At 44.7% G+C, this 72,089-nt stretch overlaps 1 protein-coding gene across 1 annotated transcript; it reads left to right on the forward strand.

Moving 5' to 3' along the window:
* Positions 1–28,008: 28,008 nt before the first annotated feature.
* On the forward strand, positions 28,009–32,763 carry LOC144761005 (olfactory receptor 5AP2-like). The gene is made up of 2 exons (XM_078646565.1): positions 28,009–28,226; positions 31,803–32,763. The coding sequence occupies exons 1-2, from the start codon at positions 28,009–28,011 to the stop codon at positions 32,761–32,763; spliced, it is 1,179 nt and encodes a 392-aa protein (XP_078502691.1).
* Positions 32,764–72,089: the final 39,326 nt, after the last annotated feature.

A 72,089-nucleotide genomic window follows, 5' to 3' on the forward strand; every position in this document is an offset into this window, starting at 1 on the left:
CGGTGAACCACTCAGCATCCCAAGGAATCTGATACAGAATCACTGCTGGGTTCGGGACAATAGGGCAACAGGGAACTACTATTTTGTTAACTTTTCGTAGATCCTGCACTACTCTGTACTTGCCACTAGGCTTCTTAATACCCATAATCGGGGAGTTACATGGGCTACTCATTACCTCCTGGATGATGTTCCCTTCTAGCAATTTCTGTATTTCCACAGTAACACCAGCTTTCACTTCTGCATTCATTCTGTAGGGTTTAGTATTGGGGTATACAGCATTGTCCTTTATTGCTATCCGTATGGGGTCCACGTTTTTCATTAACCCTACATCTTTCCCAGTAAAGTCCCACACCTCTGGCTTCACTGCTTCTTGGAGTTCTTTGGGTAAATCCTGCATGGTCATTCGTTTAATTTCCGAGTCAGGGCGGACCAGCATTAACTTATAAATGCCATCTTCATCTGGGGTCTGAATTTCAACACCCTTTGGTGTGCAAAAGATGGTACAGTTCATTTTGCACAGCAAATCACGTCCCAGTAAGTTTACCGGACTGGTGTCACAAACGACAAATCTATGCATTTCCTTAAAGTTTCCAATTGAGATCTCCATGGGCTTGGTAACAGGAGTACTAATCAATTGATTAGATACACCCACTACTTGGATTGCTTCTCCCGAGAGGGGTAGGTTTGGAACGTCCACTGTTCTCACAGTAGAACGGGTAGCGCCAGTGTCCAACAGAAAGGTGACATCATTTCCGTCAACCTTTCCTTCAATGTATGGTCCGGACTGGTCTACCGGCAAGGAGGCGCCAAGTACGCACTCCTCGTCCTCCCCTCTCAGGCCCCGTCAGTACTGGTCATCACAAAGGAAGGTATCGTTCAGCAAATACTGCGAAGTTGCTGCATTTCTGTTATCACCGCTTTCCCAAACTTCTATCTCATCACCCTCTGTCTGTTTTCCCCTGTATACTTGCTTGGGTGCTCGGGGCACCTGAACTGTTTTTACCTGTGGTTGAGTCTTTCTTGGTCTTTCTTTCTGCGTCTGTGGAGTTAAATCAGGAGTTTTGGGGTTATCTTCGGGCAAGTAAGGACACTCGTTGCGCCAGTGTCCAATTTCGCCGCACTGATGGCAGGGAAATTTCTTCATAGCCTCTTCCCTGCTCATTTTGGGCCGGGGCTTGCCTCCTCCCCCTCCCCCAGGACCTTCGTTCTTAGTATTTTTAACCATGTTACTCAACTGCTTTTCCTGCTGTTCTGCGAGCTTCACCTGAGCCCACATCACCTTTTCCTTGAGAGCCTTTTTCTTTTCTGCCATCTCGTCCTCGCAGTACTTTGCGTACCGCAGGACCTCGTCTACCTTCTTGGAGTGCCAACAGATTTTGTTATCCTTTATCCACTGACAAATTTCAGGTCTTAAACCGTTTACAAACCTGTAAATAAAGTGCGTCATATCCTTCATCTCGATGTTATCTATACCACTGTAGGTTTTGAACACCTGCAACAGCCTTTCGTAATAGGAGTGCACTGTCTCATCCCTTTCCTGCGTTGTTCTATCTATCCTGGTCCAATCTGTCTCCTTTGCGGGCACCTTGTTTTTCAAATGCAGAATTACTTGTTCATATTTTTTCATCACTTCAATCGACGGCTCCCCTGTGTTGGAGTCCCTCGGGTACTCCTCACTAGGCCAGCCTATTGCTATTTTACACTCGGTCCATAGATCGACCGGGACCACAATGTCGAAAAACCCATCCAGGTCTTTCCACAGGCATTTTTGTACCTTTACGAACCTTTCCACTTGCCGGTACCATTCGACCGGTTTCTCGCGCAGTTTCGGGAAATCGTTAGTAAAGGACACAATATCCTGTCTGGACCATGGAACGTGCACATACCTCCCACCTGGTACTTCCCGCATGGGGCATAACGTTTCGGGCTTTTCTACTTCTCTCAGAGGGAACTCAGGGGTTGCTTGTCTGGATCGGGCCTCATCTTTCTTTCGCGCCCACCTCGTTTTCCATCTTTCCACATCTCCCCATTTTTGCAAAACTGCAAGCAACTCTTTAATCTGCAATTTCCTCCCTGACACATTCAAGTTCTCTAAATCTTTGTCTGAGAACTCAGCTCGGTATGGTTTCTGCAAGGGCTTGGATCTAGAAATATCTATCCCCATACTGGCTGCGGTGTCTGTCAGTTTCTCGTGGAGCACTCTAGTACTCCGGGTAAGGCTTTTACACATAAACAGCAATTCTTCTTCCGAGTAGGTATTCAATCTGTCTAATCCCACATTTCCTGCCATTAATTCCTCTATTTCCACCCTCAGCTTGTAGAGGTCTAAAGGTTTCGTTTGCGGAACCTGTTTTTCTAAGTCCCGACTCCAAATTTCAATTTCTTCTGGAGCTACCAGAGACACACTCCTGGTACCAGTTGCTGATTCTAATTTAATTTCTTTCGCATCAAAAGGGTTATGCCGCTTTGGCACTCCCTTTCCGGTCTGTTTGTTTGGCAGGTCCAAGAACGCAACTTCAGACTCACACTCACTGGACTGATCATCTATCAGTAGTGGCTCTTGCCTCGGCGGGGCCATCACTGGGTTTATAACCGGAGGGTTTAGACTTCCTTGACTATTCCCGTACAATGGAACCACTGGTCCGATTGTTACCGGAATAGTCAAAGCTTCAGGACTGGTATTTAACTGGGAGATTTTCTGAATTATTTCTGTCCTCTGTCTAGCTAGAACTTCTTGCTCCCTTTCGTCCAGTATTCTTCCTAATGTTCGTTCAGGCACTATCTGTGGGGTCAGTTGAGGCGTAAAACTCGGGGCAGTAGGATGCGTTTCACTCGGTCCCCCACCATAATTTGGTTTCGGGAACAAAGTTCCTGTGCTGAATGACCTGCGCTCCTCCCCATATGGAGGCTGCAAAAAGGGCACTCCTGAACCCACTGACTTTTCTTCGTTTTCATAAAGAGGTCTGGGGAAAAAGAGCTTTTCACGGGAATATTTTTCTTCCGGGCTCACGGGCATTCTAGGATATATAGTCCTCACTTCTGGGAGTTCGGGCTTCTCATAATAGGGCAATACCTGGCCCCCTCCCCCCTACATAGGGATCTATCCTCCTCCTTAATAGATGGACGTTGGGCAATTTCTCCTGCACTGGAAGGTCGGGCTCCCTCATTATAAGGTGGCGGACTTCTCGTAAAAATTTCATCTAAAAATTAATCGTCTGACTCCCCAGGGGCTCCCCAATGCTTACTCTTTTCTGTCCTTTTCTCTCCCGCCGAAGGGTTACCTGCTGGCATCATGGGAAACAGACCCTCAACAATCATACTCTGTCTCCACTGTTTCATCCTTTTATCCCTGGTCTCCTGTTTCAGCCTGGGGTACCACTTGGTCAGACCTTTGTCCAACCGGGGTTTTTCTCTTTCAAAAGCCTCAATCTCCCATTCCTCTAATGCCTCATACTGCGTTAATCTCGGTCTGGGATGTAATTCATTCATTCGGGTTCTCAAATTAAATAAAATTCTACCATTGAAAGTACCATCTAACGGAAAAGCCAATACTCCGTCATCTTTTGTGTACTTCACCCAATTCTCCAACCACACACAGGTATTGTACCCTCTGTCAAACATCATGAATGAGGCAGGAGTATTCGGTGGCGGGACAATAACGCCCTCTCTCGATTTAATCGGTTTGTCCGTTTTAAAATAATTCTTTACCCTATTTACAAGGGACATTTTTCTCTTTCCTCAGTACATAATATCGTATCTATTGGCTTTCCACTGATCCCTTTCAAACCCTTGGTTCCTAGGATCAGGTCTAGTTTCTGGACAATACGAGTGCCACATACGATTTCTACGCTTAATTCTGTTTACAAAGCTACCTCCAATCAGAACGCGCCTTGCAATTCCGTGCGACCAATGGGGTGCACGCGTTCAAATAGTTTCGACCAATGGGTGCGCGGCCCCTTCGTGAGACAGTTCTCACTCCTCGGCGCTTCACCCCTCCTTTACAATTCCAGCCCCGCTACCCGCCCGCTGCTTCTACCAATCCCAGCGCGGCACGGAGTGACGTCAGAGACGCTTCGCGGCTGACTCCCTCCCTTCACAAGGTAACGGAAACTTTCTTTCTTTCTAAAGTGCTCAGTGCTTGGTTATTTAACAACGAATACACATTCGCCACAGTGCTCAAGTGTCTAGACAGAAAGATTTCTTTTACTGCAAGTAAACTACTTCCATTTACTTTTCACGCGCTGCGGTTAGATCTCTTCCGCCTACCCTTCACTCTAGCATCGGTGAACCTGTTATTCCCCTAAACTCATCCACTTCTCTGGGATATATCTGAGTCTAAGGTTTCTCAGCGGACCCCTTTGCTTTCACTCAAGCTCCGAGGAACCTGCTACTCTTCCGATGTGACCCTTACTAGGTTACGCCACTATGGGAATTTTGCCAATGAACCTCGTTACTAACATTTATTCACACATGTATTCAGAAAAACCCTAGTTAGTGCTTCCCGGTTATCCTAACCTGCACCTAACTTTCCTTAAGCCTGTGACCTCAGGACAATGGATTCTATTCACCACTTGCCCTTTCAATTCCCCGGGGAGTTCGGACAACAAGAAACGATACGGTTTACAAATGCATGGATTAGTACATATAACAATATAAGAACAAGAATAATAACAATACAATAATTCATGAATTCCAAAACAGCGTATTCACAAGAGAATGATCAGCTCTCTTAGAACAGCCGCTCTTCTAGCAGCATCAATATACTAGCAGCTACCGACTTAACTAGCCTAAGTAGTCCTACCTAACCTTTAGCTAGTCCCTAACCATCCTCTGATCTACCAGAAAACTGATAGAGCGCGCGAGGTCACCCGGCCAATGATTTCGCCGTTTCCGGCTTCAGGGCCCATATACTTTCAATTCACACTACTCATTGACAGGGCGACTTCACGGGCTGCTACCAATTGTGTGTGTTCCCTACTGTTATTACTTAGTGTACCCGACTTACCATCCACCGACACGGGTACCTACGACTTCAATGGATCAGGGGCCTAGCTGTAAAAGGAAAGGCAGCAAATGCAATTTCAAATGACATTCAATACTGTTGTAAATGACCACGGACAACTGGAAGTTTTAAAATGTTTATCTAAAGTTCGTTTTGTTCGTGCATGAGACACACAAGAATAAGGCAATCAATAACCAAGATAATGTAAAGTATGTAACTATAGAGAAATAAAGACAGGGTAATCATTTAAATGTAATTATGTGATGTAAAGAAATATGCTATGCATTCAAGGCAAGAAATCTTTAGAACACTTGAGTAATGCCGTTCTAGACCAAATCAGAAAATGACAAACTGCAATGCAAAATATGATTTCTAAAAGGTAGGGTAACATGGGAACATATCAAGAAAAATATGCAAATGATTTTACGTTTCAAGTGTTTCGGCAAAAGCATGGAAAAATCACCATATGCAAGGTGTAACTTTATTAAAGCAAAAAAGTCAGAAAGATAGAAAGGTGCAGGTTTAAAGAATTTAGAGCAGTATTTACCTAGACTGGTGTGGAAACCAAACCCTGGCCACGGGTCAGTTAAGACAGGAAACCCTCAAGGAAGGATACCCCTCAATGGACAGCAGATGCAGAATGGACACCCAGGACAGGACAGGATACCCTCGGAATAGGAATCAGGACAGGACCCTCAGGACAGGACAGCAAACCCTCAGGACAGGACCGCTCAGGACAGGACCGCACCCGCAGTTTGGAAGCAACGCCTGCGCTCCACCCTCTCTGCAGCTATCGATCAAGACCCCGATTGGGTCAGCGAACTCCGAGCAAAGTGCTTCGCCAGCACTTTAAGGTTCAGTAAAACCTTAGTCTATGGTCAATTTCGGACAGAGTGCTCCGCAGCGCTCTGTATCTTCAGTCACCTATTGAGTACGATGGGTCAGTGACAGGTCAGCTAAACCAGACAAGTCGGACAATTTCCCTAGGTGAACCCAGGGTAGTTATACTCTTTTGGGACGGTGTACCACCCCCCCATGTTGCAAAGTGTCAGAATCCCTCAGTTTGGATTGGTCCTAAGGTAGGATTTGGGTAACACACCAATCAAAATATTCCTTTTAGATGCCTACTTTACATATTTGGGTACCGCCTAGCAAGATTGGGGTTCCCATGAGAAACTGTGCAGAAATATGAGTGACAATTTACATTGTTGCCGAGCTAGGACAATTGGCTCAGTTTTCCTGGGTTTTTCAGGTCAGTTCTCAGGAGCATCTTGCCCATCGCTGCCAGCTGGCTAAGTTCCATCAGCCAAAGTTGTCAGGTCCCTGGAAAGGCGATCATGCGCAGAAGGGACCTCCAAGATGGCTCTCGGTATAGACAGACCCCCATTCCCCGCGGTACATGAAAAGTAAGCGAGAACAAATTAATACATAGAAATAACGTTATGAAATCACATCACAGGGTTGTATTTTCAACTTATCATCATAAAAATATACTTATGCAGTCTAAATGTTAGCTACATAGAAACGGTGACAAGAGCAGTGGCACGAGCAGTACCACATTGGGCCAAGCTATGTATTACGCATGCGCATAATTTTCCCTCCAACTCTGCAGACGCGTCAGAACACGTGAGTGTGGCTGACGCATGCGCAGTAACTAAATACAAACGGCAGACATTTTAAGTGACTCGAGTAAAGTATTTTAGTAAAACACATAGGCAAGCTTCTTAATCCTTATTCAAACTTAATATAAACGTTAGTAAGACGTACACTTATTACTTTGTTACACATAAACGAGGTTCATGAGTACAGCAAGTCCGCAAAATGTGCGAAGCTTTGCTTCATCAGATGCATCTCACCCCATCTTGTCCCATCATTTGTAAGTTTGTAAGATTGATTTAGCACAGCAGTGGTTAGTTAAAAAAGATGGGATAGCTTGGGCTGACATCAAGAGGGAGACAACTGTGCATTGATCATGCCTGCATTATTTTGATAGAATGCAGAAAATTGGCATGATTCCATTTCAGAAACATGCATTTGCGTAAGCTAATATATTGTCTTGTGCAGAGCTGCTACCATCAAATTCCATATACAGTCTCATAGGCCTTGGCAGAGTGTTGCAGTCTTCAGAGGTGCTATCATATGCTTCATGCCCAGGTGATTAATGGACCATAATGCTACCCTGAGCGATCACCAGTGGCTGATATCAATTCATGCATTCCATTCACCACCTTGCTCATTTTTGTATTTGTATGGGCATTCCCAAGTGTGAGAGGTATGCCCAGACATGGATCCCATGCTCACTGCACCATGAGACTCAAGCTGCACCCTACTGAAACAGGCTGAAAAACAGTGTAGGGGTGTGTTGTGTTCCATTCCAGAGGGGACCCAGCCTGGCAGTTTGGAATATATCGTTCGCATGTGGAGCAGGGTCAGCACTGATTTGGATAAGGGGGCCTTCGTCTATAACGGTATGGTGGATAAAAGCAATGGACTAGAATACAGCCCTGTGTTATTACCAGTGGTTGAGATCAGTTTACCTGCAGTTTGTGCGTAGGTCTAGCACATATTCAAATATGCAGCATCTCATACTGAGGAACAGCTTCACATTTATAGATATAATCATGCAACCTCTTTTGCACCTCCTTGTACTTTGTATTTTTTCCTAATGTTTTCTGCTGCCTTTACCACCTCTTCTTCTTCATAACCTGATACTGTGAATTATAGCAGCGTTGATTGGCCAGGATGGCATTCCTTTCCATTCTTCTACCCTGTAGGCCATTGGAGCAAGGATGTTCCTAGAATCCAACGGCTTATTCGAAGGTCTGACAAGGGAAAGGTACTAGGACGCCATGTCTATAACTGAGTGCTTGGCATTGGTACGCAGAGTCCTCTTCTTGGTGTCCACATGAAGGTCACTTTTACTGCCATCTAAAGTCCAACTCTTGTTTTTTAGGCAGGAGCAGGTTGTCTTTTATGTGAGTGTGTTAATTACAGACACTCTTTACTCTTTTTGCAATTTTTCAGATCTTCCTTTGATAAGCCTTTTTTCTGAAGACGGACCACATAGGTTGACTCTAAGGCCTGGCAGTTATGGAAGTTTTGCATTTTTGCCTTTTTAACATGATATTTTTATTAAGAGAAAATGTTTTTTCAAAATTATAATTAACCATACCAAGTACCACTCATCACAGTTTAGAGTTTATTTCAGTGCATGTCTCCACATCACAGTACTGAAATACACTGCCGGGAAAATTTAATAGCTTCTCTCTGGCTTCACTTTGCTCAAGACGGTCTCAGCAAGGTAGTCCTATTGTATCTTAAATTCTGTTGGGTAAATTACACAAACATTTAATAAAAAATATCACGTGGCATGAATAAAGTGCAAACATTTTGTGGAACGGAACATCTAAGGTTGTAAAACATAACATTCTTTATTATATTTAATTAGTACTTCATATGGAAGTAGAAGGGTTTTGGGTTTGTAGGGGAATAAGGTGGGAAGAAAACTTGTAATTAATTTAATTTTATTCTTAATTCATTTTTTATTGTAAATTATTAATTATGTATATTGTTTATTTGCTATTTTATTTAAGCTTAATTTGTTCAATTTTATGTATATTTTATTTTTACATTTATGTCAGTAATTAATACTATAGTAGTGGGCTGTTAATTCAATTATAATTAATGTAATTTTTACTGTAGAATGAATATATAATTGATTCATAATTAAAATAGCAGTCTGACAAGCAATTGACTGCCACCACTTTGGGCCGGAGACCGCCCGGCAACTAGTCAGCGGCTCTGACAGCTCAATTGTGATAGGACCACCGTTTATGCATACAGTGGAGTGGCATACACCAGAATAGCATACACTGGGGTGGGGAAGAGCTGAATAGCGTAGACTGCAATTAAGGGCAGTAGGGTAGCATAGAGTGGAGTGTCGTACAGTGGCATAGTGTTGAGTTTAACAGCATTAAGTCTAGTGATGTACAGTGGAGTGGCATATAGTGGAGTATCGTAGAGTACATGGCCATAAAGTGGAACATCTTAGACTGTAGAAGAGTAGAGTTTAGTGACGTACAGTGGGCTGGTGTACAAGGTAGTGTTGTACATTATAGAAGCATACAGTGGATTAAAGCAGAGTGCAGTGGGGTATACTGCAGTTGAGTATAGTGGAGTGCCGTTGAGTGGACTGGTGTCCAGTGGAATAGCGCAGAAAGTTGTGATGTACCATGAAGTGGCACAGATTGGAATGGCATGGAGTAGCGTAGAGCGTAGTGTCATAGAATGGAGTTGTATACAGTGGAATAGTGCACACTGGAGAGGTGCACATGGGAGGCGCTTACAATGAAGTGGCATAGACTGAAGTCTAATAGAAAAGAATGGTGTATGGTATATTATTGTAAAGTAGAGTGGTGTAACATGGAGTGGCCTAGAGAGGAGTGAGCTATAGAACAGTGGTGTTGTATACAGTCGATTAGCATACAGTGCAGTGGTGTATAATGGACTGACATAAAGTGGAATGGTGTAGAGTTGAATAGCGTAGAGTGGAGTGGTGTAAAGTGAGGTGTCATAAAGGTGAGTGGCGTAGAGTGGAGTGTGTTAATTGAAACAGACAGTGTGAAAGTGTGCAAATTAATGTAAATGTGATGTGGCAGGAATATACATTATGATGTGTAAATATTCATTTTTGGTAGTGGCTGAGAGTGGAGTGCGGTGGAGTACAGTGAAGTGGCATATAGTGGATTAGCATACAGTGTAGTGGTGTATAATCAACAAGGTGTAAAGTGGAGTGGAGTAGTATCCATAAATAGTGCAAGTAGTGCTAAACTTCTAACTTTAAAAAAATTTACTTATATATTGTTCCACGTTACACCGTGGTATGTTCACAACATAACATGGGGCTGAGAAGTGAATATGTGATTAGCTAATGGCTGTCTTTACCAAAGATAAAAGGCAGCTATGTAGTTTTTATCATAGGTTTGCTGGTTTCTGCTGTCTCTGTTTCACGGCGTTCTGGGTTAGAGTGTATTAGGTTTTTATTGTTGTTCACTATCTATTATCACTTTATTTAAGTAGTAATAGGTTAATTCATATCTATATATTTTAAAGAGTTTAAGGTGAACTGCACTTTTCTTTAAGTAGCTCAATAATTTGTAGGTACATGCATAATATTACCAATAATGAAGATAATTGTAGAAAACATATATTAAAAACATATAACACAATTAGGTAAATAAATAAAAATAATATAAAAATATACATTTCAAATAAAAATAGATTTTCTAAACAATAATAAACATAAAAAGATACATCATTTAAAACATATAACAGCAAGTAGAAGAAACAGCAAAAAATAAATTAGCATACTCCAACTAAAATAAAAGTATGGAAAGTGTTACACTTGAACGGTGTTATATTTACTATTCCTACACAACATAGACAGGCTCATTGAAAATATTGGACTTCAGACTCTAGTCTAAGCAACAGTACAGACAGGTTTGGATTTCAAAGAGGTCAGACTTACTATTCACACTCTTATTTAACCAACACAAGGTAAAATGTTGGACTTCAGAAAGTCTACATTTACTGTTACACTCCAATCTAAGCAACAGTATGGATAGTATCAGACCTCAGAAGGGTTGGAATTACTATTCCCACTCTGATCTAGGCAACAGTAGAGTTACTGTTTCTACTCCGGCTTAAGCAACAGTAGAGAAAGTGTTGCACTTCACAAAGGTTACATATACCAATCCTACACAAGCATTAAAAAATATATATATATCTAAAAACATAAATGATTAAACACATTTGAACATAAAAAATATTTATTCTATAAATTTAAATAAAATGCAAAATGTATTATAAATATACAAAAGAAATGTATAAAGAAATGAAATATTGAAATAAACATAAATAGAATTCACTGCTCTCGCTACTACTAAAAAAAACACAAACAAAAAGACAAATTGAAATATAAATAAAACATTATTAACATTTAAATTAAATAAATAAAAAGAAACATAAACATAATAAATGATAAATATAATAGGCACTTGTTTATAAATAATAATAATTATTTCTTACATAGGGGCCGATTACGATGTTGGTCATAAAGCCTCTTGCCTTAGATTGGATGCTATATGACCGACATCGTCGATTTCCATTCGGACCTGCTGATTACGATACAGACTGTTGTAATTGAAACTGGCCAGTCATTCTGTCTGGCTTCCGACAGGCTCAAGGAGCCTGTTGGCCACTCAGAACAAGCCCATAATCCATATGGACGGAGGCTACACCATGTTTGGGGGCCTCTAACAGGGCCTGCTTTCCCTTACTGCCCCCGGTTGGGGGCACATACTGTCTGGGTTCGGGCTCCCCTTGCGCCTTCCCAGCTTACGAACTACAGTTCCCATGATCCTTCGCATCAGGAAGGTACTAAGCAACTCCACGCGCATGGGCTGATGCGCGTAATTCTGTTGGTTCCAGTTCCCTTGCTGAGGTCTCTCTTTGCCTCTTGGCTGTTTCCTGCCTCTGTGGTTCAGAGGCTTCCCTGAGTCCTCGCTCCATCGTAGGGTGAGTGGCCGTTTTGCAGCGCCTCATCGTCTTGACGGAACGTCGTAAGTCATTCCGACCACAGGTTACCGTCATTTCTCCTGCTTCAGTCCTTGGGGCTCCGAGGTCATTTTCAGCGCGGCTGCGCTTTTGCTAAGCAGAACGCTGTGTGTCGGCTGGCCACGCGTTTCTGCAGAGTGTCACAAGTGGTATCACCCTGATCGTGGAACATTGTGGTGCTGCCACATGTTACCGGGTTTCCCCAGTTCTTCATTCCTAAGAGCGGAGCGCAGTGAGTCCCTGGCCACGCGCTACCGTTAATGAGTACTCATTCGGCGTATGTAGCGGAGCAAGGTGTGTTGGCTAACCACTTGCTGCCGTGACCCCTTGTGTGGACTTTGTTTAACCTTTAAAGCGGATTTTAGCGGCGGTTGCCTAATTCTACCGTTTGGCACTGATTACGGCTGTCAACCTCATCCTTATTTTCTTTCAACCCCGAGCTGGATATGGCTTTATAATATCCAGGTATTCACGGACCTTTATTGTTTCATAAGGAACTGGTGTACTTTGCATTTGCTTGTCTCAGTATGTACTGTGAGTCAGAGGCTCTTTAAAGAGTAAGCTCTGAGACACCTTCCTTGTTTTTCCTGCTGGGTATAAATAGACTCTGTGGTTCAGGTGTGTTTTTGCGCAAACAGGCGCTCCACTCTTAGCGAGAATTGATGAGAGTAGAAATGATATTGCTATGCAGTGTTTAATCGTGTACCCTGTTTTTATATCGTTTCAGAGCCTTTGTCCCAGCAGTCCCCTCCCCGTTCCTGACTTCCCTCGCCTAATGGTTCCAATTCCCTGTGTTATAAGATCAGGGAGCTGGTAACTTTAGGAGGTGGACCCCCTTTAGCAACGACCGGATCCTGTGGAACGTAATCTTCACACATACGGTGCCCCACTGTTAATCCCACTGTTAAAAAATGTTTACCAATACAACATTTAATTTACTTTATATCACTTAACATTAAAAAACAATTATTTAAAATGTATTTAACTTCCCACCATATTCCCTTACAAACCCAAAGTGCAGCTTGTAAATTATAAGCTACGAATTAAATTAAATTAAAAAAATTTAATTACTCAGTGAAAATTACAAACTATATTTAAAAATGTCAATTTTACTAATATTATTAATATATACATATATATTTAATTAAAATCAATGTTTATTACATCTATATTTAAGTACTGAATATTAATTGTAACACTTTTGATAATCTGTTACACTATATTTTTGCAGAGGTGATATTTTTGACAACATGTTTGTCACATGATATTTTGGAATTAATATGTGTCTCATTCACCATATTTAACATGTGCACATTTTGAAAGTGTCCCTTTTCACATGAAAAGAGTAGTTACAAAACTGTAAATGATTTTCTCTACTCTGGCACAAAGGAACCTCAAACCTAATTGAAAGATGTGTGTTTTAAACTCTGTGTACAAAATGCCCACTGCTGAAAACATGTTTTTCAACTTTGTGAAGGACTCCTACCTTTAACAGTGGCACATTTTAAGGATTCTTTTCACACAAAAACAGCTAGTGCATGACTATCAAATTATGTTTCTCTATTCATGACCACTTTTAAAAAGCCTAGTTGTATACCCCACACACACCAATGCACAACATTTGGCCTCACATCTGAAAAGACTGTACATCAGCCAAAGTGACCATTTCTATACTTACACAATGAGCATATCAGTTAAGTTCAGGAATAAAATTTGTAAGACTTTTGTATATGATTTGGCCTTCAAATAATAAGACCTTAAACCCTGAGAACATTTCTCCTAGTTTACTTGGGCACTTCTGAGAAGGTGCCTTTTTCCATGAAGAAGACTATTGCACCTCAGGGCCAAACTACCTTTCTCTAATCTTGTACAAAAAAACCCACAAGATTTGTTTAAGAATTTCTATTCTACACCCACCAATGACTATACGAACCTGGGGACAGGGCGGGAGGGCTCCTAGCCTAGCTAAGCCGGAAGACCGGGAAATGAACTGGGTGGACCAAATTGAAGAGGGCGAGACACGACACACAACAGTGCCCACGATTGCAAATGCGTTCATGAATTATTATGCCAACCTATACTCGGCCCGTTCGACGACCGACGAACGCAAAATAGACAATTATCTTGCTGGGATAGACATGCCCACTTTACAAATGGGTGACACAGAGGCTTTGGACGAGGATATTACCCTAGAAGAAGTCACGGCAGCCATTGCTAAGCAGAAGTCGTGGAAAATCCCAGGGCCGAATGGACTCCCAAGGGAATTTTTTTAACAAAACAGAGCTATTCTTGCCCGACCTCCTAAACCTGTTTTAGCAGCAAAAGATGAGGAATCACTCCCCCCAGACCTCTGCCAAGCCACGGTTGTGGTCATACCAAAACCGGGTAAGCCCCCGGGGAGCTGTGGCTCCTATTGACAAAATAGCATTTTTATAAAAAGTTTGCTTATGTACAGGAAGGGACAACTTCCAGTGCATAAACAATCAACAACATTTTGCTTTTTCCATATATTCTGCACAAGGCAGCGCACATGGAAAAAGCAAAAATAAGGAGAAATAATGCATTTCTCCTTGCATTGCCATCTTAAGACCAGTTTTAATTTTGGAGCTGACTCCTATGTACGCCACCCTTGTATTTAGGGGGCAGCATCAAAATGAATGGGTGTTGCTGTGGAACGCCCACCGCAACACCCACTGCCCACCCCTTTCATGCTAACAATAGCGTGAAAGGGGGCCTTATGTACAAGGCAACACTAGGCCATGTTAAGTGGCTTAAAGCTGCCTTGTAAATAAGGATCAGCCCCTATCGCCATCACAAGGTCACTATAGGTGACGTTAGGGTAGGGATAGGGGCTTGTACATATGCCCCTATTTGGGTTATTTTAGGGCTACTTTCCAGTGCAAAAAAATTATTGTGATGGAAAATTTTGCAACTTTTCGGCGCTTTTTGTGACTTTGTGCGGGCACAATGTGTTAACAAATCTACCTTCTTACTGACCAATTATGATGCAAAGTGGTAAAGCATCCACATATTTACAGACAAGTGACCAGCCATTGTGCTGGAGATCACACCACCTGACAGGGATCCTGACCTATAAAATGTATTCTAAAATACGTAGTAGCCACTTGCATAGGACATCTATCACCATCAACAGGGCAATCAACACCCTGAAACTATGATTGTAAACCAGCAACCCTCTGGGTGCAGGGACACTTCTATGCACACCTTCCTAGGTGGCTAAATTGACTCCCATATCAGAGTAATAGCACCATCTTTTATTTGCAGAGCTCAGAAATCCATTTATATATACTGTGTTTTTACTTGAATATAATAACGTCTTTGAAAATGAATGTAAATCTTCTTATTCATAAACTTTCACTAGGAGTAGGTTTGACTTGTGAATGAAGTATTCCTAGGTACTTAAGTACCAAAACGAGTATCACAAACCTACTTCTGGCTTTATCTTGATATTCAGCAGTAAACCAGTAGTAAAACAAGTTCAAGGCAGCGCTAACTCCTTCAGATTCTGACTCACTTTCTGGTTTAACCTGAGTGTACAATGGAAAACAAAATCAATTACATTTCAAGTCAAAAATATCTGTTATCCTACTGTAATTGGTAAAAGAAAATGCCCCAAAGTCCTAACAAAAGCCCCAAATTCTCCTTCTTCTTATTCTGACCCACGTTAAACTCATCATCACCTATACCATTACAGTCTCCAAACTACAGAAAATCTTGTTTAGAACCTGGCTGGTGTACCACCAGGCCAAAATTGGCTATGGGCTCCATGCTCCCATTCGAGGACTGTTCATCAGATTTAGGGAACTCTGTTAGTTCTTTTGTTGCAGCCATTGTCGTGGAGGCTCCATCAAAGACACTGTTAATTTGCCAGGAAGAAGCAACACTCGATTTGCCTGCCAGGATTCTTATTCTGTGTTTTCTAAAAACAAATTCTCAAAGCAGGATTTTTTCTTCCTCGACTCGCAGGGAGTTTTCACTCTTCAAGGAGTGCCCACTGTGCTTTTTCCCAACACCAATTTGTCTTGGAACGCTAACAGTCTAGGGATGAGATCAAAGTGATGAAAGGCTTGTGCAAGATCAGGGTAATATTTATAAAGGGGGGTTGTGTCGCTTTTGCACCACACTATGTAGTGCATGCAAGAATCAACCCCCAAGTGGGATTTATCAAGCAACGCAAGGCAACTTTGCGTGGCCCTGAGTGACTTAGCCCCTTCGGCGCTCATGACAAGCTCAGCTCGTCATGGGCGTAACCTGCGCTACGCGGATGACGAGCTGAGCTCGTCACGTAACGCGGGTTTTTTTAAATTGCAGCGCGTAGCGGGAAAACCGCTAGCGCGCATGCGGTTAATAAATCAGGAGTATTACAATGCTGTTCAAATCACTAAGTTGCATTATTCTGCCCCAGGTAGGCATTCCATGGACACTGTGCAACTTCCATGGATTTTGATGCATTTCCAGATTTACCAGTCCTGGTAGATCTATAAATGCACCAACATGTTATGCCTTCCCAAGTAAGGTGTAACAAGTGGAAATATCTTCCTTTCTCCTTGCTGCATCCTCTTTCTATGTGTGGTGAATTCTGCAGCACACATAGAAAGAAGAATGTAGCTCAGAGATTATTTGTGCAGAAAGGTTCTCCTTCCTGCATAAAAACAATTCAGCATGAAACACAGGCACCCTTGCACCATAGAACAAGGGTGCGTGTGTTGGTGCTAGCATTCCACCCCTTATTCAAATTCAACACGGTCGAAAGAAAAGCACTGCCCACCAACTCTTTACTAACCTTGGAGTTTTAGAACTCTTCTTAAAAATAGGGTGTTTTACACCACAATCAGGATTAATTCTTCTCTTCTAAATAATATAAATCAGAGATCGGCTGTCCTCAGAATACTCTCTAGTTCTGGGGTCCTTATGAGAACCCATAAATGATTTTTCGGGTTCAAAACGCATTGACCTTACAAATGACCTTACAAATGACCTTACAAATATAATGACCTTACAAATGAAAAAACAGACTGTCAGGTTAACATTTTTGTTTATAACTATTGAATGAACTGTTTTAAAAAAAATAATGTTTTGATAAAATCATTAGGTTGCCCTAGACTGTACACTGTTTGGTCTATGCCCAATTACTAGAGTTGTATAAGTAACACATTTTCCCTTGGGCCTTCATGTTGTATTTTTCTTTTTTTCCCCTCTTTTCCTAAGGTTTTGGAATCTGAGCTTGTTTATTTGTTTAAATATGTATTAACTGTTGTCTAAACATTGTCTTTTTTTGTAGAGTAAGTGTGTTGTCAAAATATGTGTAAATAATTCTTTACTTATTAGATGTGATGTAGTGTGGTTTATGTAAATATTTGAAGAATCATGCTTTGTGTTGACCATTGAAAAATTGTAGTAAACAATGGACTAACCGTTTTTCTAATGAAATGAAAAAAGAAAAAGAAAATTGATGATCAGATCACATTGAGTTTCACATGTGATCTAATATAGTGATTTTTGACAGAACATCAGTATTGGCATATCTTCTGCTCTGTTATATGTTAGTGCTAGGCAGTCCCATGTCTGTCAGGGATGGGAAAGGACAAGAGTGCACCACATTGTAATACATATGTTGCATTTCTCATCCTGGTGATAGGTAAACAAGAAATACAATTATCCACCTTTGCCTTATACATGATACATGGTACATAATGATTCAACTCACTACACTATAGTTTTTTCAGAGCTGTGTTGTCACACCTTTTAAATCAACAGAATTAGAGCATTAAGTATGTGTTGTAGAAGGTGATGTTACTGATACAATTATCTCTGGGTTCCCAAGAAGATGCTTGTCACCAATATTTGAGTTACATATACTGAAGAGGAAACAGGTAAGTAGTTTCATAACTACTCATTCACAAGTTGCATGTAAATGACCATGAAGCTTGTCCATTGAGCAGCAACTAACCTCCAAGGTCGCCAAATAGAAATCTAGAACCAAATGACATATATCAGCAACAGGGGCAAAAACACAATTTCAGACATCTCATGTATGATAAAAAAAATACTATTTTAAAAACAAAATGTTTTTTATTTCATTTATTAAACACAGCCAATTCCAACAGCATTAAACAAGTACATATAAATGCCACGTTTTGTCTCCAGCAGTTCTCATACTACTATCTGTAATTTAGTATATTATTTACTGTTCACCATTGTCAAATGAACTAAATCAATAATTTAAACTAGGGATGTCAGTCTAATCTTTTCTGTAGAAAAAAGTTGCACTATGGCTAGTGATGAACAAATGGTCCCTTTAGTCTTCATCATAATCTGAAGTGTTTGGGGTCCAAGTGAAGATAGGGATGGATGTGCTTGGTACATTTTGTAAAGCTATAGTAATATAGGGCCCGATTCACAGAACTAATTTGAGACAAAATCCTAAACTTACTACTTTTGGTATTCACAGAAGTTAGGATTTTGTCTTAAGTTTGTCTTCAGACAGACTTAAGACAGACTTAAGACAGACTCAAGTTAAGATTTTGTCTTAAGTCTGTCTTAAGTCTGTCTTAAGACAAACTTAAGACAAAATCCTAACTTCTGCGAATACCAAAAGTAGTAAGTTTAGGATTTTGTCTTAAGTTGGTTCTGTGAATTGGGCCCATAGACCCCATGACACCAACTGCAAGCTCTCACCCTCATATTTGGGGCCAAATAGACCCTATTTGCCCTGTGGCTCCCATAAAATGGTGTGACACTTACACTTGTGTTCTATGTGGATTTTCGTACTTTTCTTAGAGAAGTATTATTGTTAACAAAAATTAAGCTTGGGATTTTAAATTTGCAAGGTAAGACTCTTTAACTTTGTCTTAAGCCTGGGATTTTAAATTGCAGGGTCAGACTCTCACAGTTTGTCTTATAGTTTTGATTTGAGATCTAAGTGGGTTAGTGGCATTTAGGGCCTCATTACGATGGCGAACAGACTTCAACCATTCCGTCATCGTTTCAGATTTGGGACCAGCCGCTTAGGAGGGAGCCTCCCCACAATCCGAATTACGATGTGATGGCACTTGCCATACTTTACATTGCAGCAGGTGCTGCTGGCTACCGCAACCGCCACAATGTAATAAGGCACTGTTTACATTTCCCTGCAATACGTGGCAGGCACCATGCAGTGCCTGCCACATGGTGCATGGAAATGTTAACCCTCAAGCTAAACTGCCCAGACTGAAGGGGAGAGCTGCTACAGGCCCCCAAGGTCCCTTTCCGCCAACTTGTTCATGGCAGGTTAGCCGCCATGAACAGGCGGGTGGAAAGGGATATCATTATCTGATAGGCACCGCTGCCATGCTGGGCAATGTGGCAGATCCGATAGGCGGTCAGAAAATGACGGTCGGACTTTCCGATCGTCATTTTTCTGCCGGCCAATGTAATCTGGCGGGTGAAAAACCGCAGTGGTATATTCTTAAAATATGTTGATTTGTTTATGTAATTTTCACTTTTGTTTAAGGTTTTGAGTGCTTCAAAAGAGTATCTTTTCCTTTAGGTCATTTTCATGTAATGTAAATGTAAATGTAAAGTAAATTTCTATAGCGCCCTATCACCCTACACGATCTTGGGGGAAACATCCTTTACAACGCAACTTTTACCACGCAGTGCCTTTACGACGCAACTTTTACAACGCAAACCATTACAACGCATTGCGCTGGGGGCGCTCTAGGATAGGGAATAGGTTTAATGTACTATACAACACCTTCCCTACTATCCACGGGGACTGGAGTTGGAATAGTAAATTAAACTATTCACTATCCAGCGCCCCAAAGCACTATGCGTTGTAATGGTATGCGTTGTAAAAACCGCGTTGTAAAAGCATGCGATGTAAAAGCATGCGTTGTAATGTCATACATCCATATCTTGGTGCTTAGAGAATACCTTCTTGTTATAAGCGTGCTTGATCAGTCACCCTAAAAAAGAATACAGCAACTTAGTTAAGGAGAGAGGAAAAACCAGAAGAAATCAGAGGATGGATCAGTAACATTGCGTCTGGGTATTATTTCTGACTTGGGAATAACCACGTCTTCAGTTTTTTCCTAAATTGCATTACATTCTCACTCTGCCTGGTGTTCGATGGGAGCTCATTCCACAGCCGTGAGCCACTGAGCTAAAAGCTCTCCCTCCTGTCCTACCTCTTTTGAATTTTGGGATGTTGACCAGATTTGCTGTTTATGAGGGGAGGTTTCTTGTAGGAGTAAACCACATACATTTTCTCTGCAGTGGTCTAGGGCCCAGACCATGTGCTGCCTTAAAGACAATACAGAGAGATTTAAAGTATATCCTCTGCTGAATCAGCAGCCTATGAAGATCCCTTAGAGTTAGGGATGCAGAAGATCTGCGCTGCCGATTTAAGGCCAGCTTTGCTGCTATTATTTGGATTCTTTGCAACTTCAGTGTCATGGAGTTCGGGGCTCCAAGACACAAGAAGTTGCAATAGTCCAACCTGCTCAAAATAACACTCATCACCGCTTGTATTCTGGCAGAAACTGATAATAGCGGGAGAGTCTAATCAAGGAAAAACAAGTGCCAACTGTTTTGTTTACTTGTGAGTCCAATTGGAGATTGTTATCCATCAGCACCCCCAGATTGCGTACTGTTTTAGTTGGAGTTAATACACTATCCGTAGGGGTAAGCGAAATCAGCAGGAAGGGGAGGGGCTTTTCATGTTGGTATTTAGTTGTCTAATGTACTGGTAATCATAACTCAGGGAGCTAAGCAAAATACATTGTGCATGAAAATGAGTGGGAAAGGTGGAGAACAGATTGAGATCTAAAGTAGTACCCTTGTGTGTGAAATAGGATGTGTGCTTTATGATTGAGAATTAGAGCACTACTGATAATGGAAACAAAACGCCAAGCAATACTCTTCAGGGTACTGAGGTTCAAGCATGGCTGTTCGATTTGCTCTGCTACTCCGTTAACAAAGAAGCTAACGAGAAAGATATGGCCTAGGTCAACCCGGACTGCCCCGCTCCAAAGGTCAAGGATTGCAATTCGGCCCTGACCACAGGCTCCTTCTCTCACCTGGGTAGCATAGCCTGCCTCTCGGCTCAAGCTGATCTTGCTGCTCTCCTCCCAGTCCAGCTCTGTACTGATTGTGAGCTTCAAATAGCAGAGGGTGTTCTCTAAAGGTGACAGAGCTAAGACAAAAAAGGGCTAGAATGAAACACTTCCCTCAGCAAATCGATGAGCTGCCTACCCAATCTTTAATACACAAAGAAAAAATCCCCAGGGTGGTTCTGGGAGAAGAGTAATGGATAGGAGAAACTAACAATGAAAATAGAGGGGACAGAGAACTGGTAACAGATTTGGAAGTAGGTCATACCTCACACCGGGCCCGATTCACAGAATGAACTTAAGACTCAATCCTAAACTTACTACTATTTTGGTATTCACAGAATGCACTTACTACTTTTGGCATTCACAGAATGAACTTACTACTTTTGGTATTCACAGAAGTTAGGATGTTGTCTTAAATCTGTCTTAAGTCTGTCTTAAGTCTGTCTTAAGTCTGTCTTAAGACAAAATCCTAACTTCTGTGAATACCAAAAGTAGTAAGTTAATTCTGTGAATGCCAAAAGTAGTAAGTGCATTCTGTGAATACCAAAATAGTAGTAAGTTTAGGATTGAGTCTTAAGTTCATTCTGTGAATCGGGCCCACCCTGACTTACTATGTAATTAATTCAGCCCACCATTCCAATTGCTTACAGGTTTCTCCAACCAAATTGATTGATAAGGTACAAACCCCTACTCAATGTTCAGCAATGGTCATTCTAAAGAAGAAGCAGGTTCCACTCCCGGCCACTGGAGAAAGAGTGTGTCCATAAACGCACCAAAGGTATTTATCAGTTTGGGGCAGAACACAATCTTACGGGCGAAAGGGTGATCACTAACTTGCCTTGAAATTTTAACCTATATAGACTACATCTCTTGTTGGGCAAAGGATGGAACCTACACATTTTTAAAAAACTCTCATCTATGGACACTCCAAGAAGAAGTTGGTTCAACTTTGGCTAAAAAAACATGCCCACAATCCCACCAAAGCGTCTTACCAGATTGCAGCCAAAAAAAATCTAATAGGCAAAGGGGTGACCACAAAATTGCTGGGGAATTTAGAACCTATGTTGACTACATCTCTTACGGCGCATAGGATGAAATCTACAAATTCCCATGAAGCAGCCTCTACACTATTGCATACAAATTGTATACTCTATGGATCTTTTAAAATTCTACATCGGAGTAATGTGCTGAAATGTATTCTTGTCAGTCAAAAGGTCTTTATTTCGATATATATCATAAAAGACAATATACAACAAGCATAAAATACATTTCATAATAGGGTTAAGACAATAAATACAATTCACGTTAAAACCTGGGTAAAACAGCATTAAATTGGCCAGAAAAAGACCATGACTACAACATACAACAATACACAATTACTGGATGTTGTGTCTCACTTATTTGATGTATTGGTGTTTTTAAATGCTTTTCTCTCCTGTCTCCTAAGTTAGGCCTGATTGCTCTTTGTCAGCTATCAAGTGTTGAACAAGAGGCTAATTAACAGAGACCTTTACTGGACATTATAATGTGGTAGTGGCCTTATTAATAGTGGCAGGTGCATACTTACCCCTACCAATAATCCACTTTTCAAACACTTATATTATGCCACTTGATTTGTTTTACCTCTAATGGATGAAATACTTTAATATTGCCACTAGGATTGCAACCAGTGAGATGCAGTAACACAAAGATGTCACAGAATTCACTAGGCAATGGTAACTTGTTTGATTGGCAACCTTGACGTAGCAGGCATCCTTTTAGGAATTCATGTTCAATACTGGTCACAGCACCATCATTTTCAGAGCTATGATTAAAATATGTAAATTATTGTGTGTCATTTTTAGTGTTTGGATGTGTATGTGTGTGAGAGCTGAAGAGGTATAGATGAATTCCAGGCTATGTGGAACAGAGGTCAGAGATACAAATTTGTGGGTGCTTCAATTCAGGGTCACATAGGCTTGAAGATTGGTTGCTTTAAGGTAGCACCCACATATATGCAGTAGCCTAAGCTATGGATCACCCTATCAGATTATGTCAACATTACTAATATAATATATTTCTGTTGAGCAGTGTGACAAATTGCATATGTTAGTGTGCAGGCAGATCTTTTGACATGAGGGAAGACCTATGTTTAATTATTAAGTCAGTCACCCCTAAGTTGTCCTTGTTACCCACAAGGTAAGATGCCTTATGTATAAAAGTGAAACTTGTAAAGGTTTAATGTTTGCATGTTCCAGCAGTGAGTAGTCTATTTGATTTGGAAAAATCTACAGAGAAAAAATATATAAGAAAAATAACATACAAAAAGGTATGCTTCCCTTGCCTGATGCCCCTGCAGGCTAATTAGCCTTGGCCCACCTGTAGCTAGCCTTGCTACACTGCTTTGATGAGTGCTGAAATGGCTTTCGGATTATTTAAAGAACTTCAAAAACTTAAAATAGTAAATGATAGAGGAAGCCTGGAGAAGAGCAGTCTTTTATCCGAAAACACACTTTAGCCCTCTCTCTTTAGTTTCAGAAGTGGAGGGAGGTGGCTCTAGAACCAGATTAGAGCGTTTGAGTGGGAGGGAACTGCTCATTAAATTAAACACTTCGCTAGTATGCTGCAAGCTACCTCTATGGGCAAAACAATTTTGTCATGTTAGATTTTATTCGAAATGTTGCACTGTGGGAGTTTGCAGTGAGGAAAGCAGGATGTGGTGCAAATTTGGGAAAGTTTGACCGTGGGAACCTTATGCTCATTGGTCAAGAATTGCCCAGGAGTCATCCACACAAACTGACTAGTAAATTAAACAAAAGAAGCACCTCACCACCTTCTTCTGGGAAAACTGTCCGGATCTGTAGCGGACCTGCTGTCTGTAACCTGTAAGGAGACCTAAAGGGGTAAACCTGATCACACTTGTAGCCAGGACTAAAAAGTGGACTCCTAGGGTCAGATGGCCGATCTATTTGTGTCATAACAATCTGTAAGGGCTATTTTCCCTGTAGTGACCAGTGAACCAGCTACAACTGGAACTGGACTGGACCTTCCTGGTGGCCTCTGCAGGAGTTTGCCCTGCCCCCCTAAGCACTGCTCCTGATTTCCTGGAAACTTTAGAAGTGGCAGAGAAGAACTGCCCCAGGAAGTCTCAAAAGTTAGGAGTTAGATAGTGTTTGGACTTCCGAGACATCAGGAGCTTTCACAGATACTTTGCATCAGAAAGACATTGGATACTGCCTTGCCGCTGGAAGATTTGCAGCTACAAAATTAGGCTAATTCTGAAGGTAGAAATCTTCAGCAGGCAAACGCTCTGAACTTTTTCTACCAAACCCACTGGCTTTAATGGACCTCATCAACACATTTTCTGAGTTCAAAGGGACTGTTTAGGACACCTCCTTCAACCTTGCTCTGCTAGAGAATTTTGAACATACAAAAAAGTAAGTCAGATGGTAGAAACTTTGACTTGTTTGGTGTATCCGACCACTGCTACATCATAGTAGGCCTGAATTGCACCTATGGCCCAGTCAAATTTGAACAGTGATATCTGGTTGTTGTTTTATTTTTTCTTGGTTCTTAGTGCTTTTAGCCTTCCACAATTCGAAATTCATATCTCCAATCCCCCTTATTGGATTTTGGTGTGATATTTCTCAATAAATGATTCCTAATTCCTTTAAAAAACAAAGGGCATTTTCAACAAAAAGTCCTATTCTGTACCTCTGTATACGTAAACTTTGACAGAGATAACTTAGGGTTCGGTAAAGAGCAAGAAATTCCAGTCGGATAACTCCATGAGCCATTATAGTGAGGTACACAGCTTTCTCATCAGTCCATATCTGTCACATTGATCTTATTTGGCCACTTGTCCCAAAGTGCCAGGGTCACTAAAGCCATTTTATTCATGATGGGGCAATTTGCACCACAGATAATGAGCCATCAGTTGCCACCAACAGCCCCTCATGCCATCTCCCTGCTTGAATTTGCACACAGAGAGATTGACATTTGAGATTATGGGTGCCACATCTCCCCTCTACATTGTGGCTCCTGAGAGTCTGGAATGCCATGGATGTGGTGACAGGGGAGGGCATGCAGCACTATGATTTGGAACTCTAAGGTAGCAAGGGGTATGCATGTCTTCGACAAAGGCAGTGTGGATGTTTCTCCTGTTTCTCCTGGGGGCATCTGCTCGGTGAGTCGTGCCCTGATGAATCTTCTCTTCTCATGGCCGGCGATAGTGAGACTGGAACTCTCTCCTCTGGGTTGGCAAGTCTCCCCCAAATTGAGGGCTCAAATAACGAAGGTTCCCTGTGTCATTCATATGTGTCAGCACAGGAGATTGTTCCAGGCAGGATCGGCAACTCCCCTACAGATTATATTGGTGATGGAGCTGGAGGGAGTAAGGAGCAGGCAAATAAAATTGCAGAAATAGGGAGTGCTTGGGTGCGGATTCTCCTACTGACCCTTCCTCACTCTTTTTGGGCAGTGCTAATATCAGTTCAGGGGGTAATACCCACGAAGGGGGGAGAACCCCGAAAGAAAAAGAAAAAGGCCTTAAAACAGATCGGACTGGGAAAGGTGGTAGAGGCCGTGGGGGAACTGGCAACAAGGCTCACATCACTGACACACTTGGACAATTGAAAGGCGTATCAAGCACTTCTAAGCCCGCTCCAGGAGTTAGTCCTTTACGAAAATGGGTCTCATCAAAGGGAGAAGTACGATCTATTGTCTCTAGGCTCTCTACTGCAGGGTCACAGTGGGACACTATCGCCCCAACCCCATTGAAAGGTTCCTCAGACCCGCTGGTTACTACAGCCGGTGTTGCCTCTACAGTCCAACAAGTTACTAGAAATCCTACTGTTGTTGATACTTGACCACACAATATGGAATGTGCAAAAACTTCATACACAGCCGCTGAGCGCTGTCATGGTCAAAATGTTGTTGACAGGGTGCCTCTTTATTCAAAGGAGTCAACACCCTCTGGAGTTAATACTCCATCCGCAGTGTTTGGATCCTCGTCCTCCCCCCTCTGGGCTCCGAAGAAGTGGGAACAAGACTTAATGGCGAGCAGAATAACTTGAGTGGATGAAATGATTAGTATTTTGCTGGCCCTAAACGCTCAGAGAGCGGAAGCACAAACCTACTATCAACAGGCAAGGGTGGACTGTATCGAAATAAAAAAAGCACTATCTGAGGTCACTACCAAGATCTACCACTTAACTGCGGAGGTCACTGCAGGGGGGGTTGGCAGGCATGGAGGAAACTAGTACTCATACGGTCAAGGTGGCTACCGCACAAGAGTCACAGCTTGCTTCATTGCAACTCAAAATTGATTACCTTGTTAATCCCCAGCGGCGTCATTATCTAAGGATTTTCAGGGTACCAGCGGGAAGAGAAGGCTCTGATCCCTGTGCATTTGTTGTGGACTTGCTACAGAAAGCCTTCCCGGACCTGGAGGACTGGGACATGGACACGCAGATCCAAAGAGCACATCATCTTCCACTTTTTCTGTCACCAAACTCGCAAGCCAAACCAAAAAAAATACTATTTTCGGCCCATTCTGGTATTTTTGGGAAACTTCCTGCTTTGTCTGGCTATTTTTTTGAAGGGCCAGCCAACGGCTTCTGTTCAAGTTGACTCTATGTCAATCTTTGTGAGATCAGATTTGTGCAAGTCATCTATGGAAAAGAGATGGCAGCTCCGTCAGCTCATGGACTCATTTAAGTCTGTTTGCTCTCAGGTTTTTTTGCGGTAGCCTGCCCGGCTTAAAGTTGTCATGGATGGTCGTTCATACTTCTTTTTAAGTGAGCAGGAGGCTAAAAAAGCACTGGACAAGTGGCAAACTACTCCCAATCCTTGATTAACTTAAAGTCCTGGTTTAATCTTTTTCTGTTTATTTTTTTTTGGGCATTGGCAAGTAGGAATTGTTGTTCAGGATGTAATTCTGCAATAGTTAAATTACTTTTTCTCTACTCCCGGAAATTGCTTTTGGGGTTTCACTACGGCTTATCCATTGGGGCGGTGTGGTTGGTGGGGGGGTGGTGTGTGGGGTTGTTGTAGGCCCTGGGAAGGGGCGGTCCTGACGTCTTTCACTTGCTGTCAGTCAGGACAGCCTTAAGGGGGGTGATTTCTTTTCCAAGAAACGGGGTGGGGGATTGGGGGTGGTTTGAGGGCGTTGGGAGGAAGGAGGCGGTTAAATAGTCACAACATTTTTAAAGTAGCACAGTTGATTTTTGAAAATAATAAGGAGCTTCTGTTGCGCGGGAAAATGTATATTTGGTCACGGATAAGAGCACTACTTGGCTTTTCTGAATTCTGGTAATTTCCAGAGTCAAATTTATGAGTTGGAACGTCTGTGGGCTGAATATGGCTAGTAAAAGACGATTGGTTGGAGAAGAGCTTAAAGGATTTAAGCCCCAAATACTGGGATTGGCTGAAACACATCTGGCTTATAAAGATAGAAGCTTTAACAACTAGGCTATGATCTGATCATCTGTACCTCATAGATGGCAACTATAAGGGGGGTCGCGTTATTAAAATATAAATACTCCAAAGTAACCCTTGCTGATAGTTGGGGCAGGTGGGCAATTGTACAGCTTTTGATCTTTGGAAAAAAGGTTACAGTATGTATGACCTATGGCCCTAATGTTGACTGTCCTGTGGTTTTTCCTTACCTAAAGTTTGAACTTTTAGACTGGGCGGGTGACGTTATTGTTATGGGAGACTTTATTGCATTTTAGATAAAAAAATCGATACTACAAACACGCGTGCAAGAGCTTGAATGGTTCAGGTAAGGGTTGCTATACGTGATCTATTGAACATTCATCAACTGGATGATGCCTGGCGGACATTGTATCCTATAGCACCATGGTTTACATTTTTCTCTCACCCCCATAAACAGTACTCCAGGATTGATATGGCTTTTACTAACTATGGGTTGATGGCTAATGCATCAATGATCGTATGTCCAAAGGTAACCTCGGATCAAAATCCCATCATGCTTAATGTAACTTTGGATTGTCTAGACAGCATCAAGCTAGGGAATTTTTGTTTCCTCTGCACTACTTAAGTAATTCTGATTGTGTTACTCACATGCAAAAGGTTTTGAAGGAATTTATTCTGAACAACCTCCATACTTCATCCCTCGCTTTGGTTTGGGATTATTTCAAAGCATTTGTGAGAGGGGCTACTCTCCAGTATGTAGTCATGCAGAATAGACTAAATTGTACTTAGCTGGCCAATGAACATCGGCAATATATTGAGCTAGAACAGCAATATGCATGCGCAATAGCATCAAAGGAAATGGGTGAACAACAGATATATGCCCAGATTATTGATGTTAAAGCGAAACTTCATGGAAGGTTGAAGGATAACGTTGCCAATAACTTCCTCAAGCTTAGAACAAAGCAGTATGAGTATGGAGAGAAGGTGGGAAGGGTACTGGTCTATCAACTTGCAGAACAACGGGCTAATTCTCACATCAAGAGAATCAAGGGAGTGGAGACTCTCATCTCTACAAAGTCTGAAGATATAGCCGAGCAGTTTAGGAGTTTTTACCTATAATCAACAACCAGCTAGGTTTTATCTGCAAGAAAGCGCCATACCATATTTGGATGTGTCTTATACTTTTGGGCTTAGAGAGCAACGCTGACCTGGAGGAGCTGAATTTAGCTATAGGGGCTCTGCCCAGTGGTAAGGCGGTGGGCGAGAACACCATACGGCTGGAGTTCTACAAAACCTTTAGGGAAGTGTTGTTATCAGTTCTTCTGGAGATGGTTAATAATATGCTGCTGGGAGGGGATGCTCCCCCTTCTTGGAACAAAACTAATATTGTGGTTTTGCCCAAAAAGGGTAAACCTGTGGAGGATCTTGGGTCTTATTGACCAATATCCCTTATTAATACGGATGCCAACATTTTTTCCAAGCTTCTTGCTTCTCGTCTTGCCCCAATAGTTCATCTATTGGTTTCAGAAGGACAACACTGTTTCGTTCCAGGTAGGGATACGGTAGCACATATAAACACTGCATTTGCTGCTTTTGATGTTGCAGGTCATTTGTGACAGCGGATTAGGATGCTAATGCTGGATGCCGAGAAGGACTTCGATCGAGTTGCTTGGGGGGTTTTATGGTGTACTATGCTATCATTAGGCCTCGGTCGGAGGTTTGTCTCGGCGGTCCAGCAATTATACTGCAATCCTTCTGCTATTATTAAACTTAATGGTTGTACTTCTGGGGCGATAAGTATACAGCGAGGTACGCGCCAGGGCTGCCCGTTTTCCCCCTTACTATTGGCTCTCTACATTGAGCCATTTATTAGGCATCTCCTTCAGATTGTTTCTATCTCGCCTATTTGTTTTAATGGTATGATGCTAAAAATTACGGGCTATGCAGACAACATCGCTGTATTTACTTCCGGGCCAGAGGTGGCTATAGCTGCAATCAAACAAGAGGCACAATATTTTGGTTCCTTTTCTGGCTATAAGCTCAACCTAAACAAAACGCAGTCTATTCTCAATTACGTACCAATACTTGCTCTACCTCAGCTAGGTGTCACTGTCACTGCAACATACCTTAGTGTCTGTCTCAGTAGCTGTATTGATGATTTCATGTCTCTGAACTAAGAACCTATGCTCAAAAAAATCACTGCGGATTTGCGGAGATGGCACAGGCTGCCCCTGAATATCATTGGGAGATGCAATATAGTGAAAATGAATGGCTTGCCAAAATTTCTTTATCTGTTTCGTTCAATTCCTTTAAGAGTTCCATTCTCATTTTTTAAATAACTAGATTCCGTTATTAGAAGTTTTATTTGGGGCTATCGTAGAGCCAGGAGAGCTCTCAGATATATTAAGATGACGTATGAGCAAGGCGGGTTCCAACTCCCCTATTTTAAAACTTATTTTTGGGCTGCTTTTCTGAATCGTATTCAGAGTTTACTTTTGGGACCCACTGTGGTCAAAATATGGTTTGCGTATCAGCTTGCATATGGTACTAACAGTGGGTTTCTTCTATATTATATGTCGGACCCAAACTATTTTAAGAGAGTTTGTTTCAAGGTTGTTAGGCACATTTACCGTATCTGCCAAGCTATTTGTAAAACTTTTGCTCTGCCAGACATACATGAATTTACTCTCTTATGGGATAATCCTAGGCTCCCGGGCATATTTTTGGACTCTGTCTGTAGAAGGTGGCAACAGAGTGGAATAATTCGGTTAGGGCAGATGTATGATGAATGTGGTTTAAGGTCATTTTCCTCCTTAAAAGATGAATTTGGGATATCCCACAATTCATTTTTAAGTACCTGCAAATCAGGGATTATTTCATACAAGGGAAGGGATTGTTTGCCCTCCCCCATACTTCTGTTGTATTGCGGGCTATTTGTAATACCTCTGCTCAGGGTCAGATTGGGAAAGCTTATCAGAGCTTCTTGTCTGCAATGGTAGATGACGGATTGGAGACGGTAGCCAAAATGAATTGAATGTTTACAACTGGAATTAATATGGAAGAGGTCTCTGATTCCATGGCTACAGTAAATGTGGCCGTCTCTTTGATTAACCTAAAGCTGCAACAACATCATACTATGTTCATATTACACCCCACAGGTAATTTCGAAATGGGCTACCTCCCAGGTCTCCTCGAAGTTATACTGCCCTAAGTGTAACATGTATGCTGTTGATCTCAGACATATGTTTATTACGGGTCCCCGATTAACTACATTTTGGTTTGAGGTCGCATGGGTGTTGAGCAGGTTATCAGGCATGCCAATTCAATTAACTGAGAAAGAAATAGTATTGGTTTCGGTACCCGATTCAGGCTGTTTATCCCAACCTTTAGCTTCAATTATTATTTTCTCTGCACAGCTTTGTATTGCTAGGGCTTGGATTGATGTACTTAGTCCCAAAATTACAGATTTTTAGTTATTACTGAGTGGGGTCTATGAAATGGAACTTGCGCTAGCTAAAGCTCGGGGTTTACGGTCAAGGGTGACATTTGGGAGGGTCTGGTCAAGTCTTCTATGGGACTAACTGCTTTTTATGTTCTATGTCTTTTTTATTGTTTTGGACTGTTTTTTTTTATATATATACTTGTTTTTATTCATTTTATCTGGTTTGGACAAATATTATGTTTTTTACAGTCTGATATATAACTCGTGTCGATGTACTAATGATTGATAATTCTTGTTTTCTTTTTCCCTCCTATTGTCTTCTGTGCTATGAACGTGACTCAAAAAAAAGAAAAACCCATAATGAATGGAGTTAGATTACATATGTCAGTCAATGTAGCAAACTTCTAGGCCATTAAGTGCCTCAACAGCAAACGTCTTCCGATTTAATTTTGTGACATTGCTTGTTAACTAATAATTCTTAAAATCTCCCATTTACTGGATTTAAATATTTGTTTTATATGTACACTAGCAGCCCGCCCCGGCGTTGCCCTGGGCAGAAGGGGGCTGGGGGTAGCATTTTAGGCTTCTGTGCACTCCCGCCCGGGCCTTCCTCCCTCCCGCCTCCCGCCTCGCCTCACTCCCGCCTCCCGCCTCGCCTTTACCTTACCTGAGCCTCCGCTCCTCCGCCACTTCTCTTTTAGGCTTCTGTGCACTCCCGCGCGGGCCCCCGCCCGCCCCGACATTGCCCAGACCGCCTCCCGCCTCCTGCCTGCCTCCAGCCTCCCGCCTCCCGCCTCGCCTTTGCCTTACCTGAGCCACCGCTCCTCCCCGCGCTCGGGACTTTACCGCCACTCCTCGCCGCTCGTCACCGCTCCTCCCCGCCTGTCGTCATCACGCACATCTAGGTCGCGGTCAGCACTACATCGCGGCCGGCGCTAGTTTTAGGGGACTACTTTGTTTTTAAATTTTTAATTTTTTTAATTTACGTTTTATTTTTATTTTATGTCGCCTATGTCCATCTACACACCCTGAGGATTCCAACAATGTATTGGGTGTGTGGATTGGCGCTGTGGTTCCCGAGTTTACCTTGCCAAAAGGTTTCTGTTCTCTCTATATAATAGTAGTATAGATAATGTGATGAATGTTTATATAATGTCATTATTTGTTTAATACTTTAATTTAAAATAAGAAATCTTTCCTTCCACCTCAGATCGAAGTTGTCGATAGTCCTGAATTCAGTAAATGGAAGCAGTGTGACACAGTTCATTCTGTTAGGACTCTCAGATGACCCAGGCCTGCAATTGATTCTCTTCATTATGTTCCTGTTACTCTATATCTTCACCTTTTTGGGCAATTTCATCATTGTGGTCACTGTTTTGTACAGCTCGCTTCTGCAAACACCCATGTACTTCTTTCTTGCTCAGCTCTCCTTCTTGGACCTTTCTTTCTCTAATGTTTTCTCACCCAAGATTTTGGCTGATCTCCTTAGTAAGAAGAAAACAATCTCTTTATATGGCTGCTTTACTCAAGTGTACTTCTTTTCTGCTTGTGCCGGTACTGAGTTCTTCCTCTTGGCGGTGATGGCCTACGACCGGTATGTAGCAATATGCAGCCCACTGCTATACAGAGTCATCATGAGCAAAAGTCTTTATGTCCGCTTGGCTTCTGCGTCATATATAGGTGGCTTTCTGCACTCTCTGATTCATGTAGGATGTTTATTCCGTTTATCTTTTTGTGGTCCTGATGTCATAAACCACTTTGGTTGTGATTACCCGGTGCTCCTGAAGCTGTCCTGCACTGACATCTTAATGAATGACTTGTTACGCTTTGGAACGTCTGTTTTAATAGCTGCAAGCTCCCTCTTTGCTATTGTTGTTTCCTACTCCCACATTGTTGCTACAATCCTCAGGATCCGCACCACAGCTGGAAGGTGGCGGGCTGCCTCCACCTGTATCTCACACTTCACTTCAGTCTTTCTCTTCTTTGGCAGCTGTTTTTTCATGGAGATGCTCCCCAATTCAAGCTCTTCCGAACAGCAGTATAAAGGAATATCTCTGATCCCTACGGTCATAATTCCTGCCCTTAACCCTCTCATTTACAGCCTGAGAAACAATGAAGTAAAAGAGGCTTTGAGAAAGATTGTGCATCAGATAACTCATTTTCAGTCATGAGTGCTACCATGGCCTTTCATTATACTATAAAGAATACAACTGAAGAGCTGAATTTGTGGGGCTTTAATTCTGTTAATTTTGAAAAGTTACTAGTGAATCTTTGACAATTTCATACAATTCACAAACTCAGACCAAGTAATTCTCATCCCGGAGTCACCAGACTATCTGTCTACTGGTCCAGGGTAGGTGCAAGGGCAGTAGCGATCATTGCAACCAGGCACCTGTACAACTCCTGCAGCAGTTTAGGGAGCAGACAATGCTTACCATGAACATGCACAAACCCACTGTGACCTCATAGAAAACAGGCACTCCCACCACTGCCAGTCGTTTTTCAGATATGGTACATCCACACTCACCAGGTGAAAAATGTCAGCAGCTTTCTCCTTAGAATAAGGTAAAATGCACATGTAAGAACACAGGGGCAGATTTACAAGCCCCTTGCGTGACTTTTGTGCAAACGTTGCATCACTTTTGTGACACAGCCGCAGCGTAAATTTTGCGGCCCATTTACCACGTGACGCATCTAGGGAGATGCGTTACGTTGTAAAGCCCTGCGTCACATTATACGTGCATCAGGAATAATGTATTCAGGGTGGGCGTTCCCATACACAAATCCATGTAGAACTGAGGCAGTGAAATCTACAAGATTGAACTGCGACACTCTACGCCTTCACTGCGTCAAAATCCCCATGCCTGCTCAGACCAGATGTAAGGAATCATGAAGGGTTTTCTGTATGGAACTCTCCCATCTATTGTGGCGCATTGCTGGAGTTGCGTCACTTTCATCAGCAACTCCAGCAATGGGTCACTTTTGAGCCAACAGATGAGTCAGAATTTCTGACGCATCTGTTAATCCTTGCGCCATGCATCTCTGTATTGTAAATACAGCGATTTCATAGTGGCGCAAGGTCATTCAGCGCTGACGCAAGGAAACTGGCGCATCTATGCAGATGCGTCAGTTCCTTGTAAATCTGCCCCACAGTTTTTCAGGGTCCATGCACTCAATTCCAGTTCAGGGACAAACACTTGTGATTGCCAGAATTTGGATTGGAGATGCCTGTCAGAACCTAATATATCTACTCCAAACTCTGGCAATCTCATAATAACAGCCTTCCCTTTTGCCTGTTCATTCATCAACTTTTTGTGTTAGTGACTTTATTTGTATTTATATTAAACTCATAGTTGTCCTAGAAATGCTCCTTGTCTCGCTGTGATTCAATTGGGATAATATTTACCATACCATGAGAACACTGTTACCAGGAGTGGTAAATACCTCTTATTCCAAGTTTTGTCTGGGGTAATAAGGCATAACCAGCAGAATAATATTTTACTCTACCAAATTGTGCTAGCTTGCCCTTTTCTACCTATTATTTTCGTATACATTTCAGCAGGTGTGACCTGTCAAAGTTTGCCACAGTAAAGTTGCTGTGGGCAGTGTTTACATCAGAACTCACAAAACATTAGAATTGAGGCATTGGGATCATAGGGCCAGATGTAGGTAATCTGAAGTTACCGATTCTTAAATACCGAATTTTACCGATTCGGTATTCAAAAATCGGTAAATGAGATGTAGGGAAAAAATCGGTATTTTTTATCAAATCGGTAAAAATCGGTATCGGACTTTCGGACATTACCGAATCAGTATTTACCGAATCGGTATTTACCTAATCGGTATTTCCCATTCATCCCTATGGGCCAAAAGGCCCATAGGAATGCATTGGAAATATCGAATCGGTAAATACCGAATCGGTAAATACCGAATCGGTAAAATCCGAAACGGAAAGCAAGCAAAAGTGAAACTAATGAAAACAGCCAATCAGGTGCTACCACCCTCCCCCTCCCTACCAGGAAGTGGCTACCCAGGCAGCTGCAACTCATTAGAAGGTTCTGGAGAGGCAGTCAGAGCTGAGCAGAGACACAGAGCAGCAGGGAGTGATTTTTGGGTGTTTACCACAGTGAAAATGGCAAGCAGCAGTGAGAGTCAGAAAGCAGAGAGGAAAAGGAAAATTAAGTTCTGCAGCATGGAGCTGCAGGTACTGGTGGAGGAGGTTGTTCGAGTCCACAAGCAACTATTTGGCAGGCACTCCCTCACTGTACCAGAGTCTGCAAAACGTAAGATGTGGCTTGCAATTGGAGAAAAGGTCAATGCAGTGGGAGTCACAAGCAGGAGCATGAGGATCTGAAGAAACGCTTCTATGACATCAGGAGCCTCACAAAAAAGAAGATGTCAGAAATACATAAGCAGGCTGGTGTCACCGGTGGAGGCAGGAACCCAGCGCCCCCCCTGACTGACCTGGAGGAGTTGGTGGCCTCAACCATCGAGCCAGACAGTGTTGTGGGACTTAGAGATGTGGACAGCTCAGCCAGAGCTACAGGAAAAGGTAAGACGCATGCGCAGCATGACACCCCATACCAACCTGCTTCCCTTTACCCTTTGTGTACAGGCCAACCCCAGTCCAGTACTGCTAGCACTATACAGGAGCAATGCATTATGGGAAATGTAGTCAGCTAATGTAAGACCATGTGTAACTGCACAGACAGCAGCAAGGCACTGAAAGTAATGCAGAAAAATGAAAGTAAAATGTGTAAAGCATTTATTGTAGTGACTGTGACACAGTAGCACTCAGTTGACATACGCGTATTTATACCTAGGGGCAACATCAGGCAGTCGAGCCACAGCAACAGAAGGGACTGCACCAGCAAGGGAGGAGAGTGAGGAGGCAGGGCCAAGCCATGTACAAGCCTCGCAAGAGGAAGAAGACACGACTGCCATCTCCCAGGAAGATGTGACAGTACAGACCCCCGAGTTTCCCCACTCCCCACACCTTTCACAATCCCCTCCATTGGTTTTCTCTCCAGAAACCTCCCCATCACTCTTCCTGTCTGCACCTGCAACCTCACCAGCCAGGAGGCGAGTCGTGGCCCCACTGCCAGTGATGGAGGAAGCAGAGGGTGAGGCTCAAGCCACTGTACATATCAGTCCTGCTGCACTGCAGTCCACCAATGAGTCTTTCACCTCGCGCAGACGGCAACGCAGGCCCAGCAGTGCAGGTGGACCTGGAGATGGCACTGTGTTCCGTGGGCTGGAGGGGAGCATGGTGCGCATACAACGGATGCAGGGGAAATCCATACAGGCCTGCCACCGCCAATTTAGTGTCCTAAACGAACAAATAGGAGACATGGGGAAGGGAATCAGAGACATTGTAGAAACTAATAGGGAGGTAGCAAAAACAAATGCAGACCTTGCAGCAGGAATGCAGCAAATGAGCAATTATATCACCCAGCTCTGCACAAAACTGGACAGCCTGGAACACACAAGGCGCAGGGACGCCCGTGTCCACAATAGGGCCATGAATCGTCTGGCCACTGCCACATCCCAGCTATGCCGTAGAGGCATTAATATGCAAGAGAGCCTCACACAGAACACGGCCGAGTTCACCAGGGGCATGGCCAGGTTCACTAGTGCGCTAGAGGCTATGATCATATCACACACTGCACTGAATCCTGCCCTGGATGTGGCAGAGGGAGACAAAAGTAGTAGCCGCAGCAGCTTGGCAAGCGCTGTAGTTGAGCCACGTAGGAGTAGCAGGCGCCCAGCTGAGGCTGCAGGCCATGCGGAAAGCAGTGACCAACATCCCAGTGGCTCTGGGAAGCGTGGGCGCAAATGACATTGCCGGTGTGGGTGAAGGAACCCGGGACATACAGTCCCCACGTTAATTATGTTTAATTTGTTGCACTTCAGTGCATGAACGTTGTGGCAACATTAAATTACGTTCTTTTCATTCACAACCTGTCTGTGTCTCATTACTTACTCAGAAATAGTTGCGTGTAATCTCCTCACGTCTGTATCTGCCATCACTTGGTGTTGACACTCCAGCAGGTTGTGTTTCAGGCACAGCAATGTCGTCGTCATGATCCTCGTAGTCAGACAACTCCACCTCAGTACCCTTCTTAACAGCAAGGTTGTGCAACATGGCACAGGCAGCAATTATCTTACAGCAGGTGATGGGGGTATACTGCCTTGCACCTCGACTATTGTGCAAGCATCTGAATCTGCTTTTCCAGATACCAAAGGTCCGTTCAACGACATTCCGTGTGCTTTTGTGGGCCCGGTTATATCTCCTTTGGTTGGGTGTTGAGGGGTTGAGGTAGGGGGTGAGTATAAATGAGCGTAGGGCATATGCACTGTCTCCTAAAAGGAAAAGGGAATACATTACTCACATGCATACATGTACTTCTTACTGCAATAGGTATCATGGGGGTCAGACACTGTGTCTTACCTAGGAGGTATCTTTCACCAAATTCCCCTGCAGTCAGCCGTGCATAGATGCCGCTGTTTTGAAAAATATAGGAGTCATGGGTACTCCCAGGGAATTTTGCCACAATGTCAGTGATGGCACACTTTCCATTGCAAATCACCTGCACATTGATGGTGTGGGTTGACTTCCTATTCCTGTAGATATATTCTGTGGCAGCAGGGGGACAAATGGGAATGTGTGTGCCATCTATGCAGCCAATTATATTTGGAAATCGAGCCATCTGGTAAAAGTCAGATTTTGTTTGCACCAGTTCAGCATGGGTAGCAGGAAAAGATATGTAATGCTCCATCCTGTGTAACATGGCGTCAAGGAATTTGTGGAAAAACCTTGACAGGCTGCTCTGTGTCACCCCACCTACCGCAGCAACCACGCTCTGGTAGCTCCCAGACACAAGCAGGTGGAGGCTGCACAGCACCTGCACATGGGGTGGATTTGCATGTGCCCTTGGGGTAGTGTGCTGCAACAGGTGTTGAAGGTCCCTGATGAGCTCCAAGATGGTGTCTGGGGCCAACCTGTACCTCTGGAGTATCTCTGCCTCTGTGAGCATGAACAGGGTGATCCTCTGTTTGTAGACCTGCTCCTCTCTCTGCCATTCCCTCTCTCCTTCCTCCTGTAGCCGTAGCCGTCTTGCAATGACATAAAATGCCACCATTGTGCAAGAAGAACTGCATTTTGGGTCCATTTTTATAGGTTGCACCTGTTTACCACCTGATTCCAATCCATGGTAAATACCGACTCTTAAATACTGAATTTCAAGCAAATTCGGTATTTCAGAGCTTCCCTACATCTCAATATCCATTTTTACCACTTCTTATTTACCGAATCGGTATTTTACTGATTCGGTAACTTTACCAAATCGGTAAATTTACCGATTCGGTAAATTTACCGAATCGCAAACCGTTGCAATCCTGTAAATTTACCGATTCGGTAATATTTCCCATTCGGTATTTTACCGATTCGGTAACTTTACCGATTTGGTAAATTTACCGATTCGGAAGATTTTCAGTCTCCTACATCCCGAAAGCTCAATACCGGTCGGTAACGGCCGAAAATACCGATTTTCGCCCGTTACCGACCGGTAAAGGGCTTCCTACATCTGGCCCATAGTGTGGCTGCATGGTCCATCAAAGAGAGAGAGAGAGAGAGAGAGAGAGAGGGGGGGAAGAGAGAGAGAGAGAGAGAGTGTGTGCATGCATGTGTGTTTATGTGTGTGTTTGTGTTTTGTGTGTGGTAAATGTTATGGAGTTCTATTGGTACAAGGGAAATGGAATGTATCAGAATATTGGGTGATTTCAGTTGGTGCTGGCTCTTGCTTCATCGTCAACTCTTCATTTTTGCTCCTTAGATCACTTCTGTCTTATGGAATAAATCCTTGGAAGAGAGGTGTGTTCTTCTCCCTTGACATTCACACACCCGCCATGAGTGGGTGGCATGACGGGAGCGCAAAGCCGTCCCTGGAAGCTGCTTATGCACTGTTTTAATGTATGTATGTACACTGTGTCCTGGGCGAAGTTTAAAAGTATGATGGAGAAGTCATTGAGCCAGTTGGAACCACTTGTTGTGGCAGTGTGTAGAGGCCATTTGTCGGAAAGGCCTTGAATCTATTGGGTCAATACAACATCTGTGCATTTGTATGTTTATTCCTGCTTTTATTGCCTGCTAAATACACTGGACATCATTGCATGTGTCCACATTAAGTAAAGTCACTGAAGGCCATTTTGGGAAGTCAGGCAATTCATCTCAACCTTGAACAAAGGAGCCTTGTCTGACCTGCAGCTGACATGCACACCTGCACTATTACTTACTTTGTGGAAATGGTGACACGCACAACTTTTTCCTCACTTGTCACATATAAAATGGCAGTGCTTCCTGAAAATATCAATGATAGGCACAACATTGTGCAGTCCAGCCAGTTGTGGTTTTAATGACAGGCAAACCTTCAACGCTTTCTGTACTGTACAGTCCGTTGTTTTATTTGTTTTTGGCACACCCGTTTTAACTATTTTAGTATGTATTTCGCCTGTTGTCTCATTTGTGGCAAGCACACGTCTTTCATTCAATTTCCATTCCTTGTTATTTACAATATTGTATCACGAATTTGTGGTTACTCAGCCTATATACTTTGGATTTTTGACTGTGAGGACCAATATACATCTTCATGCACCTTGATGATTCAATACATTATTTTCTGTGTGTTCCAGTATTGTAACTGTCTGTTATCATCATTTGTTATCATTTTGTCAGTCCTAGTCACACCACCACCTTTCCTTCATGTGCCAGATAATCCACCTGTTTGTGGAGTTGCATTAAAATGTATTTTTGGGCTGAGTTGAGGTTCTGGAGGGGAACAATGCCAGTCTCAGAGAAAATTTTCATTTTTAAAATATTGCATGTGAAAAAGAGGGCCATTTCGGACATTGAAGCCAAACTAGAGCAAAGTAAAACATTTTTAGAAAGGCGGGGATTAAGTAGAGGGAGAAAAGTCCAGTTTTTGAACGCGAATTTGGTTGTCACTGTATTTTGACAAAGTGGTCAAGGGGAAAGGTTTTCCAAAGGGGATTGTTTGGTTTGATGGTAAGTATGCCTCTCTCATGATTGACTCATTTGCCTGGTACACCCTCTCTATCGAAGCCTCTCATGGATGAGTTAGGGAAGGAACAATGTTTTTTTCATATTATTCTCAGTCTTTTCAGGGATTGTTTAGTGACCCTGGAAGGTACAATCTTCACAGAATTGATAAGTTGGGTTATTTCTGTGCTGAAATGAGATTCAAAGATAGGCGCATTAGCGGTAAGCTTTATATGGCCGGTAAGGGGGAAATGATTGGAAAGTGGCCCCTTTCAGGATGAGAGGGACATACAATTAGATTCTAAATCTGACCCCCCAGTGTATCTGGCCTTCCCACAGTGAGGTTGGTGGATTCTTGAATATGAATGTTCAGCACAGGTGTGCGAATGGCCTAGGGGAATAAGTCAGAAGTCTTATTAAAAAAATCCCCAGATGTTTGACTGAGACGCTGGGCGAGAACAAACTATTCAAGCATCATTCAATCTCAAAATGCTGTTCCTGTCAGGAGTTAGAAATGTACTGATGAATTATAGAGAATCTTGTCAGGGATTGAAGGCTGACAGCAATGGAGCGTGAGTTGGGTACAGAAATGAGGTTCAACCCCATTGGAAGATTTACCTTTTGGCTTAGGGCCTGATTTTGAGTTTGACAGATAGGGTAATCCATCACAAATATGATGGTGTACCCTCTCTGAAATTTACAATTGAGTAACTTCAGTATGTCAGAGGTGAAATCTACTTTGTCTATGCCTCTGACATACACCTCTAACAACCAGATGGAGTGAAGGCCAATAGAGGATTGCCAATTTGACCACCCGTCAATTTAGAGTGAGCGGTTAAATAGCCAGTTTTCACTCCCCGTCACCGTTAGGTAAACTGCTTTTCAAAAATAGGATCCTGCTTTGGGATCTTGTCCTGCAAATAACAAACCAATGTAAAAGTTTGATGGAGGGTACCAATATGTTGACTGTACCACCAATTAAACTTTAGATACATTGATAGGAAGTGCCTGTCAAAGTAAGAGATATCCACTGGGGAAGCGGACATCTCTATATTGTCCTAGGTACCAGTAAGATCAGGTCCAGCCCGTAACCACATTTACAGCTGACACTAGCCTATTGGTGGGTAACCCCCTAGATTGTTGCCTTCTTTTGCTGAGCCTGATGATGGGGGCTATAAGACTCAATACAATTTACTACTGCCAACCAGTAGTAAAGTGCTTATGATCTTTCTTTCAACATAGTAAAATTTGCCTACACCTAATTGGCACATTTAATTTACTTGAAGGTATATAGTAAATGGCTCTACAAGTCTGCATTGTTCTACCTACTAAAGTAGTACTTATTAGAACAGTTTTTCAGTAATACCATAACCTAATGACATATTTCAAATTAATTTTACTGTGATTTTTATGAAATGTCAGTTTTAACATTTTCAGCATTTTTAAATGTACTTTTATTGAGGCTTTTTGTTTCTGAATAAAGATATGACTGATTGATTGATTGATTGAAGTACCCTTTTAATACATATTTCACACCTGCCACTGCATCCTGTAGAGCAGTTGTAAACTGTCATTTCTATCTGGAAAAATAAACTATGACTCATTTTTAATAGTAATTTAAAATCCAACTTAGGGGCCCATTCCAATCTCATTCAGAAATCATACCGACTGACTCGGTTCCGGAATGCTTTCCATACGACTTGGATTGGGGGAGTCCAACCGAAAGAGTATGATGTATCTGTATACATCCTGATGCGATTCGGTCAGACTCCCAATGACTTCTATGGGAGAAAGGGATGGGTGGGTAAAATCGTGCAACATGTGGCGGCCACCCCATGGTGCCTGCCACACCATACATGGTCCGAAAGAGGGAACCCATGGGTACCCCCATGTGCCCGAGTCAGAGGGCCCTGGGTGAAGGGGGTCCTGCTACAGACCCCCAAAGACCAATTCCAGCAGCCGCTGTGTTCCGGGCCAACCGAATCAGAAAGGCTGTCCAAATCGGTCTTTGTACTTGCCCGTTCATCCATAGAGCTGTACGAATCAGCTCCAGAAAATGCTCAACTTCTCCAAATTACTTCCGGAACCGATTTGGTCAGGCATTGTACTTGGTCGTTCAGAACTGGAAAAACAAGGGCTCCGGATCGGATTTGGAAAACCCAAATCCGATTTGGAGCCCTTCCAACCAGATGGTAATCAACCCCTTAATGGTAAAGTTGTATTTTATATAACTATTTTATAAAATGACCCTTTTATAAAGTTTTCATTTTCCTTCCTAAGCAAAATAGGCTTTTCTGTCAGTGTACAGTGTCACCTGAATGCTGATGGCTTGCATGTGGAACAATGTGGATTGCTACTAGACAGCAAAGAAAAGGCTTGCTATGGAGAGGGTTTTACTTCTTTGAGCAGGATGGCTTGGGGGCTGTAACCAACCCCTTTCTTAGCTTTAATGATGCCTACACTATCACATGCAGATGTAGCTCACGCCTAGGCCTGCCAATTTGACAAGCTAGCCATCCTTGCCCCAAAATGGGTGGAAGGGAAAGGGGCCCGATTACTTTAGAGTGACCACAAGGGAGGGTTTGCCCAATTCCATAACCACACCTTTGGGTAGGTCCAGGGTTAGGGCTTGGAGAAACATTTCCTCACCCATAGGCCTGCTCCTCCCAGAGGAGATCTAGATCAACAAATCACATTTCAAAACCTTCACTTATATTAAAGTGCCATGAAGGAATATCACTATAAATGAACACACAAAATATTGGCATTTATACCTTGAACATGAGCGGTTGTCAGCGCCATTACTTCATTAAAACATTCAAAAGAAAGGGTCTGTTAGAAATGGGGTAATCTAGTTGGCAGTGGTATGCACCCTGTCCAAGGAGGGACCCTTCCTTCCAGTCAGGGTAAGTGAGTTACACACCCAAGATAACCATTGCTCACTCCTTTGATAGCTTAGCATAAGCAGGCAGGCCTATTTCAGAGGCAATGTGTAAATCATTTGTACAAAGTGCACACAGTAACATAGTGAAAAAAAAACAAATGGACATCACACTAATTTAAAAAAAAACAACAACAATATTTATCTAAACCAAACAAGACCAAAACGACAAAAGTCAAACATACCGAATTCAAGACATCACTTCTTAAAAGTTTAAATGTTTAGGTTTGTCCATAGAACATGATAGATGCATTGATTTTAGCACTTTGATGCATCCAAATCCAAGCAGCAATGGAGGGAAGCATCGGAAACACAGGTGATGCATCGATTCTTGAGTCCCATAAGAATGAAGGCTTCAGTTCTGCTGCACGCAGGAGAAGTGTTGCATCGATTATCGATTCCTTACTGCAAGGAGAAGTGATGCGTTGATTTCCAGCAGTGGCTTGATACTGCGGGCTGATGTGGTGGAAACTTGGTACACAGGTGCAATGCATGGTAAAATCAAGGTGCTGCAGGTCGATGCAGTGGCGAGATAGGTGCTGCATCGATTTGCACAGCTGCAGCCAGGCGATGTGTTGATTTCTTCTGCCCCACAACAAGGCCTGAGTCGAAGTTGGAGAGGGAATCTTGAGCATCAGAGCTGTACATCTGGCTGCAATGGGTCCTCAGGTCACAAACAGGCACTGCGTCGATTTTTCAGCTACACTGTGGCCATGCAAAGGTTGTTCAACTGCATGGCATGCTTGGGGTCGGAAAAACAGCACTGGAAGGGTGATGCAACATTTTCCAAGACTTGGATTAGCCAACACACCTCCAAGGGCCAACAATTGGAGTTGGCACCACTTGGCAGGTCATAACTCCCAGCAGGGAAGTTAAGGGGGGGCTGTAGATGAAGTCCTTGATGGCCCTAAGACTTCCAACAGGAAACAAGCACTCACAAGCCCATGGAGAACCTTGGATCAGCAGGTTTCAAAAATCAAAGTCCAGTTCTTTCACTGCCCTCAGACAGAAGCAGCAACTGCAGGCCAACCTAGAAAAGGAGCAGTGCTTCTGACAGCTCTTCAGCATCTTCTTGGCAGAGTCCTCAGTCCAGAAGTGTTGTAAAAGTGTGAGGTTACAGGCCCAGTACGTATACCCTATTTGGCTTTTGAAGTAGGCATACTTCAAATGAAAGTCTTTCTTTCCACAAGATCCTACCTTGCACTGATCTGCCTTCACACAGAAAGGAAAAGCAAGAACATTCCCGCTTTCTAAAAGTGTCATTTTTAAACAATCAATTAAAAAATCAAATTCCCTAAATGATCTATTTTTAAATTCGGACCCCAAACTCCAAATGTCTATTTCTTCCCAATTGTTACACTTGTAAGATGTTACAAGGTAGCCCCAGTGATGACCTATGGGAGATATTGTACTGGCAATAGTGAAAAATGAAATTAGTAGTATTTCACTATCAGGATATGTTAAACACACCATTGCATGGCCCACCTTTCACATACACTGCACGCAACCCATGTGGCTACCTTGGGCCAACCTTACGTATAATTTGGACCTGGCAAGTGGGTGCACTTGTCAGGTCGACATGGCAGTTTAAAATTGTGCTAGCAGACATTGCAGTCCGATGCATGAAACATGTTTACAAAGCTGCTCAAATATGTCAATCAATTCAAAACAGCTTTATTCGGTGTAAAATGTACATCCATAAAAGCATTCTAAAACAAACCATAATTAAATTGATCCACGGTACAATATATAAATTCAAACATTTTCCAATAATATTTGGAGAGAAACCACATGATCAGTAATCAAGGTAAACGGGGGACGGGTTACATAAAATGAGTTGCTACATTTCTTACAACCTTATTAGATACAAATGTGATCATTGGGTATTAAAAACAATGCTATGTACAATAAATGCGCGAATTATTTTCATTTCCTGATTGCACATACGATAAAGTGTACAACGGTGCACATAGTCTTCAAATTATCCAGGCTACTTAAATAATTAAAATCATTTTTATAATGATACTATCTATTAGCAAGAAAAATGGATTTTATAACTGATTTCCTTATATCACTATACAAAGCGCAAAATATTATGAAGTGTAGCGTAGACTGAGGCGTTTTCCCATTACAAGGGCAATTTGGTAGCTTATGAAATCCTTTTCCCCTGTCACGAAATGCTACAAGATAATGTACAGTACCAATTCTTAACCTAGAAACTGTGCTGGGCATTTACTATCATTGGAAAATATCTTTGTGTACCTGGCACAGAAGGAATTTGACAGATATATCAATCATGTATAACCAATCATAATTATAATTTACACAGGAGAACTTGCGCTTTAGCACTGGTCAGTAGTGGTAAAGGTCCTAGAGTACAAAAGACAGAAAAACAAAGGGGCTCATTAGGATGGCGGACGGAAGGACGACCGCTGTCCTGGAGTAGGCGGAAAAAGCCTTTTTTCCGTCCGCCTGCCACGGACACTCCGTTCGCCATATTAGGATGGGAAACACTGTCAAATGTCCGTACGCGGCGGAAGAGCACGCACCGCCGCAGAACTACACCCGACCCCGCGCCGGACGCACCCAATCCAGACACACCGCCGTACGGAATGACGTCTCCGACCGTCCTCCAAATCACGATGGCGGAAAACACACATAAATTCGCAGCGGAAAAACAACCTGCCCGAACACGGCGGAATCACCACAGCGGAGATACACACCACAAGCAGATCGCCGTCATGGACCCAGCGCTGCACGCATTTCCGATACTCTTCGTGCTCCACCACCAGCAAGTCATGGACCATCATCGACGACGACGCAGGAACGCAAACTCACCAATTGCTGACGGAAGGGGAGTACCTGCCAGGGCTGTGACGTTGGAAGGGGGAGTGTCATGTCACAGGAAATACATTGACGATCACACCAAAATATACACAATTGAAGTACACAACCAGGAATGAGAACGACAAACCACAAAACATGATTTATTAGCTTTATTCAACACAATAGGTGCATAATATCAGAATATCCAAGAGCATGGGCATTGGATACAACAGATCATGTACATCACTGGCAGCACGTGAGAGTGGGTAAGTGCATCAGCAGTCCATTGCACAGAACAGCTACATCATTGGCAGAATATGAGAGGGCAGAATGCAGTATCAGAACAGCAACAGGGCATTGTGGCCAACAGAGCAGGTACATCAGAGGCAGCATATGAGAGGGCAGAATGCAGTATCAGAACAGCAACAGGGCATTGTGGCCAACAGAGCAGGTACATCATAGGCAGGAAATGAGAGGGGCTAAGTGCATCAACAGTCCATTGCACAGAACAGCAAAATCAGAGGCAGCACATGAGAGGGGGTAAGTGCATCAACAGTCCATTGCACAGAACAGCTACATCATTGGCAGCATATGAGAGGGCAGAATGCAGTATCAGAACAGCAACAGGACATTGTGGCCAACAGAGCAGGTACATCAGAGGCAGCATATGAGAGGGCAGAATGCAGTATCAGAACAGCAACAGGGCATTGTGGCCAACACAGCAGGTACATCAGAGGCAGTACATGAGAGGGGCTAAGTGAATCAACAGTCCATTGCACAGAACAGCAACATCAGAGGCAGCACATGAGAGGGGGTAAGTGCATCAGCAGTCCATTGCACAGAACAGCTACATCATTGGCAGCATATGAGAGGGCAGAATGCAGTTTCAGAACAGCAACAGGGCATTGTGGCCAACAGAGCAAGTACATCAGAGGCAGCACGTGAGAAGGCCGAATGCAGTATCAGAACAGCGACAGGGCATTGTGGCCAACACAGCAGGTACATCAGATGCAGTAAATGAGAGGGGCTAAGTGCATCAGCAGTCCATTGCACAGAACAGCTACATCATTGGCAGCATGTGAGAGGGCAGAATGCAGTATCAGAACAGCAACAGGGCATTGTGGCCAACAGAGCAGGTACATCAGAGGCAGTAAATGAGAGGGGCTAAGCGCATCAACAGTCCATTGCACAGAACAGCAACATCAGAGGCAGCACATGAGAGGGGCTAAGTGCATCAACAGTCCATTGCACAGAACAGCAACATCAGAGGCAGCACATGAGAGGGGCTAAGTGCATCAACAGTCCATTGCACAGAACAGCTACATCATTGGCAGCATATGAGAGGGCAGAATGCAGTATCAGAACAGCAACAGGGCATTGTGGCCAACAGAGCAGGTACATCACTGGCTACCCAAGTACGTGTGTCAAGCGACCAGTGACAAGGACAATAATAATATCTAGGTGGTTACATTCGTCAATCTACACACAAAGTTAAATGACATGTGAGTGATGGCAACTAAACCTCACACCACAGAATCTGGTGGACTGCTTGAACTACTCGCCTCGGACACACCACCAGCACCAGCAACATGAGTGTGATACACAGCCACCGATCTACCGACTGACATATGAGCCATAGATCCAGACACACCGCCAGCACCTGAAACATGAGTGTGAGACACAGCCACCGATCTACTGACTGATACATGAGCCATAGATCCAGACACACCGCCAGCACCAGCAACAGGAGTGTGAGACACAGCCACCGATCTACTGACTGACACATGAGCCATAGACCCAGACACACCGCCAGCACCAGCAACAGGAGTGTGAGACACAGCCACCGATCTACTGACTGATACATGAGCCATAGACCCCGACACATCGCCAGCACCAGCAACAGGATTGTGAGACACAGCCACAGCTGTAGTGACTGACACATGAGCCCTCGACCCAGACACACCACCAGCACCAGAAACAGGAGTGTGATACACAACCACAGCTGTAGTGACTGACACATGAGCCATAGACCCAGACACACTGCCAGGACATGTCCCTGTACACTGACCAACAAATACCATGCCTGCATCTGACACATGAGAGTGGCGGACACATACAGTGCCAGCACCTGCAACAGGAGAGGGCACAACTGACACAGTGCTACTACATGATGCATGACAGCGAACAATAGACACAGTGCCACTATCTGACACATGAGAGTGAACTGCAGCTGACCCACTAGGACCACTGAAATGATGAGCCACAGGGCTGTATGGGCCAGGAGGCAGTGTGGCTCTGGGAGCTGGGGACAGCTGTCCTGGAGCGACATTGGGGTGGTCAGGTCTCACTGGTGTGTGTCTCCGTTTCTTTGTGAAACGTAGGGGCACCCCGGACATGACTGGACTGGTAAGTGGAGTGGCATCATCAGACATCAAAGGTGTATCATGTGCTTGTGGTGGTCTGCTCTCTGGGGATGTGCTGGACCCTGCCTGCCGTTTGCAGTGGGCCTGCCTTCTGCCCTCTGCTTCATGTGTAATGGGGGATGCAACAACAGTGTACTCCTTCCTCTGCTTCTGCGGGCGTGGATGGGAGTAGAGGTATGGGGCACTCCACCGCTGACACATGTGTTGTACGTTCCTTAAACATCATCCTCAGTGCAGCCAGGGGTGATATATGCCTGTCCTTGATGGTGCTCGTGTCCATGGGAGAACCCTTGGCCATGGGATGTGCCTTGGACGTAGGAGGTGTCCTGTCCCTGGAATGTCCCTGATCCCTTGCCGGTGCCCTGTCCCTGGGTGCAGACTTGTCCATTGTAGTGTCCCTCTCCTTTGAAGCTACCTTGCCCTTGGGAGTGTCCCTGCTCTTGGGAGGTGCCCTTTCCTTGGAAGTGTCCTTGTCCTTGGGAGTGTCCCTGCTCTTGGGAGGTGCCATTTCCTTGGTAGTGTCCTTGTCCTTGGGAGTGTCCCTGCTCTTGGGAGGTGCCCTTTCCTTGGTAGTGTCCTTGTCCTTGGGAGTGTCCCTGCTCTTGGGAGGTGCCCTTTCCTTGGTAGTGTCCTTGTCCTTGGGAGTGTCCCTGCTCTTGGGAGGTGCCCTTTCCTTGGTAGTGTCCTTGTCCTTGGGAGTGTCCCTGCTCTTGGGAGGTGCCCTTTCCTTGGTAGTGTCCTTGTCCTTGGGAGTGTCCCTGCTCTTGGGAGGTGCCCTTTCCTTGGTAGTGTCCTTGTCCTTGGGAGTGTCCCTGCTCTTGGGAGGTGGCCTTGGCTTGGGAGTCCCTTTTGTGGGGGATGCCTGTGTAGCATGTGAATCCATTTCCACCAACACCCCTTGATGATCCTGTGTGTCAACTCCAGTGTTGCTCACGTCGTCTTCGGAGAAAAATATCCCAGTCCTAGGGGATGGTGTCTGTGCCCTCCGTGCCCTGCCTTGCTGCCTGTGGCTGCTCCTAGTGTAATAACCTGAATAAGAGGCCTGGTTTGATGACTCACTCTCCCCTGTAACATCAAGTGGTGTGGATGGTGGTACAGAAGTAGCACCCTGTCTATGCGACTGTACAATGGCTGAGGACACAGTGTTTGCCAATGACTGAACTGTTCTGTGGAGACCAGCAACATCGCCATGCATCCCCTCCATGAATGCCACCACCTGTCCCAACTTCCTATTGTGGTCTTGGAATGCATTGATCATGTTGGTCTGCCCTACACACAGCTGTCGCAGCAGATCAACAGCCTCTGCACAATCACATGTATCTTCATGCAGCCATGCGCAATACAACACATGTGAAGGTCCCACAGCACACCGCCAAGCTTGCAGAAGCAAGGAGTCAGTGACCACCTCATGCCCACCAACATGTTACCCACTTCACTTACCACCTGTCCGGGGGCACCGTAGAGACGTTCATAGTGGCTGAGCACACCGTCCACAAGGACATCTAGCTCCGCTGCGGTGAAGGGACGAGACCGGGTCTCTCGCACTCCCTTTATGGCAAGGTTCACGACTGTGGCAGTACAGCAGCAGTTGTTGGATATCTCAGCAGCAGCAGGTGGAGGTGATGGTCGCAGGCAGCAGTTGTTGGATAGCTCTGGAGCAGCAAGTGGAGGTGACGGTCGCAGGCAGCAGTGGCTTCAAGCAGTGAATGTGTGCAGGAAATCTTCACACATATATAGGGCCCTGAGCTCATATCAGTGGCACACGTCTGCAGCAATTGGTTTTCCCTGGATGCTTCATTCAAAAAGAGCCAATGACTCACATTGTTCTGGCGGAGCACATCTTCCGCAATTTTTGAATGCGCTTACGCGCAACACGTAACCTGTTCCCATTGGCTACATGTGCACGGACCGTCACGTTCACACACCGGAAACCGCATGTGCGCGCTACCGCGACGGTGCATCATTTGAAAATATTCACTCACTGGCGCCGCTATGGCGGTGCACGCCTTCCGCGGTGGCGGTGCAGGCAAACACATACATTTGATGATGCAATCTGAAATGGCAGTTGAAACAACCCCTTACAGTGTTATTGCCTCACCCACCGCCAGTCCAGGCCGGTCACCCACTGCCAGTCCAGGCAGGGCACCTTCCGCAAGTCCAGGCCGGTCACACACCGCCAGTCCATCCCGGTCACACACCGCCAGTCCAGCCCGGTCACCCACCGCCAGTCCAGGCCGGTCACCCACCGCCAGTCCAGGCCGGTCACCCACTGCCAGTCCAGGCAGGGCACCCACCGCCAGGACTGGGCGGTGCCAGGACTGGCGGTGGGTGACCGGCCTGGACTGGCGGTGGGTGACCGGGACAGCTGTGGGGGCAGGTTGGTCAGGGGCCACCTCCCTGTCCGTGGGCTCAAGTGTGGGTGGCGGTGGTGTTGGGGAGCGGTCCCGCTGGGCACTAGGGTGAGGGGGGTGGCGTGGCACGGGATAGCCAGTCCCTCCACAGAGCAGTTTGCTGGCCCATGAGGTCCACAATTTGCTGATAGGAGGCATTGACTCTTGCGATGGCTTCCAGGGTTTCGGCGGCAGGATGGGGTGGGTGTCCTTCCCCAACTCGCCGGACAACTGCACTCCTGGTTGTGTGCTGTGCCCTCACCTGTGTCCTCTCACGTCCACTCTCCCTGCTTGCCTGGGATGTAGATGGTCCATCATCGGCTGATGGGTCAGGCAGGGTGGCACAAGCAGGAGTGGTGGTGGTGGTGGTGGTGGTGGCTGCACAGCTCACTATGGCAGGTGATGGTGCGGTGACACAGGCCGTGGTGGTGGAGGCAGTGATGTCCTTTGAGCCTGATGGCCCTGGAAGTCTGCTTGGTCCCGCTTCGTCCTCTGCGTCTGAGCTTGCAATGGGCTCGTCCCCATAGAGTCCGTGCTGTGAGGGGGGCGACTGGTGCTGCCGGTTGCTGCTTGCGCCAGTCAAGTTGCGATCACCTGAGGGACAAGATTATCATGATCAATGCTGTGGACATGACATGGTTTTGGTAACAACATTACTAATCAATTACCTCTCTCACACCCCCCCGCCACCGCCACCCTCCCTGTGGACATGGGGGCCTGTTGGGAGTTGTAGTGCTGGTCTCCCACACACCCCACACACCTTTCGCACTCCCCCCCCCACCGCCACCCTCCCTGTGGACATGGGGGCCTGTTGGGAGTTGTAGTGCTGGTCTCTCTCACCCCCCACCGCCACCCTCCCTGTGGACATGGGGGCCTGTTGGGAGTTGTAGTGCTGGTCTCTCTCACCCCCCCCCCACCGCCACCCTCCCTGTGGACATGGGGGCCTGTTGGGAGTTGTAGTGCTGGTCTCTCTCACCCCCCCACCGCCACCCTCCCTGTGGACATGGGGGCCTGTTGGGAGTTGTGGTGCTGGTCTCTCTCACCCCCCACCCACCGCCATCCCTCCCTGTGGACATGGGGGCCTGTTGGGAGTTGTGGTGCTGGTCTCTCTCACCCCCCCACCGCCGCCCTCCCTGTGGACATGGGGGCCTGTTGGGAGTTGTAGTGCTGGTCTCTCTCACCCCTCCACCGCCACCCTCCCTGTGGACATGGGGGCCTGTTGGGAGTTGTAGTGCTGGTCTCCCACACACCCCACACACCTCTCGCACCCCCCCCCACCGCCACCCTCCCTGCGGACATGGGGGCCTGTTGGGAGTTGTAGTGCTAGTCTCTCTCACCCCCCCACCGCCACCCTCCCTGTGGACATGGGGGCCTGTTGGGAGTTGTAGTGCTGGTCTCTCTCACCCCCCACCCACCGCCATCCCTCCCTGTGGACATGGGGGCCTGTTGGGAGTTGTAGTGCTGGTCTCTCTCACCCCCCCCCCCACCGCCACCCTCCCTGTGGACATGGGTGCCTGTTGGGAGTTGTAGTGCTGGTCTCCCACATACCCCACACACCTCTCGCACTCCCCCTCCACCGCCACCCTCCCTGTGGACATGGGGGCCTGTTGGGAGTTGTTGTGTTGGTTGCTCTGACAACATGCAAGCATGGGAACGTAGGAGGCAACATTTGTGGTTGGTCATGGTGGGTGCATTTGAGCTGAGGACTTCACATTTGGTTGACCGTGTGGTCCACATGCATGAATTGGGGCCAGGGAGATGTGTCTTGTCAGTTGTGCATGGCAGACCATGGCAGTGTGGTCGTGGTCATTTGTTTGTACTTACCAGCCTCTTCTCCCTCCTCGATTCCTTCCAGGCTCTCAGAGTGCAGTATGCCCAGCACCTTCTCCTCCCATTCAGCAAATGGTAAGGGCTCCGGGGGAGTGCCGCCGCCAGTGTGGTGTGCCCGCAGGTGGTTCTTCACCCTAATGCCTTTCACCCTTGCCTTGAGGTCGTGCCACCGCCTCTGGATGTCGTGTTTGGTGCGTGGCACGGTCCCTCACGCATTCACTCTGGTCACTATCCTGTCCCACATATGGTTTTTGGTTGCCAAGGTTGTCTGCTGGACTAGGTTGCCGAAGAGCTGTGGTTCGAAACGGATGATTTCATCCATCATGACCTTCAACTCAGTGTCAGTGAATTTTGGATTTTTCTTGGGTGCCATGGTGTGTGATGTGCAAGGTGTTGGTGGGGGGGTGGGATGTGCAGGTGTGTAGTGTGTAGGGATGGTGTTGTGTTGGGTTGTGTGGTGTGTGTGTTTGTGAGCAGGTTGTATGTGTGTTTGTGTGTGTCTGCTGTTTGTGGTAATGTGGCTCTTGCTTGCAGCTATGCTGTGATGCAAAGGACTGTGGTAGTGGGAGGGATTCTTGTTATACTCTGTGTGGTGGTAGTGTCCCAATGGTTGTTGGCAATCAGGTGTTCTGTGGGTGTGGTGATTTAGGTGCATTTTTCGGAGCTTGCGGGGGTGTCATTGGGGCGTGTAGTTGCTGGGGGTGGGTGTTTCAGGTATTTGGGTGTTCTGTTTAATGTATTTTCTATTTACTTCTGTCTGCCATTTTGTAATCGGTTTGACGGCAGGGATGGTGTTTGTGTGGTCCTTCTGCAGTCATGTTCCGTTTTCGGAGGTATTGTTTCCGCGGCGGTGGAGGACGGCGGTGAGTTCTGTTGGAATGGCAGCATTATGCTAATCACGCGGAGGGACCCTCCGCAGGTATGGCGGCGGTTGGGCCTGTTCCCGCGGTCATGTCCGTCCGCGGTGGTGGGTGTTCTTTTGGTTCCGATAGCAATACTAATGGGACCCCCTCAAAGTTAAGTTTGGCCAGGGAAAGGAGGGGAATAAGAAAACCAGCAAGAAGAACAATTTTCCCTCAATGGCCACAATATTTCAATATAGGTATACATCCAATATTTAATTCAACATGGGTGACAAACGCACAACAATCTCATTTATTGTCTAAAAAAGTATTAAAGTTTTATTTATTATTTTCAAGTTGTCATTTCTTTTGTACTTATTTTTTTCTATCATTTTCTAAAAATGGTGCATTCCTTTTTTTAAGAAGAACTTTTTTTTAAATATTTGATACAAGAACAATTTCATAATTTATACAAAGAAAAAAGAGATACATCATTATAAACATAATACACAGTTATATCCAAATTAATCAATTCGCACAAATAGTTATACCCCTGGTAACTAACCATCCATCACAACATACTCACACATTCATACCATCACCACACTCATAACTACAACCTCTGAAGAGAGGAAACTGGAAACAAATTGGCAGGGGCACCCTGCCAATTCAGGGGTCTCAATACACTGTATGAGACCTCGCACTGGTCGACACGCGTTTCGGCGGCGCAAGGCCACCTTCCTCAGGACCTCTTCCAGATACACAAACTCGTATACCAAGGGGATATTAAAAACATAAGTAACTAATTCTGTTTGTTTTAAGAAGTTTCAGTAGTTAAGTTCTGTGTTATTTCTTCTGTGTGTTTTTAGACCGGAGGATTTCGGCTTGGCCCCCGCTAATGGTTTGGTTTGACTGTTATTAAGGGGTCCTATAGCCTTTCTTCATAGGACGGTACCCAAATTTTTCTTCAGCTCTTTATGTGTACTATTTTCTTGGAGAACATCGATCACATCTGTCTTGAGTTAATGGCTTTCACAATATATTACACAGTTGTCCCTCCTGGTGTATGTTCATCACTTGATTCAAGCGTAAACGCCAACCTACATGTCCTCCTGCTTCATGTCACGTTCTTTTGGTTCCGTCCGCCGCGGACGGTGTTAGATGTTTTCCGTCCGCCGCGGACGGTGTTTGATGTGATCCGTCCGCCGCGGTTGGAGTTGCTTGACATGAATATCCTAATCGCAACCGCGGATTCTCCGCAGTGCGGGCGAGAGTGATTTTTCCACGACCATGGCGGACGGTACCCATTTCCATCCGCCATCCTAATCGACCCCAAAGTCCAGCACACAGTCAGAAATAAAGAACGTAAAGGCAAAAAGACAGGGGAACCATCCCAAGAATGGCAGGTCTAACAGGGTCTAAGCATGTCTGGGTGATTGGTGAAATCAGTATAACTTTTAGTATGAATACCACAATTCAAATGTAACAGTTATAATCACAACAAGTGTAATTATACCCCTTCGCCCCTACAGGGTGGTTGCAGTATACTATCAATAACATTCAGCATACAATACTGCACTTTAAACATAGCTCCTAAAGGCATTCCATTTAAAATTACACAAATGTTCATTTACCACATTTTACCCCCAGAGCTTGTCTGCCAACATGAAAACTCATATTGAACATCTTCAGGCCAAATAGACTACACTTATAGTCTTTCACCCTCGAAAACACAGCACATCCAGCTGAAGAGAAAAAACTCTTGCCTGAGGAGTGCTTGAACATCTTTGAAAACCATTGAGGGGATATTGTTGAAAACAGGGTTTTCTGATTGGCCGAAGTGATGCCCTAGCCAGACAGAATCTACGACCCCCGTCAAGGGCAGGTGATTACACTTGCTGTACAACCTGTGCTCACCCTTTGGTGGCTTGGCACTGAGTAGTCAGGCTCATCACAGAAGCAATGTGTAAACATTGGCACAGCACTCACTCGCAATAAATACACTGCACGGTACAAAAAAGGCTTCACACAAAGAAGTATTTACACATTATTTGTTATCAACACACATATATAATGAGTGCAATATAAACATCATGTACTTTTGGGCATAAATCACAATTGTAAACATTACAAGCAGGACTAGGCCCACCCGAATTGTGATAATATCAAGAACATACACACTGGCCACAATTCCTTAACTAACCTCCCACACAGTACACAGCACCCTTATGTGGTGCAATATGCTACACACCCCAGGCCTCCCCCAAAAATACTTATTATTCAATCCCACCCAGTTATAGAGGGCACATTCGGTCACAACTAAATCATAAGCATTGTATATTGAGGAGATTAGTCCATTTTTTGCAGCACCACAGGCAGGGGCCGAACGGGTAAAACCAGTATCAGTGCTTTTGGATATCAAAACAACATAGAAAACTACACCTCCAGGCAATGTTGTGAAACACCAACGGTACACACACTGTCACTTTCACACACATGCTCACTCTGCACCACTACACAGTGCCATTATACCATCCAGCACGTATGGAATGTTCTTCCACTCATACTCACAAAGCACCCTAAAGCGTGCACTGATACTCAGCAGGTCAATTAATAGCACTTTCCTACCCCGTGGCCCAATCCTCCCTTCACCTGCAGTTCACCCTGTCTGTCCTATGACCCTAGATGGCAGATTCCCAGGTCCAACTTAGTCTGGGTTCTCAGGAACAGATGGAGAAAGTAACCAGTTTAATTAAGAGTTAGACGTAAATAACAGGGGTTTGGCTGCCACTCAAGAAGTCCCCCACAGGTCTCAAACAACAATGGAGTTACACAGTCGCATGGCCTGCTTTCGGAAGCATTCCTTAAGCCCAGCCAATCTCTCCCACTACTACCTAGTGCACAATGTCTTTGGGAGGGGCCAGGTAAGGAGAGGCCAGTTGGTCTGCCGAGATGATGGTCAGGAAGAGAGCAACAATATAAGGGAATAAAGCAGGAGAGCCTCTTGGATGCAGAAGGCACTAGGTCAGGTATACGTTGATTGGGGCCATACCCAGACAGTCCACACACAAGGTCTGCCGCTTGTTAGGATGAGTCACACCAGATACTTCAGGTCACCCACATGAAAAGTTGAAAATCCTGTACCTCCCAGGAAATGAGCCACAACATCTGATGAATGCTGATTTGGGTTACACTAGACCAGTCAGGTCTCACACACACAGGCACAAGTTAAGCAGAGCCAGATGAGGTAGAATGAGGCACTACTAAAGATATAGCCCAATGTCCAAGGATCACATCCTGTGAATCGGACATCACACGCAATGAATATACAGTTGCTATGACATACAAGAGATATGCGGCACAAACAAAGAAACAGGCCACGCAGGGTCCTACATCCAGTGAATCCTCTCACCACCAACAAGACACTTATGAATGTCAGGGTCCCTGCAGTAAAGGAACAACACACCTTTGATGTGGGCAATGTTTGTGGGGCTCAGCTATAGGCAAGATGTGGGCAAGGTTTCTGGGTCTCCGCACTAGACAAGGCAGTCTCCAACAACAGTTCGTATTCCAGAGTCCTTGCCACACTGCCTGTTGGGCTTCAAGAACTGAAGTAGGTACTTGTGACAGGTAGATGATGTAGGCCCTGTAGGATATCTTTGATATCCGTGAGATCTATGGGAGAACAGGAGGCCTGCCAACGGACCTTTGAAGTACATTCTTCAGGTAGCCACACTTCAGCAGGTCTTCAGTCCAGGCCAGTTTTAGAACATAGAAATGCCCCTATTCTATAAGTGGCAATCCTAGGCGAGATATGCCTAAACCACCTTTACCAATGGAAACAGTTTAGCTCTGGGAATCAATTGATAAGAAATATCACGAGGCTGCTCCACTGATGTCCACTGTGTCAACCTGAAGTAATGTCAAATACTTCCACATCTTAGCCTATAGGAAGAGCAAAATTCATAAGTAGTAAAAACACACATATGTGCATATGCTAATGCACACACAGGCCTCTGATAGTAGGCTGGACACATAGACCCTTGCACCATCGGTGCCACTGCACACAGAAGCCTGCAATTTCAGACTGGATATGGATTTAACCATTCTGTGTGCAAGTGCGCACCAACAGGCCTGCAATGGCAGTCTGGACACAGAGTGAAAAGCAACATAAGTGCAAATGTACACACACAAGCCTACAAGGTCAGGTGGGGCACATAGCCTCGAGCATCATAAGTGCCAGTGCACACACTCAAGCCTACAATGGCAGGCTAGACATACGTTTAGAAGACAGTGCTAGGTAGGAAAGTGCGCACACTTTCACACTGCATTTACAGTGGAAACGTACTTAGAGCTCGGAGGCCAAACAAGAAACGCAGCAAAACCCAGCAGAAAAAGCAAAAAAGTTAAGGGAGACTCAATTTGATGAGTATCAGTTCCAACAGTTATTCATGCAGAGTCATATATCCAGTTTAGGGTGGGAACTCTGGAATTCTTTTGAAGGGGTAGCTGCGATGGCAGATGGCAGTCAGGGGGGTCTTCCCTCCAACTGTCCAAAGCATCAGCCTCCCCCCTGGGCAGGACCTTTTTTAGTAACAGTGGGATGTTGCAGCAGGGATGCACATTTGGCCTATCAGGAGGTGCCACATCACCTTTCTGCCTCTATTGCAACCGTCCTGATCAACTGTCCTGAACAGCCTTCTGAGAACCTTTAAGATGGTGTTACCCAGGAGTCACTTGCCACATCCAGGCCAGGTTTTGCGGATTGCCCAGAGTACAGGGCACAGACGAGCACAGCAGAGCGAGACGCCGCCGCCGCTGCCTGCCGCCGCCGCTGCCTGCCGCCGCCGCTGCTGTTCCTACGTCCTCGACTGCTGCCGCTGACCAGCTTGCTTTGCCCTGTGCATTTTGTACATTCTGCACGGCTCCCCAGCTTCGGAGCGGGCAGATGGCCTGAGGGCGGCGCGGCTTGTGCAGCTGGAGCGGCTTGTGTTGGGTTTGAAAGGCCTCCGCAATATTCTCTCCCGGGCTCGTCTGGTCTTGCAGGCAGGCAGGCAACCAGAGAGGAGAGCAGAGGTGAAAGCGGAGCGAGGCGGAGGAAAGCGGAGAGGCAGCACGACGGATCCGCAGTGCACATTGTGAGTTTTTGTAAAAAACCCTAAACCCTTCAAAATCCTTCAGCTGCTTCGCTCTGCTCTCCCAACAGGGTGGGAAGAGGAAGGGGACAGAGGGGGTGAGACGGAGCTGCGAGATCCTGGCTCGGTGGGGGGGAATATCATTGTGAGCACCGAGGCCAGGTTAGGTAAACTCTGCTGGCCCCCACTGAGGTTCTTACATAGCCCCAACTTTTCCACCAGGACTGCCCGACTGTTGGACCGCCATCGGATTGGGCTGCTGAGACTGGCTGGTAGCTGACTGGTAGTTGGCTATGCAGCTTGAGAATACGGAGGGCATAATAAAAGATAATTGATCATAGTTCATAGATCACAGACCAGCGCTGCATCATTGCCTCCATGCTTTTATGTCGTGTGATCCGAGGAGGATAGGCTCAAACTAACTGGGGAGCCGCCGGTGAAGTTGGTTGGTTTACTCTCTCTCCTGGAACGCTGACTTCTTCTGATTCCTATCATAATTCAACCATCATTCAACCGCGCTACAACAGCTCGGACCCCCTAAGGTTTTCAAGGCTCTACCATCTCAAGTTGTGGTCCTGTGGAGAGGTCTCTCAGCCTTGCGCCCATCGGCAAGGTCCGCAGGCTCTGAAACCCACGGGGACCTACGAAACTGGGCTCTGTAAAGGGGCCAGAGGAAAGCCAGGGGGAAGCCCGACTGACCCACCATCTTCATAACATCTCTTTAACTTCTTGGGCCGTATCCAAGTATGAGGTCAGGCAAGAAAAGGGGCCAGCACGAGACTAAGTGCAAATCCAAGTCCAAGCCCACGTCCACGTCCAAACTAAAGGAGAACATAAAATCAGTCAGTGTGAGCCCAGACTCATCTCTGGACGAAGTCGGGTTATGCTGTGACCTAGCGCTCCAGACCGGGGTTCGCCATTCCAATCTTTGCCAACCAAAAATTACATCAAAATTCAATTTTTAAAGGACCCACTTTCCACCATCTTTTCGTCCAGTGGAAAAATCCTGGGCCTTCAGGACTCATTACTTCCACTATCCCCTCTGGAACCGCAAGAAGATCAACCCACGGGTCAAGCCCCAGATACCATCAACACTCTTCTCTTAATAGACAGTTCATCTGTACAGGGTCCACTTGCTCATGGTAAAGTAGGGGCAGTGGGAGAAGGGGAGTCCATGAACAGGGGCACTAGTAGCCCAGCCCCCCCCGCAATCAGGCGACAGGGGGGCCAGTCCTGCCTTACGCTCACCCCCCTCTCCCAAACACATTAACTCCTCAACTACTCCAAACATTCCAACTAGTCAGAAGGCAAGGCATTCCTCACGCAACCTCACGACAAGCAGTGGTAAGGACTCTAATCAATGGCAAGAAGATCCCAGCTGGTTCAATTCATATAACCCGCCAAAGATCAGCAATATCTTCTCGCACCATCTGGACGGCTCAAAGATCTGCCAACTGCCCATCGAAGTAAATGTAGAAGAACAGAGTTCTGCTGAATACCCGAAGGAGGCCGTAGAAAACACACAAAACTCCATGTGCGACGGCCCTGTTAACCTCACCCATCTGGGAACACAGGAGTGGGAAGATCTAGTCGCTTCCTACATCCCCGTTACCCCAGTTAAACAACCAGTGCCCACAGACGAAACAAACAACAAAAATCAGCTGACCAAACAGGCTTCCTATCAGGAGACTATCCTCTCGAATTCAATAACCTCACAAAATCTTTCTGTTTCTTTTACACCCACCGATTCCTTAAATCAACAAAAGCCCAAAACTAGGACTCAAGCATCAAACGTGTCGAACACCTGGGACATTCTTTTAAACACCATGCAACGAACCGCTGACACTCTCCACTTTCAAATTGATAAAATGGACGTACAGTTGCCTCTACTTGACACCTTGGCTGTCTTTGTGGGGCGAATTGACGAGAAACTCGGCCAATTAAACTCGCTAATCGGCAGAGCCCAGCAGGAAGCAAAGTTGAGGTGTAGTTGCGGTCCGATTATCGACAAATTAGCAGCACTCCCAGAAATAGTATCTACTCTGATAGAAGGCCTGCCAAAAGGGCCTTACGCACAGGACCAGTACATCAATCCCTCCGATATAGCCAGTCTCGAACCCTCAAAAGGAGATTCCATCACAGTTAACACTACGGACAAAACTGTACTGGCGCCATCAGCGGGTCATTTGTCAACACGCTCCTCTCCACTTCCCAAGGACCAAATTCCAATCCAGAATGCCAAGGGTCACCGTCAGCAAAGAAGGAAAGGTTGTGATAAATTAACAATTTCAAGTGCCGCAGAAGTTTATCCACTGTTTAGGACTGAAACCAGACAGCAGCCACAAAAACTGGGCTCCAACACAAGAGGCCGGTAGGGCCCTGTCCAGCAGCCAAACCAGCAATCCAAATACTATGGTAAACAGTGGTCATAGAAAAGGGAAGGACGCTGGCCCCCCTATAGTACTATTGTCATCTGTATCAAGGGGGGCCCCTCCAATGCACAGTTTCCATTCCGCACCAGAAGCTATGACCATCCCTCACTGTCCAAAACCTTCGGCTCAAGAACCGAAAAAAACAGGACCCCAGACAAGGAAGCTACAAAAGCATCCTGGAGTTTGTCCGAAATTGTAAATATAATCCTAGAGGAGCAAAATAGCCTCAAAACCTGGGGGATCAAATCCGCCCTATATCATAACATAGGATATCCGCTCCCCCTGCTCGAGAGACCTCGGTACGGACCGTCTATAAAAAACTCTAACACAACGTCAGTGCTTAGGGGTGCACTGGGTCGATCACCTGCAAAAACACAGGCAACATTCACCCAAAAGACCATGATGGTCTCTAACTCGGACAATCCAGACGATCTTCGGCTATTTAGAATAAGGAATACACCAGGTCCCCCACAATGCCAGGGTAATCAAACAAAGGTGGGCTCGCATTTGGCCATGCCGCTTCTTAAACTATGCTCTTGGAACCTAAATGGGCTCAACAACAAGGCAGCAGACACTGAATTCTTACAATACGTGAAATCATTTGATATTGTCCTCCTTCAGGAAACATGGCTGGAGGATCCTGCACACATAGAAGGCTACACCTGCTATCACTCCCCAGCCACAAGAAAAAGTAAATTTGGTCGGCTGGCGGGTGGCTTAGCAACCTATATCAAAATCTCAAACATTCATAGTGCACAGAAACTTACCACCTACTCTCCCGCCATAAACACAGTTCAGATTAAATTAAATCTTAGGAGGAAAAAAGAAGAGGTGCTGCTGATCAACACCTACATCAATCCAAAAAAGAAGAAACAGGAGTCGAAACTTCTAATGGACCACCTACACCATTTAATGACTATGTACACTTCTCCCAACTTCATTCTTTCTGGAGACTTTGACCAATACATTTTAGGCTCATCCTCAAACAATGACATTCAGGCCCAGTCCTACTACTGGAATATTCCAACTCAATCCTTTAGCCGCCAAGGTAAAACTTCCAAGCTGGCGAAGGGGCTGCTGGAAGACCTGGAGCACATCGGCCTGAGGGTTCTAATTGGAAGATTCGCTGATGACTCCCCATCTGTTGCCTCAGGCAACGCAACCTCTACAATAGACTACACGCTAGTCTCCCTTCCACTTTTACATCATATACTAGACTTTATCCTAGGAGACAAGGGAGATAGCGATCAAAGTCCCCAGAAAACCTCTATTCTTGCCTTTCCGGATCCAATTCTTCCTAATCCAACAGGACCACACGCCTGTCATACCATAACTCTCAAACGAATTAAATATTCTGTCGCAAACACGATGGAGGTACTTCAAGTAGCAAAATTACAATTAAATAGCTTAAACTATCCTATGGGTAATCCAGTAACCGTATGGGAAACCTTTACGGCCGAATTTGCAAACATATACTCAACAACAGTACGGCACTTCCCATCTCAGGGAAGATTTCAAGCACCCAGAAATTGGCACTAAAAAACAACAAAAAAGTGATCAACAAATCCCTAAGACGAAAGCGGCCTTCTCGAACAGCTTCGCAAGCACCGGGCGGACCTCAAAAAACTCAAATGGGAGGTCAAAAGATCTAATGAAGATGATTTCTGGGCCAAACTTCACTATGACTCTAAGGGAAACAACAGCGCCCGATTTTGGTCCACACTAAACACATTTTTAAATCCAAAACATGGTGGAATAACATCGTACATAACCAACAACTCCTGGGAATCTTTCTGAGACACTCATTTCAACCAACAGGCCGTTGTAACAAACACGCCCCAGGATGCCCAGGGGGCCACCCCCCCACAAACAATAAAACTACATGAAAAAGCCAAAATCAAAATCAGTGCTGTTACACTTAGGAAACTAATCTCCAAAGGAAGAAAGGATGGTGCAAAGGGGCCAAACGGAATTCCTCCAGCCCTCTTCAAACTTGACCCGGAATACTGGGCAAAATCCTTGACCCCCCCTCTACACGTCTGTCAGCTACTCTGGGCATCTCCCTGCATTATGGAAGGGATCAGTTATTTCACCGATATATAAAGCAGGGGACAGAACGTTACCAAAAAACTACCGCCTGATAGCTCTTTTGGACATTCAGGCAAAATACTTTGCAGGGCTTTTACTGACACAGCTGTGCGAATGGGCAACCAAGAGCAATATAATTCCACCTAGTCAAACTGGATTTTGTAGAGATATGGAAACTACAACAAACCTCCTGGCACTATCGCTACTTATAGACAAAGCAAAACTGACCAAACAAACTCTTCACTTTTGCTTTGTGGACTTCAAGGCGGCCTTCGACAATGTCAATCGAGCCAATCTTTGGAGAAAATTAGCCTCCTGGGGGATCCCTGCCCCTCTCCTAAGCCTTTTAATTGAACTGCACTCTAATACGTGGGTTCAGGTGAAGCTTGGGAATGGCCCACCTCTCCAGCCGCATTCCAACTACAAAAGGCCTCAAGCAGGGGTGCGTTTTAGCGCCAACCCTTTTCAATTTATTTACAGCCGATCTGCCACCTGCTCTAGAAGCCTACAACGCGCACGCACCCCGATTGGGGGGGTAAAGCCCTGCCCAGCATATCCTACGGAGACGACGTGGTCCTGGTTAGTCATACCAAAGTAGGACTGCAGAATCTCAATAAATACGCTGCATGGATACGCTGAAGAGAATTTACTTGAAGTAAACATTGACAAAACCAAAGTACTGTCAATAACTGGGAATAAAAAGTCGCACTCTTGGCTCCTTGGAACACAGGTAGTTACAAACTGCTCTGAATATAAATATCTTGGCATCATAGTCGACAAAGGAGGTTGCTTCTCAAACCACCTGGACGCCACAAAGAGAAAAGGTATGCTGATCGCGACAACACTTAAACAACTTAAAACTAAGTTGACCGGCCCCTCTCTTCTACCATTGTTTCATGTTGGCCAAGTTAAAATACAGTCATCAATTATTTATGGCAGCGAAGCATTAAGAGGCACAGCCACGAAACTGCTGGATACAATCATTTCAAAGGCATACAGACTTCTCTGAAATCTGCCATCTTATACCTCACAAGCCCAGATCCGGCTAGAATTTGGACTAACGAGCCAAATGCTCGCAAGAAGAGGATCATATATTAAGTGCTGGCACAAAATAAGGAACTCACCAGAGAATACATTGAACCACCAGCTTTGGCAAGATTTGTGCAGCTGCTCCAAAATGCCGGGTAAAAAATAGTTAGAGGAGTCCCTGATTGTTACAGGACTAAAAGAACTATGGGAAATCCCATTACTGCACACACAATTCAAACGTGTAGCAAATAAGAGTATAAAGAGAGTCTCGCTCATAGAGGACAAAGCTATTTTTTCCCATAGGCGTCACGCTTTGATGACTCTGTGTACATATAAATCACCCGGGGTACAGGCATATTTTGGACTGGGGTACTGCAGGAAATCAAAAGAAGCCTTTTTAAAACATAGGCTAGGAATTCTACCAGCCATACCACATCTACAACCATTGTTGAGAAGGAACTGTGGGACAACATGCAGGTTATGCGGTGCAGGGAAAGAAGATATTGAACATTTGCTATGCACCTGCTTGAGGTTGAAAGAAGAAAGAGCAGCTCTTCTAAAAACGTCTTTTAATGAACACAGAATACGCACACGCAGACAAGCAGTCCTTGCATGTTTCGACCCAGGATTTCCGTCACTAAAGGGCAAGTTGGTGAAATTCCTGAAATTAGTGGCGCTAAACTTAACAAGCCAAGATGTCGGCCCAGACAAGATATAATGAACTATGGACACTTCCCAAACCCTATTTTTCTACTAATATATCGATTAATAATCATGATCTCTCTTTTTAAGACTTTTTTTTGATGAAATGTGCACCCAAATGTATTTTTGTAATGGTTTTAATTAATCAGAAACAAAACATTTTTTACTTACTTACTTACTTGCCACATGTGCTCTAAGGGTCTCAGCTCCACCCCTCATTGACATCACTGCCAGGGCCTGCCCCAGCAAAACATCAAAGAATCCCCAACCTGGTTTGGCTCCAGGATCTGGGTGCCTCTCTTTGTTCAGTGAGCTTGAACAGTCCTCTTCCTGACAGAGAATGACAGCTGGCTGATTGACCGCACCCCTTCCTCCTCAAGATCTGACCTAATCAAGGTTAATTGCTCATTTTGTGGGGGGAAGCCTTTGTTTTTGTCACTATAGATAAAAAATATTTGCAAAGCGCAACAGGGTGACAATGCAGGGCAGAAACATCAGATGCCCAACAGGAGGTGGAGCCAGTACAGTGGAGGGAAGGCAGAGCCCTGGAGCACTTTGTTGACAAGATTCCTTCTCTCCTTTTGCAGTGCAGGGCAGAGACATCAGACAAGCCACAGGAGGTGGAGCCAGCATTGTGGAGTAAGGCCCAGCCCTATTCAGGTCCCAGGTGCAACTCCTCCCTCCCATCTAGATGCACATCTCTCTAAAAGTGATATTTTCAAACACAGAATGTTTAAACCAACTTTACTAAAAGATGCATTTTATTATTCTGAGTTCAGGCATATTAAATTCGAATTTCTACCATGTTCTCTGAGTCAGTTAGGATTATAAGAATGTAATAATGTAACTGCTTGCTTATTCCTGCCGACACTTCCAAGAGTCAGATAACTGGAAGCCTACCTCGGGGGGATCACTGTGGAAGCTGCCGCCACCACCAGGAGTCATTGGGGCCATTTCCAGCGCGAGTGGACGCCGGAGGAGGAGGCAAACTACACCTCCCAGCATCCCTCCCAAGCCTTGACATCACTCTAGTGCACCAGGAGGCGCACAAAAGGCCGCTTGGGCTCCTGCAGCGCGGGAGCTCGCTCTTGCTTATTCCTGCCGACACTGCCAAGAGTCAGATAACTGGAAGCCTACCTCGGGGGGATCACTGTGGAAGCTGCCACCACTGCCAGGAGTCTTTGGGGGCCATTTCCAGCGCGAGTGGACGCCGTAGGAGGAGGCAAACTACACCTCCCAGCGTCCCTCGCAAGCTGTGACATCACTCTAGTGCGCCAGGAGGCGCACAAAAGGCCGCTCGGGTTCCCGCAGCGTGGGACGTGCGCGGGCGTGCCAGGGCCAAGGGCGGGCCCGTCCGCGCCCGTCGTAGCCAGGAGGAGGCAAGAACGGGCTACCCCTCATTCATCGTGGATCTGGTGCTCTAAGAGGAACTTGGTTAGTGGTATTTTGACTTATTCTTGGTGACTTTTCAAGTCTGGACATACTTTAACACCTTCTGATTGGGCAGTATGCGTACATTTTCGGGGGACTTATTGTTGTACCTACCATCCGTGCTTCTGTTGTTTCAAACCTTGATACTACTTTAGCGTTCTAAACATGGGGAGGCCTAAGATCCCTTTATATCAGGACGGGACTCTAGGCAATGCTAAAGCAACTGTAACCACCGTGGATGCTTGTCTGTCTAGAGCTGCCACATTGATAGATAGGGAGATTGACATGGTAAACAAACGCCTATCTAGATCACCTACCAGTGACTATTTACCTCCGTTTGATGTGGCTAACACCCAGTTAAATAACTGTCCTGATGAGGCTGGAGGTACTGTATCTCCACAAGAAGGGAGTAGTGATACTCAAGATGTGGTTGCACTTTCCCCTGTTGCAGGGTGTCAGCAGAATGTCTCCGTTATACCTCTGTCTCCTACCGTAATAGTGGCTAATAGGTAGGAGGCTGCCCCTCCATTGCCAATAGGAAAAGATGAAAGTGCTAAAGATGGGAAACGAAGGGTGGCCCCTGTAACCCATAGTGAGGTAGTTAGCGATTATAACTCTATAAAACAACTGGGGGGAGTACACTTACTAAGTGGGAGTGTAAAGAGAAAAGGTAAAACAATGGGTAGTCCACCGAAAAAAAGTAGATCCAATGTATCAATATTAACAGCAGCAGATACTGGTGTATCACCAACTTTAGCTCCTGCAGTTAAGGAACCCCCCCTTATAGAAGTGTTTAAATCTGTACTATGCAGTATCTTGGAAGATAAACTCCGCCCAATTATGAACAAATTACACAATATTGAACAAAGCATAGCAGACCAACACAAGATTATTCAATCTATACAAAATCGAAGTAGTTCCGTGCCAGCCCCCCTGCCATAAATAAAGAGCCAGTGAAGGCACCTACAGATGGGATGTCCGAAATGCCTCGAATTATCTGTGCATCTATTACTACCGATAGGTAGGCCCAGGAGGGGAATATGATAAGGTGTCTGATGATTTGACTACAGATGGAGCTCAGGCAGTAAAGCAGCAAGGTGCAGATCCTAGTGTAGGGGGAAAGAATGGGGGTATGCTGCAGGGGATCATCAATAATGTACAGCAGAAATTACCTGTTATTGATTTACCGCCGCAGTCAACACCGTTGGTAGTTATCTTGGGGAATGTACCATCTCTCCCAAAGGGTTCAAAGGAAAATTTTATCCAACTCAAAAATAAGGTCACTCATTGGCTGTCCTGTAATATTGATGCTGGGCATGCGATTGCACGTAATGTTATCATGGTTCGGCGAGTCGCTTGGCTTGGAAATTCCAGGAAAACACAGGAGGGGGACTGTATTGTTGTGAATTACAATAATCCTAATCTTCTAGGAGGTAAATGTTAACCAAGCAAAAAGGGATCGAGGTATTGAGATACTACCATTGGGATATTTCTATAAAGAATTAAACCAAGGCCAGACTAACTTTAACCCAGCTCAACATATTTGGCCTTATGACATGGAGAAGATTCCCAGGATTGGCTCATTTAATCAATGAGCAAATTGGCACAATCTACCGAGGGATGGTTGCCTCTCCCCTTTTGTGCAGGGGCCAAATAGATTCGCAGTCTTGTCAGGGTTGAATGACTGCGATTGACTGAGTCACAGCCTAGGGCCACCGGATACATTGACCCAGATACCTGCACCAGTTGACATTGTTTTTCCTGTTGCAGGTTGTCCGGACAATGTACTCCTGGAGATACAATCTGCTGAGATGCCCGAAACTGTAATTGGTATAGAGCCCATAGTCCAGGAGCAGCGAGTAATTTCAACCCCCGTGTTTTTGGAGGATCCACCTATTCTACCCATGGGGGTTAGATCCAAGATAGAAGACTATAATGTGTTATCTTTGAATATTGCTGGGCTGGCGGAGAAAATCGCAGATCCACTATGGCTGCTGTTCATCAGGCCTTTCCCCGTGATTTGTCTCCAGGAGACCTGGTTGGTGAACTGAAACCTGTTTCTGGAGGGGTATAGGGCTTTTTTGCCCCAGCATCTCCAGTAAATAGTGGGAGAGCTATGGGTGGTTTGGTTCTTTTTACATCCCTGTCCCTGAAATGCAGAATTGAGGACATCTCCTCTACCCATAGTGATTTCCAAGCGATTGTTCTAAGGCAAGGTAATTTGAGTCTATGTGCGATTAACTTTGATAATGTAGTATATCGACAAGGGATTTGTAAAATAATTCAGTTGAATAATTTTGTTAATAAGTAATGTGGTCCCTTCAGAAATAACCTTATGATAGCCGGTGACTTCAATATTCACCTCTGTGGGGACCCAGAGTCAATTAGTATGAGCGATATGGGCTGTGCAAGGATCCGGGGCCTCCACTTCGAGCAGTCATCAAAGGGAGAAACACTAAACGATTTGTTAGATGATTATGATTTGTCTGCCTCCATGTGTTTTGTAGCTCCGTCTAGTAAACAGATGGTTCCGTCATTTAAAGGTCACAACGGTGGCTCTGTTATAGATCATATCTTGTTATCAACAAGCATTCAATCCCTTTTATTAGAATTTAGAATACAAGAGAGCGCCTATAGTGACCATAACCCTGTGTCTGTGAAATTAGGAGGAAGCATCCTGAAAAGGCGGGATATGGTGGTAAAACCAGGTACCTTGAAGCTGATTGATGGTAGGGGCCACCTCAAATGGAATCAAGTGACTCCGTCCCTTTTTCATGAAAAGGTTCGTGAAGCATATGCGGCAGAATAATTTTATTGTGTGGACCCAGATTCTTCCGCCAAAGGTGTTTTAAATGCCTTTAAAGGGATTGCCTCTAAGGTGGGGGCACTACTATCAGTCCCGGTACAAAATAGGCTGCTCAATGACCCCAAGTGGTTTGATCCTTTGTGTTCTAAAGCGGCTAGAGAATTAAAAGCTGCTTTGAAAGCAAATCCCAGGGATCGATCTCAGATCAGTGGTTTCCGTAATAACTACAAAAAGATACTGGCTAATCGGAAGTCAGAATTGAAGGAGGCTACTTGGCGGGAACTTTTAGAACCCTCAACTCTAGGCAGTAGTTCTAGATTCTGGAGCACCCTTAGCAGAACCGTCTTTGAAAAGGACAGAGCAGAAGATTTGAGTACCAACATAACAGAAGGGGAATGGGTGTCTCACTTCAACAGTATTTTCAAAAGTGCCTCAACTACACCCCAGTTGCAGCAAAGAACTCAGGAAAACAATGTGATTATAGAAGTAGAGGAAGGTATTGTTAGTCTTACAAGTAACAGGGCACCAGGCCCGGATGGTATTCCACCAGACCTTTTCAAATCTAATCCCACACTCTGGGCATCGATCCTGGTGGCAGTGATTAATGCTGCAGCAAGGGAAGGGTGTCCAGAGTCGTGGGGAATCTCCACAATCGCACCTGTTTTCAAAAAGGGCAATCGCAACAGTGCTCTGAATTATAGACCAATTTCCCTCATTGACTCCGTGGTTAAGGTTGTTGGCGGGGTTGTCTTATATAGATTGATGCCCTGGGCAGCAAAAAATAAGATTCTTTCGGATATCCCATATGGGTTTCGCCCAGGTCATTCTACTCTGGCGCAATGCCTTAACCTGTCTTTGATCCTTGGAAAGTACACTGTTGCCTGCCAGGGGACCATCTACATGGCCATCTTTCCTTCGCATTTGACTGTGTCAATCAGGGGAAGATGTGGCAATCCATGAGGGCCATGGGGGTGGAGGCAAATCTGGTGGATCTCCTGTTGGACATGCATAAAGACACCAAGGCAAACATTAGATACGCCCAGGACCTGAGGGTCTCTAGGAATTTTAGTACGGAGAGGGGTGTACAGCAGGGGTGCATCCTAGCCCCGTTTCTATTTAATCTTTATATTAACGATTTAGATAAAACTTTGAGAGAGACAGGGGCTGATTTTCCATCCGTAGAACGCAGGGGACTGCCCGTCTTGCTATGTGCAGACGACGCAGTTCTTCTGGCTCGCACCCCATAAGCCTGCAGATCCTGCTTGACAGTTTTCGCAGGTTTACTGCTGAACGGTATTTGACCATAAACAACTCTAAATCGTACGCAATGGAAGTAGGGTTGCGCCCCAAGAAGCAGTCTTCCTTTAGGGTGAATGGAGAAAAAATACCTTTAACATCAACTTATTCCTACCTAGGTGTCTTGATGGATGATCGTCTGGATTGGGGTCTCTTACTTAGGAAGAAAAGGGGGGAAGTGTCTAGGAGCAATGCCGCAATTTTAAATTTTGCTAGAAAAATTGGTAAGCGCCCCATAGCGGCAATGATAACAATTTACCAAGCAAAGAGTGTTGCGATTGCCAGTTGTGACAGTGAATTGTGGAGATACTGAGGCCTAGAGGGTATTCAGGTGGTAGAAAATAACTTTTTAAAACAGTTGTCGGGGGTCCCGAAGAGCACCTCAAATTTAGTAATCCACAAAGAGACCGGTTTAACTTTTATTAGTGATATTCTCGCTATGCGCCCATTACTTTTTTGGCTGAACTGCTGGCTGAATGAAGATCTCGGCCTAACCCAAGAGTTACTGAAAGGAATCTTGAGCCTGTATCATATGATCCAGATACCTTGGTTGAAATACTTAAAGGGCAGTTTTGGAGAGTTGGGCCGACCGGACCTTTTTTTAAGACCCGATTGCATCACCAGAACAGACGTGGTTTTTGTGAAGCAATCTTTTATTATGCGTAAAAAATTAAATTGAGATTGAATGGAATTGTCGAAAAACAGTGTCCGCAAATATTTAATGCTTAAGTCTACCCCAGATATGGAGCCATACCTGTCGTGGCCTTTGTCGGCTCACGAGTGGTTTATTAACTAGGTTCCGACTGGATTATTTCCATCTTTTCCTGACCGTCCCGAGAGGGTGTCATAAAGGACAAGTGTTAGCACCCTGTGGCTGCGACAATTTGTCTCCTCAGGATTTGCTGCATTTTATGTTCTTTTGTAGTTTCTATGATGCCTCTCGGAGGTTCTTTTTAAAGCAATTTTTTAAAAAGTTAAATTTTAAGCAGGTTCGCCACGCTCTTGCTTATGCAACTGTTAAAGCCAGAATGTATACCATTTGTGGTTGCTTTTTTGAAATCTTGCTTTAGGTACAGAAATAGTGTGGACCCCTAAAAACTGTGGCTAATGTATTCTATTAAGTAATTTTCAAACCGTCGATTAAGTTGTGCCCTTGAATATCTTTCCTCTCTCTTATAAAACTAATGAAGTTCTTTTTGTATGTGATGGGAATTTGTGTAATATGTTTTTTATATGTATATTTGTGGTTTTTATAAATATATTTTTAAGAATGAAATGTGAACTTTTATGGTTTTCAAACTTGTAAACCGAATAACGTATTTTTGCAATTGAAATTGAACTGCTCATTGTGGCCTATGGAGAACAGGTAGCCTTGCAATAGCAAAAAACGAAAATGGCTGTAATTCATTATTAGGGCATGCTACATGTACCAGGGCATGTCCTACTTTATACTTACAATGCACCCTGCCCTTGGGCCTACCATAGGGTGTCTGATATGAATAAAAGGGAAGGTTTAGGGACTGGCAAGTGGGTAGGTATAAGAGAAATATAACTAACCTTATTTCCCTTATAGAGGTACATGATGATTCAACTCATTACACTGTAGATTTTAAGAGCGGTCGATTTCTGATAGCAGTACGGAGCGCAGGTGGGAGCAGGGGTCTAAGATACCATTTTCTGTTTGTTTTTTTCGAGTTTCCTGATTGTCTGATGTATACACAAGTGCCCAGGATGTTGCCTGGAATGTATACCTTTCTGTGCTGCACTGCATTACAGGGAAAGGGCAGTAATGCACCATTTTCAACAGAATATGGAGCGCTCCTGCTTGTTTCCCAAATCTGGCGCAAAATGGACAGTCTAGGGCCTGCAACCTTTTTTGTGCTGTAGAAGGCAGTATGGACAATCACCTGACACTGCAGCCTTAAATGTATTATCACACATTAAATCAACAGAATTAGAGCATTAAATATGTGTTGGAGAAGGTGATGTTACTGCTGCAATTATCTGTGGGTTCCCAAGAAGCTGCTTGTCAATAATATTTGAGTTGCATATACGGAAGAAGAAACAGAAAACAGGTAAGTAGTTTCATAACTACTCATTCACAAGTTGCATGTTAATGACCATGCAGCTTGTCGATTGAGCAGCAACTAACCTCCAAGCTCACCATACAGAAAACAAGAACCCAATGACATATCTAGGATTCTCAGCGTCAGGAGCAGAGAAGAAATGTCATGTACAATAAAACGTTTTTTATTTCATTTTTAAAAC

Source organism: Lissotriton helveticus, chromosome 1_1 (genome assembly GCF_964261635.1).
Source record: "Lissotriton helveticus chromosome 1_1, aLisHel1.1, whole genome shotgun sequence".
In the NCBI taxonomy this organism is placed as follows: Eukaryota; Metazoa; Chordata; class Amphibia; order Caudata; family Salamandridae; genus Lissotriton; species Lissotriton helveticus.

Bases quoted from the DNA above. Each gene is read 5' to 3' on its own strand.
- LOC144761005 (XM_078646565.1), top strand. From the start codon at position 28,009: ATGGGTGAACAACAGATATATGCCCAGATTATTGATGTTAAAGCGAAA. The intron at 28,227-31,802 runs GTCTGAAGATAT...CTTCCACCTCAG, and splicing joins GAGACTCTCATCTCTACAAA to ATCGAAGTTGTCGATAGTCC.